Source organism: Cololabis saira, chromosome 4 (genome assembly GCF_033807715.1).
Source record: "Cololabis saira isolate AMF1-May2022 chromosome 4, fColSai1.1, whole genome shotgun sequence".
NCBI classification, from domain to species: Eukaryota; Metazoa; Chordata; class Actinopteri; order Beloniformes; family Belonidae; genus Cololabis; species Cololabis saira.
Genome location: NC_084590.1, coordinates 12,853,208 through 12,922,993, shown reverse-complemented (window position 1 = coordinate 12,922,993; position 69,786 = coordinate 12,853,208). Strand labels below are relative to the sequence as shown.

Below are 69,786 nucleotides of genomic sequence, written 5' to 3'. Positions count from 1 at the left end.
TTTCAAAGCTGTGTGTGATTTGTGTCTGTGCTGAGGACTGAGTCATCCCAGGGTGTGGCTCTCCACGCAAGAAGGAGAAAAGCTCAGATCCCAGTGGTTTTGTACCAAGTCAGTAGCACATGGTGTCTAAAGCTTTTATTTAAATGTTTGTATATGCAGACACAGATGCTCATACACATTCATGGTTCTAAATGGTGTTTGAGAAAATGAGGGGAAGTTGGAAGACACACAAGGATTTGGCAGGTTACCGTGGAAGGCTGGGCTGGTGGCCTGCCAAGGAGACGGCTGGGAAAAAAAGACAGGCGGAGAAAAGACGGCAGAGACGTGGGTATCAGACACAGTAGCGAACAGACATCCTGTGTGTGTCTGGAAATGTTTGCTGTGGGAGAGACGAGAGGCTTTCCCAGGATAACCTGTTGTCTGTGACGCGTCGTTTAAACTCCAAGAACCTGATTTAAAAACTCATGAAACCAGGGGATTTTCAGCTCTTGCATCAGAGGTGGATTGCACATATTATAGTTTGGAAATAACGCTTGAGAGCAAAGAGCATTGTTTTGGCAAATCATCAATGAAGCCATAGTTTTTAAAGTCGCCCCGAGTGTTTTAAGTGTGTGCGGCTGTAAACCTTCGATGGGTTGACCCCATTGTAGAAAACACTTCCAGATGGTGTGTTCGTATGTGTGTGTACATATATATATATATATATATATATATATATATATATATATATATATATATATATATATATATATTTTCTGTTTCCTGTGACGGCTGGCATGTTTGGACCCAAGGAACCAGCCGTCCATCATGAACTGTCCCAGCTGCATTCAGCAGAGTAGATTTCCTCCAACACTGAGCAAGCCATTACAAGAAAAACTACTCTGAGATTTAGGGACTTTTGGCCTCTGAAACATGTTTTCTTTCAGACTAGTCGGGGGGAGGAGGGGGGTATACAGTAGTAGGCCCCTTGGTGTACTGAAATTTCTCTGTACAGTATTTATTAATATTAATGTTCAAACTAAAATAATAGTGTTAATGGAGAACTGGAGGACTTCCATTATAATTTCTTTTAAAAAAAAATAACAGTATTTTCGTTATTTTACAAATTAGGCTATTTATCATTACATATCTCTGAATATATGCACAGTCTACATGAACAATCACTCAAACACTGGGCTGAGTTTTATTCTGACACATACACATTATTCTACACCTCCACACTAACTTCAAAATGTGTACTTTGTAAATCTTTGTCCGTTTACATTTAGTTACAAGTTTCAGCAACTATTGTATGCTTACACCTGCCTTTTAAAAACCATGATGTGTATGTTTTGCATTTTGCGAAACTGTCACAAAGGAATAATTAGCATTTTTAAGATCCTCAAAAACATTAATCAGTGTATTGTCATGCAAAAGGTCGTAGGTCAAGCCCAACCTGACCCAACCTTTTAGTTTGCTTTGAAGTTCAGCCAGCTGGCCATAAAACATGGTTATGACAATCTTGAAAAAGGGATTTTGGTAAGGTCATAAACACAAACAAATAAGAAAAACGGATAGTAATGCTTGGTACCAAAACCATGATAAGTTGTTTTTGGCCATCACGGCGCTGGCCAATACAAAACTGCACACAGTAAAAGAGTTCTGGGCCTTTATTTTGACACTACCTGTACTGGGTTTTGAGCTGAAGAGTTGGAGACTGGGCTGAACATGTTGGCAACTTTAATGAGAAGTTGTATTTATCTGTTCTGTGGCCTGATCTTTGGAGCATATAATTTGTAAAAATGCATTTAAAATGTCCTTTTCACAGCAGTCAGTCAGGCTCAGATTCACACCTACAGTAACTAACATGCTTGTCTCTGGACTGTGAGAAGAAACTAGAACATCTGGTAAAAACCCAGTCAGGGACAGTAAAAACATGGAAGCACCACGCAGAAAGTCCACAGCGAGTTTCACGGTGGTCACCACTGCACCACTGTGCTACTGAATGGAAACACAAACAAGGGATATTAAATTGCATTTCTGCAAACAAAGCACCTCAGTTGTTATCCAATTGTGATGTATTGTAAAGTTCCTTGGGGTAAAAAGTTGCAGTTGCAGTAACAGTGGGTTTGGTTGCTTGATGCTTCAGAACGGGTCCCATATGTTTGAAATACTAATGAAGGCTGCAATTCTTCCTCGGGCAAAACAATTATTAGGAATTTTATTTTAGTTTTGTTTTTTAAAGGAGAAGCAGAGTCAAAACAAGTAGCTACGCTGGAGAGTTTTTTACTTTGTTGCCACAACTGTAGCATTTCATTACTCATGTCTGAGTTACAGTTGAGTTACTAGAAACAAGACAAAAGCATGAATAGGCTAGAAATCTACTTTATTCACATGCTGAAAGACACACACACACACACACACACACACACACACACACACGAGGGCTATAACTTCTCACACAGTTATTTCACGTATGAGACCCCGAGATACACACAATATTTTCCAGTATATGTGACTTATGAAGACCAGATAACTACAGTGTCAGTATTTGCAACATGGTTTGTGAGAAATATCTGCATAATAAGCACAGTGTGTATTCATCACACTCACCAGTCAAGTAACATCTGAAATAAATCAGGTATTCATGTTATTCCAAGACAGTGAAACTGACTATTCAGGGACTTAAAAGAAACATAGTTAAATAATATGGTACGTCTATTATTTAATTCTTATTGTACAGCATGAATTTTGAAAATGGCATTCATGTGGAAGGAGAGGGGAAAAAACAGAACACTGACTTTATTGATGTGTTTGTTTTGTTAATTGCTGGCAACAGATGTAAACTCAAGCATGAGGTTTCTTGAACATTGTGATTGTTAAAAAATGTATTCAAATTAAATAAAATATATTAAAAAAATATTAATGTATCAACAGAAAATATAAATTTGACAGAGCTGAGCATCTTATAAAAGCAGAAAATAAAATTTCATTTCAATGACAAAATTGCACGTGAGTCAAGTTGAGGATTTTATAGTTCTATTTATTCATTGTCCTTTTTAATGGTACGATTCTGTTATGAATGTGGTATTTAATTCCAGCCCAGTCTCTATCTTTTAGAGCGACTGGTTCTGCCTGGAGGCATCACAGTCCCGTTTACCTGGTACTTTGCAGATTGTTATGAAATGTAACATGTGCCGTTCGACAGCCTTCACTTCATCATCTGTCCACTTGCTACTCACCTTCCCAGCTGTTATAGATGCAAACAAAGAATAGAATATCTACTGAAGAATAATAATGATGAAAACATCTTAATATAAGATATTCTACACAGAAATGTGAATATAAAATGCTCTTATTACTTTGCTTTTCATTGGAGCACTTCAAAGAAGATGTACCTGTAACTGCTGTGTCCTGCTGTGAATCTGAGAAGATGGAGTATGTATCATGATAAATATACACATATCTTTAAAAACAATACTATTTATTAACACATAATTCAACTATTTTGTTCATTAGATTCGCCATATTTGGTTGTATTTCACATTTTACCAATTGTTGGTTCAGTGCTATCAATGGTTTCAGTCGACGTGTGTGACTTAATCAAAACTACAGACTGGTGTTCAAAAGAGGAACACTGACCATAATAATGGTTTTGTCTACTTTAATCGTAAGAATGCATCATCCTTTAGGGTTAGGGTTAGAGTTATAACAGATTATACACAAAATCAGGTTTATAAGTATTAAACAGACATCTTGTTTTTTTTTTTTTGCATATTTAGGGTTTATGGACCAATAGAAACAATTCTACATTTTTATAATTTCATCAGAATTAGCAGGACACTGTTCTTGTCTTGTTAATATAAAAAGGTCCTTCTAGTGTGATGTTTTAACATGTACCAATGCGCGCACACACACACACACACACACAGCCCTGCTTCTATGTTTCAGGCCACTGAGCTCAGAAAAACTGCCATCTGAGCTGTGCAGATTTGCAGGGTATTGCAACATCATAGAACTGGTTAAGACCAGAATTATCCAGGTGGTCTTTCATCCCCCCAACACCACAAATTCCAGATTCCTGTTTGTTGAATGCATCATTTATATGCGTGTGCATGCATATGCTGGTAGCCACTATGGCAGGAACAAAGATTTGTGAAGCGTTGCCCATATAAATGACAGTTCTGAATGCCGGCCTCCAAACTCAGAGGACTGGACTGACAGTGAAATCCAGGATTTATTGAACCCTTTTGTGACGGGTGCAGTACAACCGGATTTAGCTACTGTGACGCTCACTCAAGCCCGTAAAACTTGTTGCGATAAACGGATGTGTAAAGAACTGGGTTGAAAAAGGAGCTGTATTAATGTATTTTCATTGTAATTTTACCCAAGGCTTTGAGATTTCATTTAATTGTGTCAGCTTGTGAAAAAAAAAAGGCCAAATATGCCTAATTTTAGAAACAGAAATCACATTCCTAACAAATAATAAAGTCTGTACTTGTCTCTGGAGCAAAGAGAAAACCATTAGTTGCAGTTCAGAGGGTACTCACTAGTAATCAGCTCTAATCTTTATACTGTAGATAGGGCCGGAGTAATGAACCCTGCAGAAGATAAGACTTCTGTATCTAGACTTCATAACAGACCGTTAACTGTTTAATGGCACAGTGTTGTTATCAAATGTCCTTTCGATGGCTTCAGAAAGCAGGTTTGCTGCAGGACAGTGGGAGATCTTGAACCAAATTAAATTACCATTCCATCCTGCTGTATGTGTCTTCCTGTATCTGCTTGAAGTTTGTTTGATGGGTCAGAACCCTGTTGTACAGCAAGACAATGACCCAAGAATGACTTGGAGAGCAGAGAGCGATGACATGCTGGTGTTGGCTACCTCATTTACCCAACCTGATCTCCACCAAAGGTGTTTGGGATGTGCTTGATCGATGCATTAAACTAAGGACTATTTGACTACTGCATGCACATGTTCTCTCACTGAACGCAGATGGTAATTATACTGTAATGATACTGTTTTAGCTGTTTTTATCTTTGTTTTGTTGTTGTTGTTCAAGTGTGTATTTTTTACAGGGCCGGTTCTAGAAAATGATGAGTAGGGCTCCATCTCAGATCAGAGGGGGTGCACATGCCTGGCACGTTATTCAACGCCAAATTATGCATTTTGCCATAATTTCAAGCGGAATGATACTAGCAAAACAAGAATATTTAAAGTGTATTTCAAATGCTTTATTGCAGCAATATTGCTGCAGAACAAAGAAAATGCTACATTTAGTCTGGGCTACCTCACCCATCAGACAATCTAGCAACAGAAAATAAAACATAGAAAAATAAATAACAAAAATAAATATAACCATAAATATAAACTTGCTTGCATCGTTGTGCTTGAACAACTTCCGAATATCCATCGTTACTTTGTGTTAACGGAGCAGCAGAGAGCAGTGTCTTGCTGGTGCAGGAAACTGCTGGACTCAGATGAGTGACGGACACTGGCTGATTTACTGTTCCGCGTTGCACCAACGCAGATCTTACGGCGTAAGATACGCGGGGACGCGAACGTACGGTGCGCATCGCTGCGTACCCTACGCCGTAGGCTACGCCCTCGATTTAACGCGGAACCATAAATCAGGCTTAACGCGCACGCATTTGTCAGTTTTCTTTTCGTCTTTTCAACTGAGCATGCAAACACATAAACTGAGGGTGCAATGCATGCTTATGCACCCTCGTAGAACCGGGCCTGGTTTTTTATGTGGACCTACTGTGCTGCTCTGTTGGCCAGGACCCCCTTGCAAAAGAGATTCTGTATCTCAATGGGATTATTCCTGGTTAAATAAAAGTTAAAAGAAATTCAAACTATGCCGTTAACAAATCCACAACTTGGAAGGTCTACAGACTGACCGGTGAGAAACGCCCTCAAAAGTTTGTCGAGGTTACCAAGTTGGGATCAAAAATCCACTGATTGTTAACAGTCGACGCTGTTGACTCATATTGTCTCAGTTAAGACTTTTGCAGTTTCAAGAAGTACAAATTTACTTTACACGAGACAGCGCTGCAATAAATGTAATGTTTCTGGGCGTTTGGATGGGGGGTTACTGCCCCACATTGCTGTTGCTAACGCCTGCAGTCTAGTCTGGGACACTACGCAGACGTGTTGAAGAGCAAAATAAATATGTGCACAAACACTGTATAATTGATCACAGCACAGATGATTAAAAAGAGAAAGATGCGGCATACCCCCAGAGAAGACATGCAATGAAATACAATTTCATGAGGCCAATTAGTGAGAGTGAATATTTTTGTTCTGACATCGCTTTCAGGCATTTTACTGACACTCTGTTTGGCTCTAAATATAGAAGTTGAAAGACAAAAGTGTTTAATTGGACTGCATTTGCCCGTTGACCCGGTGGAGATTGAAATGTAAGTTTCCATGAAAGTAAAGAAGCAGGCATATCCAAACACGTTTTATCTCCTCATCTCGTTACCGCTGTCTCAAACAAAAATGTCAAAAATGAAACGCTTTGCAGCCTGAAATGAGTGTCAGTCTCTTAATGTTTCTCCACACTGACATATCTGACATCTGGTGGAGCTTGATCACAAATTAGGCTCCTCTATTATCTGAAGCAACTTTACATTTAGATTTGGGCTCTGATTGCTGCAAAATCTCATTTTTGCAAAGTTTTTCATCCCGGCATTGCATAAAAGGTTTTAAGTGATATTAATCTCCGGCTCATTCGAGCATGCTGTTTGCGTCATGTTGGTGTGGGACATGTGAGTGAAGGCATCCAAAGGTAATGACTTGCTTTTTCTGCAGCGGTTTCACTCTGAGAAGTAATTACTTCAAAGCCGAGGGAAGCTTTGAACTCTTTATAATTTACTAAGGCAACCACAAGCAGGGTGTCTTTATTAAATGTTCTGTTCTTGCTTGAGCAAATATCAAACAAATGTAATTTGACCTTCTTGGATAAATCCTCTTGGGAATCAAGCCATTGAAGCAGCTTATTCACTTAGCTTCAAGAACGAACCCGCGCCGCTCCGAACTCAGAGACGGATTCCCAGAACAACTTCCAGAATTTCTTGTTCAGGACTGAAGTGTTAGTATTTGCTGATTTAAAGTTTTGACACATTGATGTTCTGAATGCCCCTCTGGCTTGTTGTAGCTGCTGTGACAACAGACACTCAGGCACTGTGTCAGCGAACTGCAGCGCAGCACAGAGGTTTTGTTTTTCAGACAAACAAAGGATCAGTTTGGCTTGTCGCAGGCCACAAAGATTTGCTTGTCCTCTCAGAGCTATTGTAGTTGCTGGAGTTTGCATGGCTGCAAGTCCGTTTTACACCATTCATTTTCTTTTTCTTAGTCTGACCTTCCTCATTTTCAGTTGCCCTGGCATAGGAGTAAAGTTCATGGGATGCCACGTGTGACACTGTGTGACAACCAGCCTACAAAAAGGAATTAAAGTAAACCTTCCCCTTTAAAAATAAAAAAACAAAACAAAGAAAAAGTAAGATCAGAGGAAGGCAAACACACACACACACACACACACACACACACTCACACAGCTCAGTCAGGACTGTGAGTCAGCTGTGCAGCTAAGTCACCATGAAGCCGATGTGATTCTTACTCACCCAGACTGTTTAAAGTATAATTTTTCTACACTTCCCTCACAAACAGAGACGATACCGGAGGATCCTGGAAAAATGGAAGATGAGAGTCCAAAATCAAGCGGACCGCATGGATAAATTATGCTTTGTCACTGTAACATATTCAGTCATAAATTAGACTTTTATCACCTTTCCAGCTGCACTTTTATTGCTCGGTTGCATGATACGAGGCGGTTTTTGTGTCGTAAAAAAGATCTAATGAGATGCATGAAGTTGTAAAGTTGTAGCATTTGTCAAACGTTATCTGGATGTTTTCCCAGATAGTGTCGCCGCTCTGAAGGGGAAACTCTAAACCCAGTCTCTGAAATGTATGGGTCACTGATGACACAGCGCTGGGTCATACGTGGTCGCTCTCATTAGAACCAGATGTTCGACACAGAGCTGAGTCAGCTCTTCTCCCTCCAGTATCCAGGGTGAAGACGAGCAGAGGCGGCTCCTCTTCAGTGCAGCACCACCAGCTTCCAGCCACGGAAACAAACTAGAGGAACTTGCTGGGGCGTATCAAACTCCTGAACAGTGTAACCTTTTATTTTCTACCCTTTTAAGGCCTGTCATATGGCACTTATGTACCACCTGCAAGCGAAAGGGGATAAAAGATTGCTCCATGATTAAGAGATTACAGCAAACACCATTAAAGAATTCAGAGGTGTCAAGTAACCAAGTACAAATACTTCGTTACCTTACTTAAGTAGAAATTTTGGTTATCTATACTTCACTGGAGTAATTCATTTTCAGACGACTTTTTACTTTTACTCCTTACATTTTCGCGCAATTATCTGTACTTTTTACTCCTTACATTTTAAAAACAGCCTCATTACTCTATTTCATTTCCGGCCTTTAAAAAAAAACTATCCAGTTAAATTTCTCCATCCGGATAGAGTGAATTTGGTTGCGGTTGTTTCAGATGTTCTTGTCCAGTTTTGTTCTTACATCCGTTCCCTCAGATTCCTGCAGCTAAACTTGGATGTACATTCCAATAAAGGTTAGGATAAATGATAACATGCCTCTGAAGTTTGACTTTTCATCATATCTTCTGCTCTCTGAAACACATGTTAATGTTTAATAGTACACATATATGGTTCTTTAATATATTTGCATTATACTAAGATGCATTCATTTTCAATGGCTTTTGTCCTTAATCGCTTTTCCCCCCTTACATTACTTTTACTTTTATACTTTAAGTAGTTTTGAAACCAGTACTTTTATACTTTTACTTGAGTAAAAAACTTGAGTTGATACTTCAACTTCTACAGGAGTATTTTTAAACTCTAGTATCTATACTTCTACCTGAGTAATGAATGTGAATACTTTTGACACCTCTGAAAGAATTGAAAGAGTTGGTTTGGTTTTTGTATTTATGGCAGATGAAGCCAGAGATGGTGGCAGTGACCAGATGGACGTATGCATCTGTGTTGCAGAGAAAACGGTGAAGGAGTGAAATGACCTTGATGCAGAACCCGTTACTCCTGTGAAGCAGCGGGCACATCATAGATGAGCTGCGAACCACAAGTATACAGTATAGATGGATTTGTGAGAGACGTTTTTGCAAAACAGAAGCAAAACTGCGGGAGGTCGCCGTCTCCGCTGAACCGTGTTGTTGTTTTGATTAGCACAACTCCCAGAGTTCTCTCTGTATCTCTGTAACTCTCCGTATCTCATCCTGCGAGACTTCTCCTCAAATGAAAAGGAAGCTCTCGATTTCGAAGAAGATGGATAAAAACATCTTTAGTTTTGCACAAACAACTGCGACTACCAAGATTCTGAATACAGAAAAAGACGCCAGTGGAGGACCATTCAGATGATAATTCAAAGGCAAAGCCCTTACTGTATGTGATGCAGTAATGTATGATGATTAAGTAGTGTTATAGCACAACTAATCGCAGCTGGAGACTTGATTTTGATGACTCGATTGACCAGCGCTGCCAGAGACGTTTCCACTCCACCTTTGGGATAAACTTGACCATCGACCTGTCCTGAAAAACCACCTTGTGAAAGCATCAAAAGTTTTACGCAACATTTGGCTTTTTTTTTATTTAGAAGCTTTTCCATTACAGGTTTTTCTTCGCCATATTTGGGATTTCTGCAAAGGTAATGCGAATGCGACTAGTGATGGCACGGTAGTTATGAATAAGGGTCTAGATGGGGTACAAGCCAGATTTAAAGCACCTTAAGCCCATTTATGTGTACAGCTAAACACATAAACGGCCTCAGGGCGGTTTGCAGGTCCCCAAGCTTTCAAAGACCCTGCAATTCATTCCAGTTGTGCTCTGTAAATACCGTCTTAGAGAAGCTCCCTGCCGTTTTTCAGCGCCCCTCCACTATGAGCAACTTCATGGCAGACGGCCTCCGCGCTAAACTTCCAACTAAATCTCTAAAGTGCACCTTAATAACTTCAAGACTCTGCTATCTGTAGCCAAGAATATGCTCAAATACCTGCAAAGTGAAACAGTAGACCTCGGTAATGCTGCTGAGTACGGAGAAACTGAGTATGACGCTTAAACAGATGTGCACAGATGGCAAGAATATGAGCCTGCCAGGTCCATTTGTGTAGCAAATCAGGGCCTTGTGCTTCTATAAGACAAAAACCTGTGGAGGATGGAGTGACCTCGCTGACACAGAGGAGCTGAGAGGACACCTGTTTGTGCTTCACGTTCATAAATGTCAAAAACATTTTGAATCTCTTAATAGCCATATTTTTAGGCCCCGTTTACACGGAGCAAAAACCGAGGCGTTTTCATGCGTTTTGGCCGTTCGTTTACACGAAAACGGAGCTCAAAGTCACCAAAAACTATAATTTCTGAAAACTCTGGTCAAAGTGGAGATTTTCAAAAAATCCGTTTTCACGTTTGCGTCTAAACAGAGGAAAACAGAGATTTTAGGCTTCAGAACGTCACATTATGCAACAGAAACGTCACCAGTGTCATGTGTGCAACCTGTGTTTACAATTAGTTTGGCCACCATCAATATTTTCTTGTATTTTACTTGTCTTAAAAGTAACTCCACTTCTCTGTCACTCCAAACGAAAGACTCTCATTACGTCTTGGAAGTAAAGCCTGAATTATGGTCCCGCGTTAAATCGACGCAGAGCATACGGCGTAGGGTACGCTGCGATGCGCGCCGTACGGTGCGCGTCGCCGCGTACCCTACGCCGTAGGCTCTGCGTTGGTGTAACGCGGAACCATAAATCAGCCTTAACTGGAAGTTACACGTGTCATTTGTTGATGTTTTTTCCAGGATTCTGATTGGCTGGCATGATGTTAGCAGCGTATTTATGCGGATTCGAGTAAACGAAGAGATTTTGAAAACGATCTTGTGTAAACGATGGATTTTTTCAAAACGTAGAGGGGGAAATATCCGTTTTTGTAAATACTATGTGTAAACGGGGCCTTAGAGACTCTCGGGCAGTGGTGGACAGTAACGGAGTAAATTTACTTGAGTACTGTACTTAAGTACATATCCAGAGGATTTGTACTTTACTTGAGTATTAGATTTCTTTGGTACTTATTACTCTTACTTGAATACATTTCCAAGATAAATATTTTTACTTTTACTCGAGTAAATTTCTAGGAAGGCTGAAAAGTACTCGTTACTTTCAGGTCTGCTCTTTTTTCTTCTTCCCTAAAATCCTGTTGGACACAAGCTGTTTTTGTCAAAGGAGGAGACCTAACACAGTGCACGCTCTCCACTGGGATGTACGTAAAGCGGAAATAATAGGTTTTATATAACATTATGGTTCTAAAAGCAGCACATCAGTGCAGCTGGTTTCAAAGAGTTAATTCTCAGAAACAAGAGTTAAAAGATCCTTAAATTAATTTAGAAAAAATATAGTAATTTACTGATGTGGAAAATAAGAAATTTACTCTTACTCTTATACTCTTACTTTTACTTAAAGTAAATTTAAAAGCATTTACTTTTGGATACTTAAGTACCTTTAAAAGCAAGTACTTTTCTACTCTTACTCGAGTAATATTTTGACTGAGCTACTTTTACTTGAAACGGAGTAAATTTTGACCAGTAGTATTTGTACTCTTACTCAAGTACTGGGGTCGAGTACTCTGTCCACCTCTGCTCTCGGGCTTGTGGATGGCGTTGGGCCAGTGGCTTGATTCTTTTATCCCCATCAAAGTATCTTTGATGTATTCAAAGTGGAGTTTAGGGCTCATTTTACGTTGCTGAATGCTGTGACCCTCTGTGAAAACACACACTGGGAAGGAAATTAGCACCTCCATGGGACCACTGTGATACTCAGCTGGGGAGCGAAGGCAGCATGAAGAAGATCTCCAGCACGTCTTAGTCTACAACCTCACGAGCAAATGTGTGTGAGACTGTGACTTTCAGTCAAAATTGTTTCACAAGACTAGAAAAGCGTTATATAAATACAGCCTCTTTACCATCTGGATCAGATTGTTGCCGTCCCGAGCTCTGGAAGATCCCCGCGATGTTGATCTAAAACCGGAGGAAGAGGATTTAGTGGCCCAAAAACTATCCAGCACAACGTGTTTTTTCAACTTGCTAGATACAATCATGTTCTCAGTCTTGTCGCAGATCTCTCTGACAGTCCCAGTCAGTAGCTTTTGCAGCTGGTCCGAGCTTAGCTCAGTCTGCTTCACACTTGACTGACGTCCACAATTGGACAGGACGGGCTTTACCGCCTTGCTGTCTCAGGAATATTCCGCTCCAGGAATAGTGGGCAGAGGAGGGAAATGTTCAGTGCATTGCTTTGCACTCTACTCGCACATATCATACTTTCATTTAAAAAAACCCCCCCACAAAAACGACAGATGTGAGTAATTGGGGTACAATATGTTGAGCCCCCCCTTAACACGAATGAAGAAGAACAGCCGGCAGCTGTGGAAACAGGGCCAGCAACAAACAAACACACAGACGCCGAACTACACAGTTGAGGAAGAAATAGGATGGTTGTGCAATCTTACAGCCACGCGCACACACACACAATTAAATTACATCATTACAGCCTCATTCATCAGCACCACTAAAACAACACCAATAAAATGTGGCTGAATAAAAGACGTTACAACTGCACCGCTGGCCCTCGTGTGTGGTTGCATCCAGGCTTGTAAGGGGGGGGGGGGATAAAAAATCCCCACTTTTAATAGCCTGCATCTTGGACACATTGAGAATAATCACCTCAGCTCAGGGGCAGCAGGAGTCTTGCATCACCCTTTTCATAGTGGTGGTCCGTGGAGGGAGTTTCCCAGAGGAAACTGGATATATCCTGAAAGCCGTTGCCCTGCCTATCGTTCTCCTCCATCTGGTTTCCATCAGGAGCTGCCGCTCTGTAAAGGTTTTCCCTGGAGGACGCCACCTTTTTCTCTTTACCGCTGACATTTGACTTGACCTCTTTCTTGGCCCCGAGGCAAATTATTGCTATGTCGAAGAGAACTGAATGATATAAAAAGAATATGAAATTAAGTGGCTAACACAAAAATATGATTAAAAATGTAAGCACTGTGCTTGATGTTCTGGCTTTTTGTGTGCACATACCAGTGTCGGAGTAAGGGACTGGTCACGATCCAAGGTTTTTTATTCTGGGTATATACCCAACTAAGCCAAAACTACAAAATAAAGAATCTAGACTTGTAGATATGTGTATATTACAAGCGAAACGTATCATTTCCCTTAATTGGAAGAATGTTGATGGACCAAGAATCGGAAGATGGATTAAAGAGATGGCTTTAAACATGACAATGGAAAAGATAACCTACATTATCAGACGGAAGCAACATGTTTTTGACGACATCTGGAGACCTTTTATATGTTTTTTAAGACATGATACTAATGTTGGTAACTTACTTCAGCAGGAGGAGGCTTAGAGGGAGTAGAATATTCATGTGGGGTGATATAATGGCCTGAAAATGTCCTTGAAATACATCAATGTCATAACTGATCTCAATATTTGTATGCATGCATTTGTATGTATGTCTGTATTCACACGGGCATGCGTATACTGTATACTGTATCACATCCAGGGTACTTATTTAATGGATATCTATGTTTAAGTGTTTCTTAAATCAATACTATATCTATTAATGTTTTTCCCCCTTTTGCTCTATTATTATTATTATTTATTTTTTTTATTTATTTATTTTATCTTATTTATTTATTTATTTATTTTTCCTTTCTAGGGGACAAGGGGATGGGAGGGAGAACGGGGAGAAAAAGTTTGCTTTGTTGTCTGTAACAGTGACTGATGTTTGTCTTGTTAGAAACTGCAAACGAAAATCTAATAAATACATTTAAAAAAAAAAAGGGACTGGTCACCTTGGCTCGCGTGTTGGCCGTGAGATCATCGCTGACCTGGCGGGACAAGCAAAAAGCAAGGTTTATGGTCCGCTCATTAAGGCTGGAGTTCAAATCCTTGCTTCTGAAACAGTTGGTTAAAGTCGTCTGACTGAGGTGGAAACAGAGAGAAGTTCCCACCAGTAAATGGACAGAAATAAAAGTGGTTTCATTTTTTTAAATTTAAATCTGTGAGATGAACACTAAAGGTTGTTCAGTTTCTACTCATCACTAAGAAGTCCCAGCATGTCAGTGAATGCGGGAAACAAGTCTTTTTCAATTGTTCTGTATTGTAAAATTGCATTCAAGCAAGGAAGAGAACATGAGTCACCATGACTAGGTCAATATCTCAGGCCACCTTTTCTCACATTTACCGCCACCTCTTAGGGAATTTGTATTTGCAGGAAAAGGGAGGGTTTTACACAATTTTAGACCGCAGTTACCTGTCAGACTGCATGAACCCCAATGATGAACTCGGGATAATGACCAAATGAGGTGACTGCTTCACTGCACTGTAATTACATCCACATGATTGGGCCTGTGGATTAGGCTTCCTGAATCTGTCCACACAGTCTCCTGAATGTTAGCAACTAAAGCCATATTCTTAAAAGCTGCAATATAGCTCAAATAGGTCTGTACTCTATGCTTATGTAATTGAGATTAGTGATGAAGTTTGATGAATTTTCAGATATAAGATTGTTATTCATGGTTGTTGTTGTTTCCTCCAAGAATTCTTACCTTATGAGACAGACTGGATGGCATTAAGCCTTACTTTGCTTTACTTTGTCATATTGTCGTGTAGCACAATATGTACACAGCAGTAGTATCAGTTAACCTGTCCTAACCTTCCTTTAGGACTCTGTTCACGTCAGCGTTTTCAGTGTGGGATAGTGTTGATAGGCGCGCCCTCTAGTGGATGAAATGACTATTGCACAAACTTGGACACAACGGACATGCAGCTCAACATACAGTATTACATTAGGCTGAATAATCAATTTTTTTAAATTACATATTTAATTTTAAATGTATTTAATGTATCCATCCATCCATTATCTATACCCGCTTTATCCTTTGCAGGGTCACAGGGGTCTGCTGGAGCCTATCCCAGCTATTTCCAGGCGAGAGGCAGGGGTTACACCCTGGACAGGTCGCCAGTCCATTGCAGGGCCACATACAGGTAGGGTTGCCACCTTTCAGAAATAGAAATAAGGGACGCCCTGATTTCAGCAGCGCAGGAGCCAAAAAAAAGCCCCAAAACTTCTAAATGAATAAAAATGTGTTTATTTTATATGAAAAAACAAAATGCTTTGATTTAAAGTTTAAAGTGCTTTAATAGCATTGAACTTGCATGACTGTACAGACAGACAACCATACTAGCAACTGAAATAGCCTCCTATGCTACGTATGTCCACATCAGCCCAGATGTATAATATAGATACAGGTGAAGAATATGGTGTAAAAGTTAATTTATTCAATAATTCAACTAGAATATGGTGTAAAAGTTAATTTATTCAATAATTCTACTAGAATATGGTGTAAAAGTTAATTTATTTCAATAAATATGGTGTAAAAGTTAACTTATTTCAATAATTCAACTAGAATATGGTGTAAAAGTTAATTTATTTCAATAATTCAACTAGAATATGGTGTAAAAGTTAATTTATTTCAATAATTCAACTAGAATATGGTGTAAAAGTTAATTTATTTCAATAATTCAACTAGAATATGGTGTAAAGGTTAACTTATTTCAATAATTCAACTAGAATATGGTGTAAAAGTTAATGAAAATACAGTACAAATCGTGTCCCGTATTAGTTCAATAAGGGACGCAACAGTTTTTTCTCAAATAAAGGACAATTCCGTATTTTACGGGACGGGTGGCAACCCTACATACAGACAAACAATCAGACACACTCACAATCACACCTACGGGAATTTAGAATCATCAATTAACCTACCATGCATGTTTTTTAGGAGGAAACCCACGCAAGCACGGGGAGATGTGCAAACTCCACACAGAAAGACCCTGCTGGGCCTGGGAGTCGAACCGGGGACCTTCTTGCTGTGAGGCAACAGTGCTAACCACTAAGACACCGTGCTGCCCTATTTAATCTATATCAAATATAATTAATTTTATATTATCAAAGTCATTTGCATGACATCTCTTGGGAAAATTGCAAATTTTGGCAGCAGATTGTGATTAAACCTATATATTTTGTTTTTCTGCAGGTCATTAACCGCAGCAGGAGCGTGCATGCAAGCCTTCAGCCTTTGAGTGACAGCAGATCTTGGGTCCACACGCAGTACAAAACACAAACAAATGCCTATGAATAACTGAGAAGCTTTCGCTGAAGAAATACACAAAAATTCCCAGTGAACAAGTTATTTATTGAGCGATTTCCCAATGATTTGTGACAAAACAATAAATTACATAAATATTACAGAGATTAAACAGTGTACATATAAAACATGTCAAAGGATCTGAGTCAAATAGATATTTTTTATTGGCAATCACGACATGTTTAATAGTCAACCTCAATTTAGCGACTAAAGCGTGAAACACATTCCTCTGTTGCATTTATAATTTATTGTTCTTGTATTTTAAATAAAAAATACCTATTTTCCCAGATAAGAATGTTTATAATAGTGTTGCTCACCAATCTAATGGAAAATAATCAAGTATGTATTGACGAGAAGTCAAATGTTGAACTCCCAGAGCAGACGAGACGAGAAAAGTGACCTGTTGCAGACACGATAACGATATCTGTGGTGAAATGTATAGTTCATATATACATGTAAAAAAAAATAGAAATATTAAAACATCTAATATATTTGTGAGGAAGTTATTGGGTTTCAGCGTTCTGTGTCCAGCACTGCCAACGTTACACTTTATTCCCACGAATAAAGGCATCTCTCCATTTCCCTGCTCAGATACTGCACTGCATCTTGTCCGATTACAACGTGTCTGTATGTGTTCACTCGCCATATAGCCAGCTATATTCATCTAAAGTTTCTAAGTCGTGTGGGATGACTGAAGTCCACCTCGTCAGCAGTTGAAAATGGAGTTGATTCTCATAATGCGAAGGACCTTCCTTGATGTATAGCTGTACTCGTACTGCACGTGATCGTGAAAGAAATACAGAAATCCTGAAAGAGAACAGAGGAGAACTGTCAGGGAACACTGCACAAATGGTCTACCGCACAGGAACGACGTGTTATATTACTGATATCTTGTGACAAAGCAGCAAATTGCAACAAACTGAAAAGTACTTGAGGTTATTTCGCATGAGGCAACATTGTATGGTAAAAGAAACTCATTAAATCTAATTGCCATACGATTCTACTCTGAATAAAACAAAGATATGTATTATTACATTCAGGCTAGGAATGGGCGATAGTTTACCGTTCACGATAAACCGTCAAAAAAATTCCCCACGGTAAGAATTTGTCATCTCGCGGTAAAAATGATACATTCCCGTTGATGACGTTTTTGTGTAAAGATGATTTATGGTTCTGTGTTAAATCCACGCACAACGTATGGGAAGGAAGGAAGGAAGGAAGGAAGGAAGGAAGGAAGGAAGGAAGGAAGGAAGGAAGGAAGGAAGGAAGGAAGGAAGGAAGGAAGGAAGGAAGGAAGGAAGGAAGGAAGGAAGGAAGGAAGGAAGGAAGGAAGGAAAGGAGAAAGGAAGGGAGAAATGAGGAAGGGAAGAAGGAAGGAGAGAGCAGGAGGAAAGAAGGAAGGAAAAAAAGAAGGAAGGAAAAAAGAAGGAAGGAAGGAAGGAAGGAAGGAAGGAAGGAAGGAAGGAAGGAAGGAAGGAAGGAAGGAAGGAAGGAAGGAAGGAAGGAAGGAAGGAAGGAAGGAAGGAAGGAAGGAAGGAAGGAAGGAAGGAAGGAAGGAAGGAAAGAAAGAAAGAAAGAAAGAAAGAAAGAAAGAAAGAAAGAAAGAAAGAAAGAAAGAAAGAAAGAAAGAAAGAAAGAAAGAAAGAAAGAAAGAAAGAAAGAAAGAAAGAAAGAAAGAAAGAAAGAAAGAAAGAAAGAAAGAAATGAGCCAGAAAGAAAGAAAGAAAGAAAGGAAGATAAATTCCCGTTGATGACGTTTTTGTGTAACAAACATGGCGGATCTGAGAGCGAGATGGATTTATAGTTAAAAAGGTGGAGTTGAATTGGTATTTTTTTTATCGTTATCGGGATAAATGCCAGAAATTATCGTGATACATTTTTTAGTCCATACCACCCATCCCTAATTCAGGCCAATAGATTCTCCAAAATGTTTCACATTTGAACTTTAACTCTACACAAGAGATATTTTCACAGTACCATGGCGATAGGCAGCAGCATCAACCTCGTCGTCCATTCCTGGAAAGTCTTCCTCAATAGACCGCGGGTAGCCAGTATCCATGGTGCCCGCTGCTTCATCGTAGCTGTAGGAGACCAAGAACAGAAGAAGTGACGTGCAATAGCATATTAAAAGAATGACTTCTGATCTGCTAGAACCAATGAGTGGCATGAAACATACCTCCAATAATGTTCCTCGCTGAAGAGCAGAGTTTTCCCAGTGTCACTGATGTGCACAGCTGCATCAACTTTCCTTACGGTCTTGGGGAGCCCCAGTTTGTGTATGTATTTTGGGTAGCCATCCACGAGGTCATAGCCATTCAAAGCCCACATCTTAATCCCTGTTGAAACACCAAAGAGAGCGTTAGTTTACACGTACTTTACCAAATAGTTAAGAGACAACCAGAAATGATATCTGACCCACCACTGAATATGATGACTAAATCCTTCTCTGGGTTCTCATAAGCTGCATCCACTTTTTTAGGGATGGAGGGCCACGTGGACTTGATCAGTGTCTGCTCGGGCTCGACCGATTGGGGACGGAGACGCCAGTAAAATCTGCAACGAGGTGAATAACGGTATTAGGAGGAATACAGGTTGATCGCATGGTGGAAAAAAGCCGTTATGGGAAGCTCAATTCAAATTGGTTGCGGTAGCTCGTGATCAGATATAACTTTAGACTAGTTTATAATAATAAAGATCTAAAGTACAATCTTCATAAGTGGCTCCACATTCAGAGGTGTCAAGTAACGAAGTACAAATACTTCGTTACCTTACTTAAGTAGACATTTTGGTTATCTATACTTCACTGGAGTAATTATTTTTCAGACGACTTTTTACTTTTACTCCTTACATTTTCACGCAATTATCTTTACTTTTTACTCCTTACATTTTAAAAACAGCCTCGTTACTCTATTTCATTTCTGCCTTTAAAAAAAAACTATCCAGTTAAATTGCTCCATCCGGATAGAGTGAATTTGGTTGTGGTTGTTTCAGATGTTCTTGTCCAGTTTTGTTCTTACATCCGTTCCCTCAGATTCCTGCAACTAAACTTGGATGTACATTCCAATAAAGGTTAGGATAAATGATAACATGCCTCTGAAGTTTGACTTTTTGCACCATTACAATACTTATAGGCAACTAGTCATCATATCTCCTGCTCTCTGAAACACACGTTAATGCTCAATAGTACACATATATGGTTCTTTAATATATTTGCATTATATTAAGATGCATTCATTTTCAATGGCTTTTGTCCTTCATGGCTTTTTTCCCCCTTACATTACTTTTACTTTTATACTTTAAGTAGTTTTGAAACCAGTACTTTCATACTTTTACTTGAGTAAAAAACTTGAGTTGATACTTCAACTTCTACAGGAGTATTTTTAAACTCTAGTATCTATACTTCTACCTGAGTAATGAATGTGAATACTTTTGACACCTCTGTCCACGTTACTATTACATCACAATAGGAGCAGGCTCTCAGGGTACCTGTCTTTGAAGATCATAGTTTCTCCTCTGAGCTCTGTGACGGCATCCACACTCAACATGGGGTCACATTTGTCAGGTGCGTCAGGCCTTGGCTTCACTTTCTTGTGGTCAGGGTTGGGACCTGTGATTGACATCTGGCATTAATGCACAACGCTATCTCCATGAAGAATTAAAAAAACAATCAATTCTCTAACGATTGCATTCATTTTAATGATCAAATCTAAATACAGGTAACGTAATCTCCCCACCATACAGAGCCTGAATGCCTTCAATGTCGTCTTCAGACAGTGGGAAGTCTGTCGTGTACATATAGATGGGGTACATCAGGGCGCCTGCGTCCCCTGAATGGGACATCCCGAGGGCGTGGCCCAACTCATGGGCTGCCACTATAAACAGGTTGTAAGCTGCAGAGACAAGAGGTTTGATCATAGTGTTGTAGGTTAGCAGTGATCGGGAGATGATTTATCCACTTTATACGTTAACCCTTGTGCTGTCTTTGGGTCAAGGGAGGGTGAAGGGAGAAAAGAAGGAATGAAGGAAGGGAGAAAAGATGGAAGGGAGGAAAGAAGGGAGAAAAGAAGAAATGAAGGAAGGGAGAAAAGATGGAAGGAAGGAAGGAAGGAAGTAAGGAAGAAAGGAGAAAAGAAGGAAGGAAGTAGGAAAGGGAGTAAGGAAGGGAGAAAAGATGGAAGGGAAGAAAGAAGGGAGAAAATAAGAAATTAAGGAAGGGAGAAAAGATGGAAGGAAGGAAGGAAGGAAGGAAGGAAGGAAGGAAGGAAGGAAGGAAGGAAGGAAGGAAGGAAGGAAGGAAGGAGGGAAGGAAGGAAGGAAGGAAGGAAGGAAGGAAGGAAGGAAGGAAGGAAGGAAGGAAGGAAGGACAGAAGGAAGTAGGAAAAGGAGTAAGGAAGGGAGAAAAGATGGAAGGGAAGAAAGAAGGGAGAAAAGAAGAAATGAAGGAAGGGAGAAAAGATGGAAGGAAGGAAGGAAGGAAGGAAGGAAGGAAGGAAGGAAGGAAGGAAGGAAGGAAGGAAGGAAGGAAGGAAGGAAGGAAGGAAGGAAGGAAGGAAGGAAGGAAGGAAGGAAGGAAGGAAGGAAGGAGAAAAGACAGAAGGAAGTAGGAAAGGGAGTAAGGAAGGGAGAAAAGATGGAAGGGAAGAAAGAAGGGAGAAAAGAAGGAATGAAGGGAGAAAAGATGGAAGGAAGGAAGGAAGGAAGGAAGGAAGGAAGGAAGGAAGGAAGGAAGGAAGGAAGGAAGGAAGGAAGGAAGGAAGGAAGGAAGGAAGGAAGGAAGGAAGGAAGGAAATAAGGAAGGAAGGAGAAAAGACAGAAGGAAGTAGGAAAGGGAGTAAGGAAGGGAGAAAAGATGGAAGGGAAGAAAGAAGGGAGAAAAGAAGGAATGAAGGGAGAAAAGATGGAAGGAAGGAAGGAAAGGGAGTAAGGAAGGGAGAAAGGATGGAAGGGAAGAAAGAAGGGAGAAATGAAGGAAGGGAGAAAAGATGGAAGGAAGGAAGGAAAGAAGGAAGGAAGGAAGGAAGTAGGAAAGGGAGTAACGAAGGGAGAAAAGATGGAAGGGAGGAAAGATGGAAGGAAGGGAGAAAGGAAGGAAAGGAGGGAGAAAAGGAAAGAAGGGAGGGAGGAAGGAATGGAGAAAAGGAAAGAAAGAAGGGAGGGAAGAAGGAAGGAATGGAGAAAATAAGGAAAGAAGGAAGGAAAAGCAAAGAAGGTAATAAAGGAACGAATGACGACAGGGAGGTAGGAAGAAAAAGGAGTAAAGGAGGGTAAAAAAGGAGGAAAAGAGGAAAGGAAGAAGGAAGGAGAGAGCATGGCAGGAGGAAAGAAGGATAGAAGAATTGGGTCATTTTGACCCAAAGACAGCAAGGGTTAAACATTTGAAAAAACGCTGACCTGATGAATCTTTGGTCCAGTGTTCGTCTTCATCAAAGTGTGTGTCTCCTCCCAGGCCTTGGCCGGGGGGGTAGGCGTGAGCCAGCAGCCCATCCGGCCCGTCAAATGGATTATGGTCTCCGTGCTCTTCACAATAAAGGGCAGATAAATAATTAATACCGGATGAAACCACGACCAGGGGCGAAAATCCCGGGGGGGACAGGGGGGACAAGTCCCCCCCATTAGTAAAGCTGTCCCCCCCTAGAATAATTTGAGACAGAATTAATAATTTTGGAACAATACAGTAGTATTTAGTAGTGATGCACCAAAATGAAAATTTGTGGCCGAAACCGAAATCGAAAATAATAATAAACAGTAAAATCTCATTACACTTAAAACAAGAGTCATCACCAGAAAAATAACTTGTTATTTGACAATTTTCACCTGTTTCAAGTAAATTTTCACTTGAAATAAGTAGAAAAATCTGCCAGTGGAACAAGATTTATCTTCTCATTACAAGCAAAACAATCTTGTTCCACTGGCAGATTTTTCTACTTATTTTAAGTAAAAATCTACTTGAAACAGGTGAAAATTGTTGTTTTTGTCCAGTGATGAGTCTTGTTTTAAGTGTAATGAGATTTTTTTTAACTAAAAATGAGACATTTTAACTAGAAATAAGACAAATATTCTTGTTAAGATTTTGGGTTTTTGCAGTGTATTATGTCAGATGTGCTGTATTATTGCCACCTTCCACCTAATACCATTGTTTTGTATTGCTCTAAGAAAGGTCTTCTGCCTGTTTGCGAGATAGAGATGAAAATGTCAAAATGCTGTATTAAAGGAAGGCTAAAACTTTTATTCCTTGTCCCCCCATGGATTTATTCTCTAAAATTTTACTGTTTATTGTCCCCCCCAACTATGAAACGGGATTTTCGCCCCTGACCACGACCATATGAGACTTTGTTACTTTTCTTACCTTTCGATCCAAAACTGATCATGATGTCGGCGTTGCCGTGGTGAAGCCTCTGAAAGATCAAAGGGGTGACAGCAGCCCAGATGTTCAGCGCCTTGCGGATGGCTCTGTCCACATCAGGTTTCTTCAGATCTGGTGTATAATTTAATATCCTGGGGCATGAGGGGACATAAGATAATATGTGAAAAAGAAAACACCCATATCACCAGCTCAGGTGTTTAAAAAGTAATTTTTCTTGCCATTTTAATTCATATTCATACGTATCATTCAAAGCAAACCTGAAAGTTACTACGTTGTTTTCCCATTTGAGGTCTCGAGGGAAGTGGTTGTACTCCCCAATATCTGGGACCCCACATCTGGCTTGGTTCATTATCTCCAAAGTATTTTCATCCAGATTCCCTGTGACCTGGAACCAAATATGTCAAATAAGTTCAAATGTTTTGCTCGTGACCTGCAGGAAACGTACGACTTAGCGGTCCGTTTCATGACTGCCCATCCTGAAAGAGTGAAAATAAGTGCAGTGTTCTGTTTTAATGTCAATTACTGATAGTTTTTCAACAAGGAGAACATCTAGTACTAATTTGATGTTTTAGCTCATCACCTTGATGTTGAAAAAACTTTGCATTTCCTTAATCTGGGTCTCAAAGGCACCTGATGACGTCTGTCTTCCTTGTAAACCAGGGGGGAGACGGTAGAAGCGTCGAAGGTATTTCTGTTTGAAAGAGAACGAAGATTATCTCAACGTAAGATCTTCCATCAGTCATGATACAAAAGTCAAATTAAGGCTGAGTTGAACCACGGATCTCACCTCTGCCAAGAGCCGGTCGTCTACATCCCGAGACGAGGGAGGATGAGCCCAGGAGGGAGCGACCAGCAGCAGCAGCAGAAACAAAGTTGTCATTGTTGTTGACCCTGAGCTCTCCAAAGTACTCAATGGGGTCTAACTGCCGTGAGGGGTATTTATACTGATTTGGTCCATTTCCTTTTTTTTTTGTAGTGATTCATGTAAAAGCACCTCGCCACTTCCTTGTTTGTCTGTCCGGGGAATGTGCTGTATATGCTTGTGTGGTTAGGAAATTGCTTCAAACAGAACAGAAATACTGTGATAAAAAATCTCCCAAATTTCTCCCAAACTAAAGATTTCTGAAGATATATAATGATATAACAGGTTTAGTGATGGAAAACTAAGCTCTTGTCTTATCATCCTTCTAAACTTGATAGAATTATAATTGTTTATACGGTATATTGTTTGTTTTTACAGAAATTAGTCTCACCTTTAATTTAATGAGACGCTAACAACACTAGTTGTTTATCTCAAAATAGGGGATTCTGCACTCATGCTGCGCTGGTCTCATGATAATCTTGTGCCTGATCCGTCTTATTTTTAACATGTTTTATGACGCATGGCATCAAACACACACCAGATTAAAGCCAGACAGTGTAAAAACCACACCAAGCATCTGCTTTTTCCTCTTGAGTTCAGGTTTCGTCACTGTTTTCAATGTTCTGTGATGCTGACTAAAAAACTTTGTGATATGAAAACTCATATCCTGTCTAGTAGTTGTTTGGGAATAATTAAACGCAGCCTCTGAATGCATGTGTCTTATACCGACAGTGTTATATGATTCAGAGTTACCAAGTTTACTCACAGGTTTTTAATGTTTAGGATCTGCAGGACACTCAGTCTCAATGGAGATGCAATGTAATCTGAGATGTTTGTGATTTTATTTCCCAGCAGAGAACAGGGATGGAAATCCCAAATTACGGTGAATGTTCTTTCCTAAAAGTAGGAGAGCTAGACGACACTTTCTAAAAATAATAAAAGTTTCCTTCAATGAGACTGAATGTAGGGCAGCAGTGCCTTGGTGGTTCCTGGCTTCAGACCCAGCTGAGCCTCTTCAGTGTGTAGTTTCCTTGTTTTTTACAGGTGTTCTGGCTTCCTCTCATGGTCCAAAACCAAAAAGAGAATCAAAGTTATTATTCTGAACACTTTGATGAACTAAAAAAAAAAGAAATATTAGCCGGTTAAAGAACAATAACTTGTGATTCTGATATAAGCTTGTTGAAATCTAACAAACCGGAGCTTTTGTTTTTTTTTAAATGCAACGACGTAATCATTTAGTGAATTCATCGTTACCGTCCACTCCATAATCAGTCCATAATTTACAAAACTAGGTCATTTACACAGCTCATATGTTACGTGAGGTACTCATGCGACATATCTTTGGAAAGCTAAGATTCTTGTGATTCCACCAATATAAACCATTTCAGGATATAATGATAGCAGCTGGTACATATCAACACCACAAACAAACAAACAAACAAACATTTGCGCAGATGACGCAACTTACCGATGAAGCCTCAAAGAACTCGTCTGATCAAATGCAATCCATGAAATCACTGCAGCGAATCAAACGTGCATCCGTGATTTGACTTTTTATATGTATTTATATATATTTCAGCAATGTTGATAGTGAATCTGGATATATGATAGGATACCTGTAAGTGTCAGCTTTCATTAGAGGCCAGAATTATGACTTTATGTTGAAAGGTTCAAGAGTTATGCCCATGGTTATCCAAGTGTCTTTTTGGCATCTCCAAATGGCCATTTTTGGAAAGGTTTAGACATAATCTTACAGAAACATGTGTAAAAACACCTTGAAGGCCCAGCCACCCATGCACACCTATTGTTCTTAGACTTCACCTCTGCTTTTAACACAATCCAGCCCCACATTTTAGCCTCCAAATTGTTATCAAATATTCATCTGTGCCCCAGTATTGTTGGCTGGATTTTTAGATGTTTTAACAAACAGACAACAGTGTGTCAGAGTGAATGGTGCTCTGTCCGACGTCCTCCTCTCCTCCACCGGTTCTCCACAAGGCTGTGTCCTCTCACCTATTTTATACATCCTGTACACTAATGATTGCAGAAGCTCCCACCTGAACAGACATGTCCTTAAATTTGCTGATGACACAGTCATAGTGAGTCTGCTGCAGGGGGAGGGCATAGTTCCTGGACCAGTGGTGGACGATTTTAGCCACTGGTGTGACTAGGGCTGGGCGATATGGACCAAAAGTCATATCTCAATATTTTCTAGCTGAATGGCGATACTCGATATATCTCGATATTTTTTCTGTGCCTTAATTGGGGTTTCCCCCAAAGCATTATAGCATAGCATCTCTGTTAGCTTCATTTTTTTCTGAGGCAAACCCTTAAAAAAACAGTCAGTTTTAATACAAAGCCTCGTGCCAAATGTCACACAGGTACCTTTATTAACAGAGGTCTGCACAATATCAAAATGTATAAAACAAATGAAATAAAAATAAACTGCCTGCATATATAGAATAAAAATGCTTCTTGAATAAAATAAAACAAATATCCCTTTCCTGTATAACAATTAAATTAAAATACACTGTGCAATGAATACAATGTAGACAGTAACAGGCAGACTTTTCCACTGAGGTTGACAGTTGTGCAAATAACAAAACATTTGTGCAAATCTCAAATAAAACATTCAAGTCAATTTGTCACAAAATAAGCTATATCAAAATCATTAAATCGATATAAACGATATTGTCTCGTACCATATCGTGTTTGAAAATATATCGATATATATTAAAATCTCGATATATCGCCCAGCCCTAGGTGTGACGATTCTTTTTTAAAATTAAATGTGACAAAGACCAAGGACATGTGCATTGATTTTAGGAGGAACCCAAACCCACAACCCTTATCTGTAATTAAGGGGGAGAGTGTGGAGCGAGTCACAAATTTTAAGTACTTGGGTGTGGTCATCGACAACAAGTTGTCTTTTAATGAGAACACAGATGCTGTGTATAAAAAATCACAACAGCGCTTGCACTTTCTCCGGATGCTTAACCGGTTCGGAGTATGCAAGAAATTAATGATCATGTTCTATCACTCTGTGATTGAAGCTGAAACTGAAAAATGATTTTATAACTCACGCCATCACCCAACTTAATTTAAAACTCAATAAATGAACACCTGTGAACTCCACTCCCCACACTCCACCCTACATCCTCAGTCCCCCCCCACCCCCAGGGTATTTGTGTGTACTTTGTATGCTGTGTCCTAGCTGTGTCAATGTGCTCTGTGTTTTTGTGCCTTTTATGTTTTATGTTTCTTGGTTTTATCCCCCCCTGTAAAGTGAATTTCCCCTCCGGGGGATAATAAAATTAAATTGATTGAATTGATTGATTAAAATACAAATTTTTTGTGATATTGTTATCAAATTTGAAATTGCACTAGATAAGGCTTCAGGCTGTAGTGCCATTGTGTTTTCCAGCTAATAAGTCACAGATTCACTCATCTGCAGACATCTGATTACAAAACCAATTTCGAGCTGAAATAAAAACCTTCTATTTCAGTGTGTTGAAACTTAGATTACGCAATGCTAGCAGTTACAGTGATTCTGACAGTTGGGGGGAAAACTTCAGAGTGACCATCCATGTACTTCAAACGGTTCAAGAATAGCTTTCAATTTACTTTGGGTAGCCTATGCCTTGGATAGGCGGTTTAGGCAACTTTTACAGGAGTGGCAACAGTTAAGCAATATGAAAGTGCGTTTAGGACTAATCAATGTTCGGCAAAACAGTCTTAAATTCAAACTTGGTAATTCAGCCACATAAAACAATGAGAGTTGATTCAGAGAGGAGTATGTAATAAAAAAACTAAAACAATATGGACCCCTCTATGTCATAAAATTGAGACAAGTGTTTTACTTTGTATTCAAATATTAATTACAAATCCATTTAAAGGGATGTCTTGATTATTTTTAGAAATTGTCATCTGGTCTGTGCCGTCTTACATCCCTGCTACTGTCAAAGATCACCTAAAATAACTTTGGACACCCATCACGTCTCATCACAACAGCATATCACCTCGTGGCCATATAGCAACAAAAATGGACAACATCTATAGGATGAAGCAGGTCACAGAGCTACACTATGGGAGAAAAAGTGCAACGGTTCCTTTGTGTGGTTTTGAGGCGGTTAAACTTGCAGGGCTACGACTGGAGTTTGACCAGAGCATCAGTTACGTGACCCACAGGCTTCTGAAGACCCGTTATGAGGTCTGATTTTCCTCGTACCGCCCGCTTCCATGTTACCCAGGAAGCTGACAAAAACATGTCCACGGCAAGTCAATCAAAGTGAGCTTCAGCTACCAACTCCTTCAGCTGATCCCTGCTGAAATAGCTTCCACCATGTTAACAGCAGAAAACCACATTTTAGGTGCAGTATTTTTAACACTTGCGTTTAGTCGATGCTCGCTGTGTATAAACTGCTGATTACTTCACTCAGCTTTGTAGCATGATGGTGACTGATGAGCAGAGGTGTCAAGTAACGAAGTACAAATACTTCGTTACCTTACTTAAGTAGAAATTTTGGTTATCTATATGTGGCAGGGTGGAGAGGTTGATGGGACACGCGCACCTGTGTCCCATCAACCTCTCCACCTTGCCACACTATACTTCACTGGAGTAATTATTTTTCAGACGACTTTTTACTTTTACTCCTTACATTTTCACGCAATTATCTGTACTTTTTACTCCTTACATTTTTAAAACAGCCTCGTTACTCTATTTCATTTCGGCCTTTAAAAAAAAAACTATCCAGTTAAATTGCTCCATCCGGATAGAGTGAATTTGGTTGTGGTTGTTTCAGATGTTCTTGTCCAGTTTTGTTCTTACATCCGTTTCCTCAGATTCCTGCAAATAAACTTGGATGTACATTCCAATAAAGGTTAGGATAAATGATAAAATGCCTCTGAAGTTTGACTTTTTGCACCATTACAATACTTATAGGCAACTAGTCATCATATCTGCTGCTCTCTGAAACACATGTTAATGCTCAATAGTACACATATATGGTTCTTTAATATATTTGCATTATACTAAGATGCATTCATTTTCAATGGCTTTTTCCCCCTTACATTACTTTTACTTTTATACTTGAAGTAGTTTTGAAACCAGTACTTTTATACTTTTACTTGAGTAAAAAACTTGAGTTGATACTTCAACTTCTACAGGAGTGTTTTTAAACTCTAGTATTTATTTTATTTATTTATCCTTTATTTATACAGATAAAACACTTGAGTCCGAAGACTCATTTTCAAGTGTGACTTGTTCACATCCACAAAGTTGCATAAAACATAAAAATGAGACATGACAAGATATGACAGGACATAACACTTGAAACTGATGCAGAGTGGAAATGACAATACACTATAACCGTTAAATAGCTGGAAAATAGAGATATCAGGTTAGTACACTAGCCCCAGACAAAAATAAAACTTGTAGAACACAGACTAGCTTATGTGCTTTAAATGCTTAGCTGCGGCAGAGGTCATCTAGTGCAAGTACAAGATAAAGATGCACTCTCCATGTCTCTAAGCAAAAGCTTAAAACTAGCAAGGGGAATCAGGTTCGTCAACTTCAGACTCTGTTGCAAGGAGTTCCAAGCGGACGGGGCTGCAAAAGAGAATGCCCTTTTGCCTTTCTCTGTGCGGACCAAGGGGATCTATACTTCTACCTGAGTAATGAATGTGAATACTTTTGACACCTCTGCTGATGAGGAAGTGATAATGGCTGACCATTGGCTGAGCTGGCTGTTAATCAGTGATATTAGAAATAAACTTACAGTTTCATACAAATTACCTTGACATGGTACAAAACATGTAACCCCCCTCAGAGATGTCATGGATGTGAAATCAAACAATAGAGTCCAAAACGTTTTTTTGTTTTTTTAACTAGGCTGGTAATATATTGATTTCTGCCCTAAAGTTGGACATTTTAACACAGGGGTTAGTGGAGCTTGGCTTGCTTTTATCAGCCAGCCTCTAGCAGTCAGTCGAGGATCTGCAACAAATCTTAGAACCCCAACCCAGAAATTAGATGGCTGGCGCTTGAGTTTTACACAAACCAGGAACTGAAGAAAGATGCAGTTCCTCAACAGCTCACTAAGGGCTGCCTCCAAAACCCAGGCGATATCCTTTGATCGCCTTGTTAAAATGTGCAACTTTGTGTGAGAAACAAACACATTTACAGCCTGGTTCCAGTCTGATTTTGGCATCATTAGGGAAGGTAATGTATCTCATCAGGTAAAACCATATAAAGTCTATTGAGTGATGGGTGGCTATGTTAACAGCTAGCTGTCATTTAACATGGTCCGTAATGAATATGGATAAAACCATTTTAATTAATCATAAGTTAGTGTGAGCTGAGGAAAGAAAGCTTTGTTCCAAGCAGCCTCCAGGTTTCCACCTTTTTCCCCAGTTTTGGATTAACCAGGGGTCGGGCAATGTCTTCCTTTTCAAGCTGGCTCCACTAAAGAGAAAATCAGCCTTTAAGCTGCGTCATCAGAAAACCTATGAGAATATCACATAGGCATTTGCGACCACTGGCTGCAAGGAAAGCACCAACTCTGTGCCAAGAAACCTGGAGCTACACAGGCCCCAAGACCTTGCTGGGCCACATGCGAGAACTGCTACGTCATGGGCAGGGAGCTTGATTATTCAGCCAAAACAGTGCAACCACCACATTTAAACAACCTCGGCGAGTTTCATTCGTTTAGTTACAACAGCAAAGAGTCGAACCATGCAGTCCAAATTGAAGCAGCAGTGGAGCTGTCAGGATTTGACATTTCCCTGTTTTGTTTTGTGTTTCAGTCTGTCTCTGTTTTCCCATCTGCCCTGATCGTCTGCACCTGTGTCTCGTTATCCTTTGTGTACAGGACTGTCTCCGAAATTAGAATATTGTGATTTTCTGTAATGCAATTAAAAAAACAAAAATGTCATACATTCTGGATTCATTACAAATCAACTGAAATATTGCAAGCCTTTTATTATTTTAATATTGCTGATCATGGCTTACAGCTTAAGAAAACTAATATATCCTATCTCAAAAATTAGAATATTCTGTGAATCTTAATCTTAAACTGTAAATCATAATCAGCAATATTAAAATAATAAAAGACTTGCAATATTTCAGTTGATTTGTAATGAATCCAGAATGTATGACATTTTTGTTTTTTTAATTGCATTACAGAAAATAAAGAACTTTATCACAATATTCTAATTTTCTGAGACAGTCCTGTATATTTAGTCTCGTCTTTCCCCTGCTCCGTACTGTTTGCTCCCTCCATGTTCTCCTCGTCAGTTCTACCCAGTTTTCTTGTTTATGTTCCTGTTTGGTTTTTACGACGGAGTATTAGGGCCAAACTAAGACAAAAAAAAAATTTAAATTACGAGAATAAAGTCGTAAAATTACGAGAATAAAGTCGTAATATTACGAGAATAAAGTCGTAATATTACGAGAATAAAGTCGTAATATTACGAGAATAAAGTCGTAAAATTACGAGAATAAAGTCGTAATATTACGAGAATAAAGTCGTAATATTACGAGAATAAAGTCGTAATTTATGAGAACTCTGAGCAGTCTTCTCCCTGTGTTAAAATGAGGAATATTGAGCATCTTGTGAAGTTATATTTTGGTATCGGTTTCACAAATAAGGAAATACTTAATCTTTTGGCACATCAGCATGGAATTATTATCAGTATAAGGACTTTAAAGCGATTGTGCAAACGACTGTGTCTATTTCGAAGAAGGAACCACACAGACTTGGAAGAAATTACGTCTTTTGTGGAAGAGGAGCTGTCTGGTAGTGGTCGACTGCAAGGCTATCGGTGGTTACATCTGCGTGCCATTCAAAGAGGTTTTGTTGTTTCTCAGGAAACAATGAGGATGATCATAAAGATTTTGGATCCAGAGGGAGTGGAGCTCCGGCGAGCGCGGCGTCTCCGACGTCGGCAGTACAACAGCAGGGGGCCCAACGCACTGTGGCATATGGATTCTTACGATAAACTGAAGCCGTATGGCATTGGAATTAATGGCTGCATTGACGGATTTAGCCGTCACATAATGTGGATGGAAGCATATTACACAAACAGTGACCCAAAAGTAATCGCAGACTACTTTATAAACACAGTGACACACATCGGAGGCTGTCCACAGAGGGTCCGAGCGGACCCAGGTACGGAAAATGGGCATGTCAGAGAAATGCAGCTGTTCTTGCGGAGGAATCACCAGGACCATTATGCGGGAGAAGGAAGCTTTATTTACGGATGCAGCACGGCCAATCAGCGGATAGAGTCATGGTGGGGGATCTTGCGTAAACAGAGTGTGCAATTTTGGATGGACATTTTTCAGGCCCTCAGAGATGATGGATATTTCACAGGTGACTTATTGGACAAAAACTTGATGCGGTTCTGCTTCCTCAACCTTATCCAGGTAATTGCTAAATAAACTACATGATTATTTACGTTATTCTGTTTATGAATGAAAATAACAAACATTAATACAATCAGAGAATCCGCATGCTGCTGAAAATCTAAATTGTTTTGTATTGTCATGGCAACGTGTACACACGGGTCTTATCAGCGACACCTACTGGTTGTACAAGCCTACTGGTTGTACAACACTATTTAGGTGTGCACAAAAAGTTTCCTGTAGCAGTGTCTTCAAACATATTGTTGATGTAAAAGTAAAAAAACCCAGTGTGACATAAGGATGGCTTCTCCAGTGCGTACCAGTCTAGATTGTTAAAATATACTATCCTTTTTAATTTGAGTTTTAATTGAATTTTATTGTCATGCAGGATGAACTGGATGAGGCTGTAAGAACATGGAATACCCACCAAATCAGACCAAGGCGTGCACATGGGATGCGTGGAGGACGCCCTGTTCTCATGTTCAGCATGCCACAGCTGTATGCAGGAGAGGACAAACTCCAGCCTGTTCTGGAGGAGGAAATAGCTATTTGCAAGGAGGAATGCACCCCAAAAGGGCAGTACCCCTGTGATGAAACAATTTTTGAGCTTTGCATTCTCCTTATGGATGAAAATGGCTGGGATGCTCCTTTGGATGCATATGCTGCAGCAGAACTGTATTCACTACTAAGAAATTAGATACTTGAAAATCTTTAATTTGCTGTAATGTATTATCAAACCTTGCCTTGGTGGATCTGCCTAAGAGATGGGAGAAGTATGCACAAACTCTACTTTTGTAAAATTGGTATAACCCCACTGTGAAAATTCTTGTTCTTTGAAAATGTCACTTACATAAAAGTCTGTATCATCCGAAAAAGTACTTTAAGTATAAAATGAAAAAGTGTTCATAGTGCATAGTGCAGTCATAGTACACCCCTGTGAGTTGATACAATATTTCCCTCTGGTTTGATGTAGATTTGAAGAAAACCGTAGCATGTAATGGAAATTCTCATTTAAAGTACACCTAAGATTTGTATTTGAGGAACTATTGTCTGAGTGAAAGTACTGTATATAAAGCCCACTGCTACAAAATAAACATTTCAAATCTTTCTCAGATGGCTTTAATCTTTAAGAAATCAATGAACAATTAAAGTAAGTAACAAGTAAACAATCTCAAAAATATTACAAACTTAGAAAAAATGGCCATTGAATATAAAACTTCCTTACACAAGGTATTTGCAAATGACCCAAAGAAAACTCACTGTCTTTGAAAACTTTTGTCTCTACTTCAACCATTAGCATTGTAACAACATCATCATAACTGAAAGCTTAAGTGTGTAACTTTTACAGATAAATGGATGTGAGTTACATTCAAGCCCTTGCCAAATGAGTTCACGTAATGCCTATTACCACTAGGTAAATCTCTCTGTATTTCACAGTATACAGTTTTTCCCAGCAGTGGCGGGAATATCTACCCAGAGGACAGGTTTAAAAACTCTATATACTGTGAAATACAGAGAGATTTACCTAGTAGTGATAAGCATTACATGAACTCATTTGTCAAGAGCTTGAATGTAACAGACATCCATTTATCTGCAAAATGTATGCACTAAAGCTTTAACATTCACTCAGTTTCTCTATAATCAAGATAGTGAACAGTGAGTGCCATAGAACAGGCTCTTCTATTAGCGTATGTGTGGCTTAATGTGTGTGTCTATATGAAGAACATGGCAATGCATGTGTTTGTGAGAATAACTTCCACTGTATTTAAAAGTGAAAGCAGTCAGACTCCAAACCTTGATATCATAACTCCTGACTACACAATATCCATTACCCAGACATTGCTCTCTAGAATGGAATTGAACTCACTTCGGAAGTCAGGGAAATGATCATAGCTGTCCAACAGTTCTAAAACCATCCCACATGTATGTGCAATTGGCCTTCTTGTGAAACTGGTCTGAATGGTAAACTCAACCTTAATAACCATAGATACCAACAAATCTGATCCGGTGCAGAACCTCAAAAATCTCCCAAGCTTTTCCTCAGTAAGTTCCCTGACGTATCTTTTAAGGTGCTGTGCCACCTCTGCCTGCTTGGATGTCATCCCTGTAGGAAAGTTTAATATTCCTGCTACTTTCTTTGGGGTGGGTTTGAGGTCACTGTACATTTTGGTCAGTTCCCCAGAGTTGAGATGAATCTGTGGCTGTGTGATCTCCCTCCAGCAGTCAATGACGAACATTGGTTTCTGCACAAGTTCCTTGTGAGATATTTCCTTCAAGATTTCTGGAAGATTAGCAGCAGTGACCCTCTTCCTACATTCATATCTGTCAAGCACTTCAAGGAGGTCATCGTCATCAACAGAGCTAAAATCATCCAATGCAGTCTTTAGGACATCTTGTTCTTGTGAACTCACAAACTGAAGAAAGCTTGTCTTCAGGTCACTGTGCACTGCCCCATAAAGCATTTCCTCAAGAAAAGGAGGGGCAAGTTTGATTGGCAAGTACTTGCAATCTTGAAATCCTTTCAGAAGAATTCTCCCAATTGCTTTCCATGTAGCAGCACAGAAATCATGCCTGAGAAAGGGCACTTTCAAAGTTGTTCCAAGAGTACAACGTTCATAAAACTCTGCCCAGAAGCTACTGTAGACATCTCTGATTACACCAGATCCGCTACCCTTCTCTACTGAGTTGTCAGGAAGTAGACGTCTGACTTTCAGTGTTTTGTTCAAGATCTCTGGGTCAGAAAATGCATCTATCATTTCGATGAAACTGTTTGAGTGATGCAAGACCAAAATTGTTTCAGGCAAAATATTAAGAGGATTTTCAGGTAACTCATCAGGTTCATAGATCAGTGTGTCACTGAGGTCACTGAAGTCATCGTTCACTGTTTGCTGTGCACCAAAAATGATCTCAGGATCAGAGTCGTCCTGTAAAATAGCATAGTTCTTGTCCACAGAAAAAGCCATGGGATCACTGATGACAAGTGCTACTGTTTCTTGACTTGAGCTTGCAGGGGTTTCTCTGGTTACTGAAGAATCTGTGAGGACTTCTTCAGAAACAATGAACACCTCTGGAAGGAAGTCATGGGGCTCATCTTTGGAATCCTGCTGATAATTTTGGTCCACTGATTGTTCATTATCTGGCTCTGACACACAATCAGCATTGCTAAGGTTATGATAATCAGACTCTTCACTTAGCACTGATTTTGGTTGAGTTGATACGTAGAAGCGCAGAAGTGGCAGTTTAACAGTGTCGTAAATCATGTCAATGGAGACATCCTTGGGAAAAGGATTTTGCTTGAAATCCCAAACATCAAATTCAAAATCAGATTCGTGACCTTTGCTGGATTCTCCATCTGGAAAGAATAGTGACTTTCCTTGTTTTAGTATCTCATGATATCCTGACTGAATGTTAACTGAGATCTTTCTTGTTCCCCCACCTTGCTTTGCTCTGATCTGTTTTGTTATTTTGCCATCAGTGTGTACCCATCCTATTTCAATATTTCTTGTGGACGTTTTTGCCTTAGCTTTTTTGGTTTTGTTGGAGGTTTCTGGCTCCTCCTCCCTTGTTTGGTTTTCCTTTCTAAGTTGTAGCTTCTCCCTTAGCTTTTCAAAAAGTCCCTGCTTTCGCTTCATTGAGTATGTTTGATGCTTGCAAAAGTTGAACAAAGCAATCCTGTCTCCGTATGATGGAAGATATTTTGCCAGTTGAACATCTTCCATTTGCAGGATGACCTCTCTGTCAATCTGTAAATAGGGAAGACACGTGTCTGTTAACTTAAGATGTAAGAGGACAATAAAGAGGAGGAGAAGGAGAGGATGAGGAGAGGAGAAGAGTAGGAGAGAAGCAGGAGGAGGAACAAAAGCCAAAAACAGTGCGTATTAAAAATGTCTCCTACACATTCTGTTAAATCCAAATCATTTCTGGGTAGGAAAATATTTTTTCTGATTTCATTGCTCAAGGAAACCAGGAAACTAACTAGCCTAATTAACTAGTTAATCTTGTACTCATAGCAGTACCTTTTGCTCTTCAATGCAATTGATTGTTTCCTCTGAGACACCTCGACCTCTCAGGAAAGTCACAATTTCCAAAAGTTTCTCTGCCATCATGGATCTGTGGAGTAGAATAAACAATGGGACAGCTTAATTTCAGTGAGGTCAGGATTCACAGACGAGAAGAAATGGAAGGATAAGTATGAAAGAACTATGATAAATAAATATGCAGATATGTCATGTATAAGAATTATGAAGACTCCCTGTACATTAATTGCACAGGTTTAATTTTAATATGGAAAATCAGAGTATTTGAACATTATCATATTATTGCTAGCACCCAAGGAGACTTGGAAACAGTGTCAAACCTAGGTAAAGATCACAGCACTGTCCACTTATTAAAAGGTGAAACTAGGTACCAGTGGATAATTGTGCTTGTGTTTCTAGTAGGGCTGCTCAATTATGGCAAACATGATGATCATAATTATTTTGGTCAATATTGAAATCATGATTATTTAACACGATTAATCATTGATTTTTGGAAACATCATGCATTTACTGAACTTTAAAAAAAAGTATTTTTAACAGTGAGTTTCATTGAAATACAAAAAGGCAAAAGCAAAGCTGGTGAGAGAAATGAAACATTTTTTGATTATTTCATGGTAAATTAAGACATATGTCTTCCCCTTGTCCTTAACTGGTCTTAAATCACCATAATATGCAGTATATAAACAAAATGGCAATTTCAGTAGGTTTATATCTCGCCTTCTGCACAATACATACCTACTGAATACAGAACCATTTTGAATGATTTCGAAAATATTGGTAATAAAATGTACAGTATAACCAAATCATGGTTATACTGCAGTATATTTAATTTGAATTAATTTAAACGTAAAACGTAAAACATGTAATAACGCAATGTAATAACGTAACGTTACTGTAATGTAACGTGCAGGAATGGCAAGTCACTTATAGGCCTACAGTGGGTCATGGACCGGAACATTTGACAATAACAACAAATGTAGACCATAACCCCAGTTAATGTCTCACATCATACATGTATCTGTTGTAACGTTAGGCTAAACGCCACATGACAGTCTCTCATCATGTAGCATCAAATAAAGTAATGTTAACCAACTTGTCAGCCTTTTGGCTCAGCCAGCAAAATTGTATTCATAAAATGTTTAACAACGAAATTATCAGTATATTAGCTTACCTGTTGATTGTAGGTACTGAGACGAAGAGGCTGCAGCAGTAGTAGATCTTCTGGGCTGCTGGGCTCAGGCTGAGGCTGCTGTTAGGTTGAGCTGCTCACATCGTGTTCAGGCTGCTGTTGCTTGTGACTTTATTCTCGTAATATTACGACTTTATTCTCGTAATATTACGACTTTATTCTCGTAATATTACCACTTTATTCTCGTAATTTTACGACTTTATTCTCGTAATTTTACGACTTTATTCTCGTAATATTACGACTTTATTCTCGTAATATTACGACTTTATTCTCGTAATTTTACGACTTTATTCTCATAATATTACGACTTTATTCCCACAACATTAGGCTATGACTTTATTCTCGTAATTTTACGACTTTATTCTCGTAATTTTACGACTTTATTCTCATAATTTCTATTTTTTTTTTTGTCTTAGTTTGGCCCTAATACTCCGTCGTAGGTTTTTGATCATGCTCAGCAGCGTTTTTGGTTTTGTTTTTACAAATAAAAGTTTTTTGGAACTCCTGCCTCCTGCTCTCCTGCGTTTGGGTCATTATCAAACCATTCCTGACAGGAGCGTAGAGGAAATAAATCGTCTCTTTGTTTTCTGGTTGTCAGCTCAGATACAAGTTTGAAGGGGTTAACCAGGATGTTGATGGGAAAAATTGCATGAAGTTGATTCCAGACTCAGAACAAGATTTTTAGGGCCAGAATCAGCATCTGCATGTCCTGAAATTCTTTGTCCATTGTTTTTGTTCTAAGGGATTTCTCGTTCATGTTATGGATTTCCTGCATTCGCTTTGACATAATCAATGGTGTAGGGTCCTGGCTTTCTGGCGCTCTCCGGCCAGTGGAAACGCAATCTAGTTCTTTGTAGAACCTGTAGAATCAGAGCACCGATTTTGAGTCGGTAGAAAAGCCCTATTGATAAGACACGATGTGTGTTTCTCCATTAGTGTCTATGAGAAAGAACAAAGGTATATAATTCAAAGGAGTTCTGTTTATCTGCAGCCAAAATATTTGTCAGAACATTTAATGTAATTATCAGCATTTTTTTTTAAATAAACAGAAAAAATATGTTGTAACTTAAGTGTTTTCCTCTGCAAGAGTTTTAGTAAAGTTGCTGGTACCCCAGTAAAAACACAGATCTACACTCGCTAGAGTACATTAACACATACTTGGGGCGGTAAAGAGTTCCGGTTCATTATTGACCCTCTGATACTATTGTTTAGACATCTCAGGAGCAAGTGACCAGCCAATGTGACCACACACTGCAACATCCGACAGAAATAAGTGTTTGTGGAGAAACATCAGTGTTTCGGTTATGGCTCGCAGAGTGCTCCTGACTCATGTGCTCCTGACCCTGGAAGTCAAACTTCCAAGGAAGTTGGGATTTTTTTTGTTATTTTAAACACACACACACACACGCACACGCACACACACACGCACACGCACACGCACACGCACACACACACACACACACACACACACACACACACACACACACACACACACACACACTCACACACACACACACACACACACTCACTGACCTCTGCTGTGGGCCACTTAGGTTATTTCCAAAGAAAACTGAGCTACGAAGAAATCTGCTGACCTCAGTTATTTACTTCGAACTCTTTGTAGACGAATAAGGAATTTTTGTGCTTATGTATGGTTCTCCGTGATCTGACGAGGCTTGCAACATTTTCCGGCAACAGTTTAATTACTAACGGATGTTTGTATCCCAGACAGCTGCTGATCAAAGCTGCTTGATTATCAAATGCATGATGGAGTTTGCCACTTTCAGGTGAATATGTGAAGTTTTGGCTGATGTTGGAATCAAAGGACCATTTCCAGAGTTTATGGTCCCGATATTAACATCATTTGGTTTACTCTGTAGATCTGCTGTTGAAAAAAATGTACTGTTGTCCTGGATGTTGGTTATGATAATTATTGTATGTGGCATACAGCAATACATGCTGGTGAGGACTGCTATGAATGAGTAATCCCAATGCAACAACATTTCTAATGAGCAGAATAATAATATTAAGCAAATATGAACACATTCTGTGTGTCATTTGTAATCCAAATTATATCTTTAAAACTAAAGCCCCCATTATTAACTAGAAAATTTCAGGAAATTTTGATATGGGCATGCCCTACTGACCATTCGTCCCCTCTCGCTGCTTTGGTTTGGTTTGTCTTTGAATGGTTTGTTGACCACAGCATCCAACACCTGCACCTGACTTGTCTTTCCCCCCGGAATGATCACTAAGTTGCCGTACATCGCCTTCACTTGTTTTTTGACCAGATCAGACAAGTGTCCACAAAATGCATCCAAAATCAGCATGTTCCTCTTTATTCTGAGCCCCTCACGCCGTCTGCCCCACACAACCTTGATCCAGTCCAATACAAGCTGGGTGTCCATCCAGCCCTTTTCCTGGGGACGTACAATAATGCCAGCTGGCATCACCTCCTTAGGGACTGTCTTACGTTTTAAAACCACATTCGGAGGGAGTTTGGTTCCGTCTGCGAGTCAGGCTAACATGACGGTAACGCGGCTCTTCTCATTTCCAGTGGTTTTTATAATAACAGATTTCTCACCTTTCTTTTGTACAGTGACAGGTGTTGGCATGTCAAAAATGCTGTTCAGCATTGACTGCGTTTACATGCAGTCAATTACCCTTTTAAAACCTGAATATTGGCAATAACCCGAATTTGCACGGCCATGTAAACACCAATAACCCCTTTGAATAACCCGAGTTTGCTCATATTCGGGTTTTTAAAAAACGGAATATCCCGATCAAACGGAACATGAATTTGTTTTCTGCGCATGCTCTGTTCGCAAGGAATCCTGGGATTTTGAGTCCAGGAAGTTCTTATAAACACGGAGAAACACAAGACCAGGAGGAGACTAATCACTTCATAAATGTAATGAAGGATATGAACATTTTGGCATTTGTAGACGGTAGAAAGTACGGGGATGGCGAGATTTACAAGAAGGTGAGCGAAAAGTGGCGCGAAGCAGCATTTGTTTTGAATTTGGATACAGGAAGAGGAAGCGGAAATGACGCTTATTGCATCATCACGTTCTCCGCGCGTCGCTGGTTTGATCGGGATATCCCGAATGATTAATTACCATGTATACAGGGATAACTCTGTTTGCTCACGCATGTAAACGGAATATTCTGAATTTTTCAGTAACCGGAATATTAGCAATAACCTGAATTTTGACTGCATGTAAACGTAGTCACTGTCAATCTGATCCAGCGGGTAAGAGCGCTTTTTCCTTAAGTTGATCACATAGCGCTGAAAAGACAACAGGTTCTCTCCAAAATCAGAGTGCAGGCGCTGGGCTAGACTTGTTCTGCGTTGCAGCGTTACTCCGTGACGCTACATCATTCTCTTCCATCTGCCGAGGCTTGCTTTGAAGTCAGCGGTGGGTATGTTTAGCTCTTTGGCTATTTCCACGGCCTTGAATTGAATGACAGCTTTGCTGATGGGCATCCCGTCCTTTCGTTTCTCGTCCGCGTACGCGCACACTGTCCTGTCGATCTCTTGGAAACGGCCGCTCTGAGGACCACGGAAAGCTTTTCTCTGACTGTGAGCATTTTTTAGGCGATCTTTTTGAGCTCTCCATCTCCATACATTACACTCTGTGACACCATATTTCAGAGCCGCTTTGCAATTGTTTGAAGACTCCCATTCACCATTATCGTGAAGTTTGCATCATAACTTTATATTAACGATTTAACTATGAACTGTAATAAATTTCTTCCTATTTTATTTGCAGATGATACTAATCTCGTTGCCTCACACAGGGATTTAAATACCCTTGTCAATCATGGAAACAATGAATTATTGGATGTCTTCAAATGGTTTCAACTGAACAAGCTTACTCTTAATAATAAAAAATGCAACTTCATTATTTTTAGTAACAAAAACAAAACATTTCCCAAAGAAAAACCTAGAATTATAATCAATGGCTCTGAAATTTTCCAGGTTACTCATACCAAATTCTTGGATGTCATTATCGATGATTGTTTAAATTGGAAACAACATATTGATACTGTATACATGAAATCTATGAAGATGCTTGGTATTTTGAGAAAAGTTTGTCCTTTTGTGCTTCCTTCCTCTCATTTAACTCTCTATTATAGTTTAATCTTCCCTCATCTTATTTACTGCAACATTGTGTGGGCTTCGACACATTCAACATATATTAATAAATTATTGATAATTCAAAAAAGGTTCCTCAGAATATCACACGCAAACAGATATGAGCCATCTGCTCCCCTTTTCATTAATTATTCATTATTATCAGTCAATAAAATTAACATTTTTAAAACATGTTTATTTGTGTTCAAATTTAAAAATTATATACAAGAGCTTCCTTCTTCTTTTCATAATTTCTTTTGTGTTAATTCCGATATTCATTTTTATGCCACAAGGCACAAAGATGATTTTAATTTACCGTTTTGTAGAACATGGAAACATCAATCTTTCATCACTTACAGAGGCCCCCACTTGTGGAATTCACTCAATAAATCTCTTAAATCATCAACATCCTTGCCAATATTCAAAAAACATTTAAAGAACTTTCTTATTGTTTCATCTTTGTAATGTTCATTATTTGATCTGAGTTACATTTTCTTGTGTTTTTTTGTTTTTTTTTACTCTCCCTTGTGTAGCTTTGTTTTGTTTTTTATTCATATATGGAAAGGATTCTATATAAGCCACCAGGCTTCTTCCTTTCCTTGCATGTTATTTAATTGTTTTTCATTTTTTGTTCATATTTGTCTTATATTGCTAAATAAATAAACTAAACTAAACTAAACTAATAACTTCTCCTCAGCTGCCGGTTAACCTGGCAGATCTTCCACCCACTTTTCTCCAGATTGTCGCTACGTTTCTCCATTTTCTGTTATCTCTTATCTTATTTTCTTTTCTTTTCTTTCTTACCGCTATTTTTTACTTTTCTTCTTCGTGACAGGGGTTCGCTTTGGCCTGGGCAGTTAAGTTCAGCATTTGCTTTAAATATATCTGGCGCCATCTAGCGTTGTGAAAGGGTATAATGTCTAGACCCCGAATGAAAGACGACCCCCACTTTTTCAGTCTTATTTCAATGCAAAAAAACGCCGTCCTATATTCGGGCCAATACGGTAATGGCCAAGAAGTAGTTTAGGTTTGTTAATAAACCGTTAAAGGTTGTTAATAAACCTTTGGGGATGGGGCCATTTGGCATTCATTTTGACCTAAGATTTACGTAAATCACAGCTTCATGAAATTTGAATACATGTTGTAGTCCACAGCGATGCGAGTTTTGAAACATTTGAGTCATGTCCCTACGATAATACAAAAACGATGATACAAAATATGTTGTAACTTAAAGGGGACATATTATGGCATTTAATGTATATTTTAAACAGGCCTTGAATGTCTTAAAAACAATCTAAAGCTTGTTTTTTCTACATAAATCAGAAATCCAGCCTGTGGGCCATGTCTCTAGTTTTACCGCTTGTAACCCCTTTTTCTGCGCCTCATTCTAAGGGAAGGGGGGGTATGATAATGAGGCTCTGTGCTGATTGGCTCCCTGAATGACGTGTAGCAGGGGAGGAGAATAAACCTCGCTCCGCCAGAGCAGCCCGAGCCTGTAACTAAATCACAACACTGAATTTTCACAAATGGCAACTTTATTGTTAAAAAAATAAAATATGAGTTGTATATAAATAACATTTATGCACTATTTCAGCCGGATCTGCCCGGCGGATGCTGAACGCTGGCCCCGGGCGCCCGGCGTGGCTCCGGGGCGCATCGCCCGTTACCGGTGATCAAACCGACAGATTTCGCTGAAAATCTCGGAGGGTGAAGCTGGTCCAGCCTGGGACGTACCCCAGAAATCCCTGCTCCCAAAGCAGCCGGGAACCTGGACAATTTAGTCGGACGGACCCCGCTTTGGAAACCAGGAAGTAGGCTGGAGCAGCGCGCATCACCGCGGCTTTAACCGGGGAATCTGACCGGTTCCGACCGGCCGGGACCGCAGGAACCGGCCTGGACTGGTAGCAGGGACTCCCGGGGACCGACCAGCGGAATTTCAGCCGGATCTACCCGGCGGATGCTGCGCGCTGGCGCCGCAACCCCACGTCGGGCGCACAGATCGGCTCCGGAGCGCATCCGCGGCGCATCGCCCGTTACCGGGGATCAAACCGACAGATTTGGCTGAAAATCTCGGAGGGTGAAGCTGGTCCGACCTGGGACAGACCCCCAAGGACCGAGCTCCCAAACCACCCGGGAACCTGGATGATTTAACCCGGATCCGCTCCGCCGCGGCGCCGCGTCCGACTGGCTGAAGGAAGCGCTGCTCCAGCCTGCGGAGAGAGCTGGTTGTGGGCGTGGTTTCAGCAGCGGAGGCTGAACCTATGGAAATCTGCTCCTGTCGTTACGTAACGACGGGAGCAGATTCTAATCGGCTCAAAAAAAACCACGTGACACTGGGGGACTCTATCCGGCGGGGGTCAGAGAGCTTGCAGAAATTCATGGTATTTTATCTTCCCTCTGCTGGCAGGGTGAGGGGAGACCACTTTATATATGTTAAAACAAGAAAAAACTTGTTTTTCATAATAGGTCCCCTTTAAGTGTTTTCCTCTGCAAGAGTTTTAGTAAAGTTGCTGGTACCCCAGTAAAAACACAGATCTACACTCGCTAGAGTACATTAACACATACTTGGGGCGGTAAAGAGTTCTGGTTCATTATTGACCCTCTGATACTATTGTTTAGACATCTCAGGAGCAAGTGACCAGCCAATGTGACCACACACTGCAACATCCAACAGAAATAAGTGTTTCTGGAGAAACATCAGTGCTTCGGTTATGGCTCGCAGAGTGCTCCTGACTCATGTGCTCCTGACCCTGGAAGTCAAACTTCCAAGGAAGTCATAGTCATAGTGACGGAGGATTGAGCCCAAGGGTAAGGCGCTGATGAGAAATCAGCTGGAGCCGCGAGTGGCTGAGAAGTGACAGAGCTCCTGGTAGATATGGTCGTTCCTTATCGCCCGTCTAGATCCCTTTTTAATTCTCTCCTCAGCCACCAGGTTTATGAACATCTGCACCTCAGAGTTGGATCACGAAACAGACGTTTGCGCTGCTATTGCCTGTCGGATAAAATGAGCGCTGACTCCCCGCTTCCTGATTCAGGAATTGGTTGGGGGGGCCCTTCCCCCCTGACCAATTGGTGGCGTGTATTGTGATGACGTCAGATACAGGGCCGACTCAGCACGCTTATGGCGCTTTTCCACTAGTACCTACTCTGCGTTTCAATCTCTCTTTACATTTTTCTATCAGGTGATATCACAAATAATGACTTTAGCATCAGTTATACTGACGACACCCAACTGTATTCATCTATGAACAAATTGGACACAAATTAGTTACTGAATTAGTAAATTTCAAGTTATTTTTGACTTAAAAACATTCAGTTTGATATGTAATAGTTTAAGCACGCTTTAATGGCTTTACCTTTGTGTACTATGAAAAACTTTGCAGTATAATGACCAGGAGTTATCGTTCAAGACAAATATCAAACATCCAAATATTCAGAGCAGCTTTCTTTCATCTGTGTGAACTATTTTAAAAACATTAAAAAAAAAATCTTCCTTCCAACACGCCTGAGCATCAAAAAGTTGACCTGAAATAGGCTGTGAGAGAAAAGATCAGTATTTCAGCATCCAACCTTGATCAGTTTCATGACTTACTAAATAAAGGAAAAAGAAATCCAGTTTCACAAGCAAACTAATCTGAATATTGAACCTGCATCCCAGTTTAGAGTGAATATGTATGTCGGTGAAACCTCTGGTGTTGTGCAGTTTTTATAAACAGAATTTCAATTCTACCTTGATGCTCTAAAAACCAGAAAATGATTATCAACAAATTTCTTGCCTATTTGGAAATAAAAATATGATTTGAATTAACCTTTACAAGGAAAGGATCTCGTAAAATATGTGTAAGTGTTGTAAATTTAACTGAACCAGTGTTAGAATGTTTTTGTTTATGTGAAAATAAAAAAGATACAAGTAATAGCAGTTTGTAACAAGTTCAATTGATTTTAAATTAAAACATTTATTAAATATCACATTTACCTTCCTTGAGGTCCTGCATGTGTTGTAGGGAGCTCACCAATGCACAGCCATGACAGCATAGGTTTGTTGTAGATTTCAATGACAGCCTACTTAATAATATTATTATTGTTATTATGGTTATTGTTTTTATAAACAATACTAATAAGAATTGTAGCTGTCTGTACTTATAGTTATATATATTGATGTGTGGGCTTTCTTTCCCGCTGTAGAAAGATAAATGCAACTGCGTTTATTTTTTCAAATTATTTTTCTGTCGTCGCTGTTTAATCACGTGGTCCGATGAGAGCCGCGGCGGGTCACGTGATTTATATTTGTATACATATATATTTATTTTTTCTACACAATTGCTCTGTGGTCTTTTGAACTAAAAAAGTATATATACAAGCTGCAATTTTTTTTCTATCATTTTAATTTTTTTCAGTTTTAAAAACAAATCCTTTAAGAACGCAATCCGAATGTGACGTCATGCTGTAGCTGCGTGCGTCATGAAAAGATCAAAGGCAGTGACGTGCACAAACTTCAAAGCTGTTCGCTGTGAGATTCTCTGGAAGCAGTTTGCATTTGTTTTTTGGCACGAAAAATCCGTTTTTTTCCGTTTTTTTGTGTTTACTATTTTTTCTCTTGTACATTACTCCTTTTTCTACATTTTATATTGCTCTTTTTTATTATTTAGCTATGTATTGGTTATTTCTATTTACATTTTTTGTATAAACCGTTGAGTGTGTGTGTGTTTGGCTGCTGCACGATTGAATTTCTCCTCTGGGAGATCATTAAAGTCTTCTATTCTAAAACCTTTAAATCTTAGAAAATGGACGTCAGAAAGAACAGAATTATACCGGACTCACTGTATAATATTAAGCTGGATGAAATTCTCCATGGTTCGTGTTCCAGGTACCTCATCAATAAGTTCCTTGGTCAAGGAACTTTTGGAGAAGTGGCCAGGTATACAAACCTGAAAACAGGAGAACATGTGGCTGTCAAAGTGGTGAGGAAAGAGGACACTGAGTTAGGCCGAACAGAAGCCAAGACGCTGGAAAAGCTCAGACAACTTGATCCTGACAAGAGCAGTTTGCTGAAGTTAACTGAACATTTCACATATAAGAACCATTTTTGTCTGGTCTTAGAAATGTTGGACGTGAGTTTGTTGGATTTCATGAAAAACAGGAATTTTGCTCCTCTTCACATTTGGGAAATTAGACCGATTGCTCAACAGATGCTTGTTGCTCTCAAAGCTCTGAAAAGCATAAATCTGGTTCATGCTGATATTAAACCAGACAACATCATGCTTGTGAACCATAATTCACAGCCCTTCAAGGTGAAGCTGATAGACTTTGGTATTGCGACTGAGGCACCAAACTTGTGGAAGAAAGGCATCATTCAAAACCTTTCCTACAGGGCCCCAGAAGTCCTACTACACCATCCCATCTTGGATGAAGGCATCGATATGTGGACCCTTGGCTGCGTCCTGGCCTTTTTGTACCTCGGAAAACACTTTTATCCCACGGAAAGTGAAAACGAGGTCATGAGGGTGATGGTGCAAAGGAACGGTCAACCTGACGATGATTTTCTGGACAAGGCAGCCAACACCCGTCGCTACTTTAATCTGGTCAAGACGGATTCTGGTCGTACGTGGTGCCTGAATTCAACTCAACAATACTCCCAGATAACAAGACAGCAGGTTAAACACGATAGGGGGGTTTCTTCAAATGTTGTTTCTCTGTATCAACTGATGGCAATGCAGCCACAAAGAAGTATCCCGGATTGTCGTGAAGACACAAAAGCATTCATCAGTCTCCTGCAGCAGATGTTTGCAATGAATCCAGGAAATCGGGTCACCCCAAGTGAAGCTCTCAACCACAATTTCATCACTTTGAAACACCTTCCTCGTGCTGAAAATGGAGCTTATGTGATCTTAGCAAAGACTAAAATGACAGCATGTTGCTTTAATGAAAGAAACTGGACTTCTGTTAAGCGTGAAAAGGAAAAGGCCGGAACCTCTGGAAGCGATGGCGGCAGCTGTCACAAACAAGCAGCAGCAGCAGCAGCCAGCTCGGACAAGAAAACCACCAATGAGGTGACCGGCAGAGTCGCAACTGATAGAAATGGATTGAATGAAGCCAGCTCCCGCAAACGAAAAGCGACACATGTGGAAGGAACTTGCAAGAAAGTAAAGCAAGATAACTCTAAAACATTACATGCTGAATATGGAACAAATTATGTGAGCTCCATCAAAGATGCAACATCTGTGCAGAAAACAAAAATCCGGAAAGACCCCTCTCAATGGTTTGTTGTCAACAATGGATTAAATGAAGGCAGCTCCAATAAAAGAAAAGCACCTGATATGGAAGAAACTTCAAAGAAAGTCAAGTATGATGACTCTAAAACAATACCTCCTAAAAATGGATCAAATGATGTGAGTTCCATCAAAGAAGATGCAGCATCTGTACGGCGACCTGTAATAAAAGTCCGGAAAGACCCCTCTCAATGGTTTGTTATCAACAACGATGGATCAAATGAAGGCAGCTGCAATACAAGAAAAGCAACTGATATGGAAGAAACTTCAAAGAAAGTCAAGTATGATGACTCTAAAACAATACTTCCTAAAAATGGATCAAATGATGGGAGCTCCATCAAAGATGCAACATCTGTACGGCAACCTGTAATAAAAGTCCGGAAAGACCCCTCTCAATGGTTTGTTATCAACAACGATGGATCAAATGAAGGCAGCTGCAATAAAAGAAAAGCAACGAATGTAGAAGAAACTTGCAAGAGGGTCAAGCATGATGACTGTAAAACAGAACCTTCTGAATATGGATCAAATGATGTGAGTTCCGTCAAAGAAGATGCAGCATCTGTACGGAGAACTGTAATAAAGATGAACAGAGACCCCTTTCAATGGTTTGCCAACAACAAAAGTTGAAATGAACGCAGCTCCAATAAACAAAAAGCAACTTGTGACCCAAGATGTGTAAAAGACCACTGCCACTGACAAATCATATGAATGCATTTCCTGTGTATAAAATATCTCCAGCAATAAGAGCTGTAAGCAAAGACCAGCAGGACGAAGAAGCAATGCAGCTGACTGAGAAATTAAGTGATGAAGTGAAACCCCTATAAAAAAGACACGTTTTAAGTGAGCTGCAAGTTCTTCTCTCGGACGTTCAAGCCCCATCCAGCCAGTGTTGTTTTTCGACGATGACGATGCTGAAATTATTTCGTTGATGCACCTTTTTTTCATGACGATAACGAGACGGTGACGAGCTTAACGTGGCTCTTTGATGACTAAAACATGACGATACGTGTTTGAGTTTTCGTTGACGTGACTAGACGAAAATGTTAGTGGGTCAGACGTTCAAAATGCATGACATTTCTGCCTGCCTTTGACATGTCATGTCAAAAATTTAAAAATATCAGCAATAGTGCTGCAACCTATCCTGGTTTGATCACCTGGCATCACCTGCAGAACCTGAGCAACACGGCTGCATCACAGTCTCACACACACAGACCGGTAGGATGATGGACCTCGATGGCAGCGGCAAAGGGCTCGTGGTTGGAAACGACAAGATGATATATGGACATATTTTCAATATAATCAAGCAGAAAGAAAACAGAAGGCATCGTAGAGGGAGACGGCGATAAATGTGGCCACAAACTAGGTGGAAAGAATCCCACCCATCTCAAGCGGCACCTGAAGACTCACCACGCTGATATGTTTTCAAAGGTAAGTTACACCAAGTCCTCTTAACATATCGTATACATACAATGTTGCTCGACAATCGGCTTGTGATCAATTTCATATGATCAATTGCTGACTTCCGTTTAAATTAGCTCGGTTGTGCTGCTAACCCAGGCTAAAGTTTAGTTGTGCTGACATCAATTCAGTAGCTTGTGTGTGTGTTACTGGTAGCCTGTGTATAGTACATGACGGGGTTTTGGTCGGGCTGCAAGTGTGATAAGTCATATTGTGTCAGGAATGGTTTGATGAGGACCCAAAACGCAGGAGAGCAGGGGCCTGTACTACGAAGCGGGATTTGGGTTTAGCGAGGTAACTTCAGGTTTAACCCTGGGTTTTCAGGACTACGACGGTGGTTCACTTCTTACCGGGGTACATCGCCATGGTAACTTATGCTGAACAGCTAACCTGCTCCGGAGCAGGTTATGTTCGAGATACAGATCGCCGGGTATAAAAGCACCGCCCACTGACCAATCAGCTCTCTTGGAAAATGGCATGCCCTTTCGAAGAGAATCCAGTGGAGCTCGGTGCGCGGATCGTGAGAGGATCCCTCCGATCTTCTTCTTGTCATTTTATTTTCTGTTTGCTGCAAGTAATGTCAATGCTATTTCATTGTGCTTTTGTATACTGGCGTGAAGCCGGCTGGAAAAGTCTCTTTAGGCAGTCTTTTCTTTTAAAAGTCACCATAGTTTCTGTCTATCAGCGTGGCAACCAAGCACAACAGTGAACGATGACTTCTACTGTGGTGCAGTTAACGTGTTCAAGTTATTGCTACAAAATAAACAGGACTTATGCATTTACAGTCAGAGCGATGCAGTGCGGTTTTTAATTATATTTTACTCTGGGGTGTCGTGAGATTTTATTCACTTTTGAAAGGTGTCATGACTGAAAAAAGGTTGAGAAAGGCTGTTTTAGACAGATTATTAATAGGAAAGCAGTTAGAATGCACTTTTTCTTTCCTTGTTGTTAAGCGGAGGTCAACCAGAAGTGGCTCTTTGTTGAAATGGTTACCATGGTTACCTCGGGTACAGCGCCACCTAGCGTCACGGAGTCAGCCATGCTCTGGTTACAGTGGCTTATTCAATCTGATTCAGTCTGATCTCAGAACAGCATGTGTAATCAGACAAGTTGATCCAATCTTCTGCATGTCATTATCTGATCAGATCTCCAACCACCTTGAATCGCTGCATGTGCACGTACTGAGTGTGGTCCTCTCTGTGTGTTTATGTTCCGTCAGCACGTTGCGATATGTTAAACTGGTCGAGTTATATGTGCAGCTTTATCATACGTAGAGTCTGCTAGCTTTAGGCTAAAACAGAATATACCTTATTATTGTAAATATTGATGAAAATACTTTTTTTTAAATCTTTTCTTTCTATCTTGTTTTTTTTGCAGGCCGGAGCTTCAGGAGCTGCGTGCTGGCCTGCGGTCCCCCCTCTGGTCATCCCGCTGCTGCTTCCACATGCCTGCAGAGCCGCCCCCCCCCCCCCTCTGGTCATCCCGATCCTAGACAACTTTTGTTGTATTAGACGCTATACAAATAAAATTGAATTGAATTGAATTCTGTTGCTTATGTATTCCCCATCTTGCTGCAAAACCAAGTGTCACTCTTGGGACAGAAAGAAATGTAGTTAAATAACTTTAGATGGTAGTTTTGGTAGTTTTTTTTCTCCTTGCAGGTGATATATTTACTTCTGAGCCTCAGCCTTTATGTGGAGACCATTTTTAGAGGTGATGGCAAGAAGGTTGCCTGCTGTCCAGGAACAAGGTCTCTCTTTTCAGCATTACAGCCTAGGGATGGGAATTATTATTTGATTATAGATAATTGATCGTTAAGATCTTTTTTCATCATGTGGAATTTGATCATTTTAACAAGGATCACTTGAAGCGATGTGCTTACTTGCACTGCCCCACAGCTACCAGCAGAGGGCGCACTTTATCATAGTAAAAGTAATTATCCTAGACTAGGACCACAAGCTGCTGTAGAAATTGAAAGTAATATGAAGAGATCAAAGTGATGTTTGGTGTGGGATCAGTCCACTGGCTCCTCCACCTCAGACCAGGACTGCAGACTCTCCTTTGTGTGCAGGAAATCATCTCAGGGATCACAGCCATCAGACTAACACATCTGCAGCTGTTCATGAAAACAGGTGGGCCTCAGGAAGCCAATAATATCCAGGCTTTGTCAGGTTATAAACAGTGGAGTTGAGTAATGAGTCCCATTGAGGAGTCGAATAAGGTGTTATTTGACTGCATTTGGAAAAAGAAGCCATATCTCAACAAAGCAGTTGTTGGAGTAAATAGAGATTCAGGTTCCACTATAAGTGAATCTCTGGACTGAAACTGAGTGTCTAAGTTACCAAGAATAAGACTTGAGAGATGAGCCAGATTTCAGTTTTAATTAAGCAGTTGCATGCAAAAGGGTCAAAACATTCATCAGGCATCTCGTTACAGAAATTACATAGAAACAGAGGAAGCATCATGATTTTAAGTGCACTTCGAGAAAAAAGTGGAAATGTCGAGAAAAAAGTTGAAAAGTCGACATTAATGTTGAAGTACAATTTCGGGAAAAAAGTACAATTTCGAGAAAAAAGTCGAAATGTCGAGCTTAATGTTTAAATACAATTTCAAGAATAAATTCAAAATGTCGTGAATAAAGTCGAAATTCTGCCATTTTTTCTCAACATTCCAACATTATTCTCGACATTTCGACTTTTTTCTCGACATTTCAATTTTTTTCTCGAAATTGTACTTTAACATTATTCTCGACATTTCGACTTTTTTTTCAACATTTTTTTTTGCATTTTTTCTCGAAGTGCATAATGAAAAAAAATCTTCCTTCTCTAAAATATTATTTTTGTTTTTCTCCTGCCTGGCCCTAATACCCTTCCGTAGGGTTGGCCGATTATGGAAGCATATGAGGGACTATATTCAAATTAAAATGCATTTGCGGAAATGCTTTTTCATTTTAACCTTTGTCTGGTGTTAGCTTTCTGTTACCATCTCCAATGTTAACGGGTCTGTTTTGACCCGTGTTTTAAATCATCTCTAAAATACACTAAAAGCAATTATCCATCATCCAATTTGTTTATCATCTCTTGGTTACATTGTTAGGCTTTCTTATCCAGGAAAATATTGCTTTTAATATTTTTGGTGTGGGCCTCTGGGCCTTTTTTTGTCAGTATAGCCCTTGATTTCAATTTTAAAAACTGGTAAAATGAACCTCAAGAGAATCATATGAATAAATAAAAGGTTGTTGTGTTACCTGGCTATTACTGAGGCATATTAGAACACATGTCTTAAATAAATTTGTTTCATCAATTTTTTCATTTTAATATTATTAACTATAGTAACATCTATGGTGTTATGGGTCAATTTCGACCCGTTTACATTTACCTCAAGGAAATGGAAAAAAAAGTATTTTTTCAGCAATAGAACTTAAAAAAATTGTCACAAGTGATATTGTGACCCTGCAGGCCAGTAGTCAAATCAAGGACCACACGTTTTCCTTGGTTCTTCTCAGGGATGCCACTCGCAGCTTTGCCTGTGTAAATCTGTAGGTTCCAAGCATAGCTGTTTTTGGCATCGCAGGCTGCCAAGATTTTGATGCCGTACTTCCCTGGCTTACTGGGTATGTATTGCCGGTAGGGGCATTTTCCTGGGAAAAGGAGAAGACGTTCATCCACTGTCACCTCTGGCCCTGGATTGAACATCAATGGAAGGAGCTGCACCCAGTTCTCCCAGACATCCCTGATGGGGGCAAGCTCGTCAGATCTTGTTCTGGTATCCCTTTTGTCAAATCTGAGGAATCGTGATATCATTCGAAAGGTCTGAAGTGACATTGTTCCCCGGAAAATATTTCTGCCTCTCGATGCATCCCAGAGATCAGTGGACTCATTGCAGGATCTGTACACTTCAGCAAGAAGAACACCAATATAAGCATCCAGGCATTCATCATCCATGTCTTTCCACGTGTCGCCATGGACTTTTTTCCCTTCAAGGTTTGTCATAGCAATTTCTTTTTATTGACAATGGCATAAATAGCTCAAAACATGTTTTGATATCTCTGACTCTTGTCAAAGCAAACCCTGTGATTCCAGGGGCCTTTTTGATGACATTTTCAGCAGCTGCCCTGCCATGTACATCATGAGGTACTGAGCTCCAAAGTATCTTTACATTTTTGGACTTGAATTTTTCAGCAGGAGAAGCTTCAGCACCAGTGACCTCCTCGTCAGACTCACCAGATGTGTCAGTATCTTCTGGATGATACTCCACATCGTATTCCTCCTCAGAAGCCTGCTCCTCTGCATCACTATTCTGCTCATTGTCGTCTCTCTCATTTTCAACAAAAATATAGTCCAGAAATTGGCTTACTGTAAATCTTCTTCTCATCTTTGCATGCTGCAAACTGGAGAGGGGCACTCTGCAAGTGAAATGAGTGAATTGACCCTAAACGTCTGGACATGCCCGACTTTATTTGTTTTTGCTTCTGTGCAGGTAAACTGGAAAACAAAAATCCAAAATGAGAATCCACTGAAGCTCACATGACTGGAAGAGGAGCTGGCTGTCTGATAGTGCACTTATGATTTCAGTTTTGGCTCTAATTATTGCTTTATAAGCTAATTTTATAACCGGGTCGAAACCGACCCTAGCACCAAAAATGTAACAATTTCAACCAGAGCATTTTATAATTTAGTGAAAAACATTTTTTGGATATTATTTTGTTGAAATAGAGGTTCCTGACAAAGTCAAAAAGCCTTGATGCAATAAATGCATTTTTGTGGTAGTTTTATGAATTTAAAACCTAAGAACGGGTCGGTGGCGACCCTAACACCAGACAAAGGTTAAGAATGTGCCCGCATTATTTGAGTCAAAACTAAAATTGATAATATATAATCCGAATTGCATTTTAATTTTCGTATTCAACACTGCTTATTCTTGTACTTAATTCAAATTAAAAAGAAAAAGACGTTTGAGATTTAATTTTCAAATCATGCCTCAGCAAATAGTTCACAATATTCAATTTTAAATCTAAAATTTGAAAATTAAAATGCATTTGCAGAAATGCTTTTTCATTTTAAGAATGTAGCTGCATTATTTGAGTCAAAAATAAAATTGATAATATATAATCCGAATAGGTCCGTGTATCTTTTGGTCATTGGATTTTTCCGTCATGAGTGGGAATCAAAAAACAAAAAACGATTGGTTTATTTGATTTTCCTTTTAAAACAAAAAACAAATATTGAATTACACTGCATTTTTTCTTTTTCTGTGTTAATATGACTTAACAAAGATTCAAAATACGCTTTTATTTTCGTTTTCTATTTCATATAAGAAAAATGAAATTACTAGTCAACAGGAAGGAAAAAACGGTCCGTGTATCTTTTGGTCATTGGATTTTTCCGTCATGAGTGGGAATCAAAAACAAAAAACGATTGGTTTATTTGATTTCCCTTTTAAAACAAAAAACAAATATTGAATTACACTGCATTTTTTCTTTTTCTGTGTTAATATGATTTAACAAAGATTCAAAATACGCTTTTATTTTCGTTTTCTATTTCATATAAGAAAAATGAAATTACTAGTCAACAGGAAGGAAAAAACGAACCAAAAACAACCGTTTATTCATATTCGTGCACCGGAAGCTGGCATTTACAACCGAGTGAACTTAGTTCTGGATATTTGACAGGCATTCCTGTGACAATTCTCTCCAGGGGAAGTTTGATTTTAATATTTAATTGGTCGGGTTTACGTGACTCGGAAATGGCTCTGTACGCGGCAGTTCGGGTAACCATGGTTACCATGGCGGCGCTGAAACAACAGATTATTTATATTATATATATATATTATATATTATATATATATATATATATATATATATATATATTATAATTAGGATTATTTTTTAAAGATTGATTAAGGACTTGTTCCACAGCGGTTTGACGCTCAATGACATTTCCTGCACGTTGCAGCAGATGAGTCTCCTGCAATGCTCAGAAATGAGCGTCAGAAGATTCTGTGCTCGGCATGATCTGAGGAGAAAAAGACGCAGAGCTGGAGAGCGCTTTGATTCATCATGGCCGAATGACCGGCTATCTGTGTCACTGGGGGTGCATGCTGGAGAAGGTCGGGTTGGAAGAATTAATTTAGTCCCACGCGTGAAGTATCCACGTGATTACCATTATATGTATAAATTGCACTGCAGCACAAACTTTACCTGACGCCGGAATTCATGGCTGATGGAGCTCTCTCAGGGTTCTTCCAACCCGACCTTCTCCAGCATGCACCCCCAGTGAACACAGATAGCCGGTATTGCGGCTTTCCTTAAAGAGCCGCTTGAGAGTTTATTGTTAGGTCCTGTATATTTGCATGACGCGCTGCTGACAGAGAAGCACGCTGAGTCCGAGAGAAGTTTTATGGCGTTTAATGACAAAACTCAGCCACAACGGCCTTCCGACATGCTTAATGGGTTTTAAACGTGTACACTGCAAACGTGATCGGGGTGATCAGTGATCAAAGCGGTCAACAAAAATTAGGCTACGGCTCCCTAAAAGCCTGTCCTAACTGCATGCGAGCGTCCGACCGTCGCGTCACACTGCGTGGCATCGGACCCGCTCTGTCCTGAAACACTGAACGCGTCATCGGCCCCACGTTCTACCACGTTCTTTTGATTGACAGCTGAGACTCGCCTTTTAAAAGGCTGATTTATGGTACCGCGTTACACCAACGCAGACCTTACGGCGTAGGTTACGCGGCCCAGTCACCGAACGGTGCGCGTCGCCGCGTATCCTACGCCGTCGATTTTACGCGGAACCATAAATCAGCCTTTATTCACTCCTGAATTATGCGCTCCTGAAAGAAACTCCTAAAATTACTCCTGAAAGAGTAAAGGGACAAGTAAAAAAATGGTGATTACTTGTAATCTTCCTACGTTTGTACTTTCTAAACAGAAAACAAGCTTATTATTCGGTGGAATAAGTGGGGAAAAAACCGAACGGTGACGCAATGAAACAGCGAACAGCGTGAGTGACCGGCGTGTGGTGTTAAAGCAGCAAACATGTCAGCATGTCAGATCATTACTGGGATGTGGGGAAAAAGCAGAGGACACGAGAAATCCGGCAGGATCCGGCACAAATTAAGCCCTAAGATAAGATTCTTATTATATCTTATTATCTTATCAGAACCTTCCAGCCTGGCGATCTCCCTCCAGCAGCTGACACTTTATTGAGGTTCTTGTATTGGAATGACTGTTTCCTACAGCGCTTTCAACTTTTTTTTCAACTTTCAACCGGCTTTCAAAGCGACCGACGGGAAGAAAATAGAAGCAGGGCGTGCGACAAAAGTCCAGCTCAAAACGACGCTGCGTCGCTCGCAACCAGTGTAGACAGTGCAATAAAAATAAAGCAATGGAACTGTTTTTGACGCTGACTCTCGCTCGCGTCGCATGCAGTGTGTATATTTACAATATACTGTGGACATCTGAATAAAAACCTCATAAATAGATTGAATCAAAGCGCTCTCCAGCTCTGCGTCTTTTTCTCCTCAGATCATGCCGAGCACAGAATCTTCTGACGCTCATTTCTGAGCATTGCAGGAGACTCATCTGCTGCAACGTGCAGGAAATGTCATTGTGCGTCAAACCGCTGTGGAACAAGTCCTTAATCAATCTTTAAAAAATAATCATTAATCTGTTGTTTCAGCGCCGCCATGGTAACCATGGTTACCCGAACTGCCGCGTACAGAGCCATTTCCGAGTCACGTAAACCCGACCAATTAAATATTAAAATCAAACTTCCCCTGGAGAGAATTGTCACAGGAATGCCTGTCAAATATCCAGAACTAAGTTCACTCGGTTGTAAATGCCAGCTTCCGGTGCACGAATATGAATAAACGGTTGTTTTTGGTTCGTTTTTTCCTTCCTGTTGACTAGTAATTTCATTTTTCTTATATGAAATAGAAAACGAAAATAAAAGCGTATTTTGAATCTTTGTTAAGTCATATTAACACAGAAAAAGAAAAAATGCAGTGTAATTCAATATTTGTTTTTTGTTTTAAAAGGAAAATCAAATAAACCAATCGTTTTTTGTTTTTTGATTCCCACTCATGACGGAAAAATCCAATGACCAAAAGATACACGGACCAAAAACGAACCAAAAACAACCGTTTATTCATATTCGTGCACCGGAAGCTGGCATTTACAACCGAGTGAACTTAGTTCTGGATATTTGACAGGCATTCCTGTGACAATTCTCTCCAGGGGAAGTTTGATTTTAATATTTAATTGGTCGGGTTTACGTGACTCGGAAATGGCTCTGTACGCGGCAGTTCGGGTAACCATGGTTACCATGGCGGCGCTGAAACAACAGATTAAGGATTATTTTTTAAAGATTGATTAAGGACTTGTTCCACAGCGGTTTGACGCACAATGGCATTTCCTGCACGTTGCAGCAGATGTGTCTCCTGCAATGCTCAGAAATGAGCGTCAGAAGATTCTGTGCTCGGCATGATCTGAGGAGAAAAAGACGCAGAGCTGGAGAGCGCTTTGATTCAATCTATTTATGAGGTTTTTATTCAGATGTCCACAGTATATTGTAAATATACACACTGCATGCGACGGGAGCGAGAGTCAGCGTCAAAAACAGTTCCATTGCTTTATTTTTATTGCACTACACTGGTTGCGAGCGACGCAGCGTCGTTTTGAGCTGGACTTTTGTCGCACGCCCTGCTTCTATTTTCTTCCCGTCGGTCGCTTTGAAAGCCGGTTGAAAGTTGAAAAAAAAGTTGAAAGCGCTGTAGGAAACAGTCATTTCAATACAAGAACCTCAATAAAGTGGCAGCTGCTGGAGAGAGATCGCCAGGCTGGAAGGTTCTGATAAGATAATAAGATATAATAAGAATCTTATCTTAGGGCTTAATTTGTGCCGGATCCTGTCGGATTTCTCGTGTCCTCTGCTTTTCCCCCACATCCCAGTAATGATCTGACATGCTGACATGTTTGCTGCTTTAACACCACACGCCGGTCACTCACGCTGTTCGCTGTTTCATTGCGTTGTAGTGGGTTACATAATTCACTTAGGAACCCTCTGCGGGTTAATGTGGTTCCGCCCGGATAGGGCGCAGTGACGGACGTTACGCTTCCCGTTCTGTGTTATTGTGGTTTGAATGGCTGATGTTAATAAACGGCTCGCGCCGGCTTTCAACATTCACACTCCGCCTCCGACTCCCGTTCTTCGGCACCACACTGGTGACCCCGACGTCAGTCTCGCTGAAGACTCAGAGACTGAACCGAACATGGCAAACAACGCTACTTTTCTGAAGTTGCCGGAGTTTTGGGAGACATCAGCGGCGGCATGGTTCGCCCAGACCGAGGCGCAGTTCGCGCTCCGCAACGTCACAGACGACGATGCGCGCTATTACCACGTTGTCTCGGCGCTGGGGAGTTCCACAGCGACCAGGTCGGTGAGTTTCATCACCACCCCTCCAGCCCGGAATAAATATGAGGCTTTTAAAGCTTACCTCCTCAAGACTTTTGAGCTGTCGCGGGCAGAACGGGCCAGACGGCTGTTTGCAATCCAGGGACTTGGGGACAGCAAACCTTCCGAGCTGATGGAGGTGATGTTGAACCTGCTGGGTGCAGAGGAGCCCAACTTTCTTTTTGTTGAGCTGTTCCTCCGCCACATGCCTCCTCGCGTTCAGACAGCTCTGGCCAACACTGTTATTACGGAGCCCCGCGCCCTGGCCGAGGAGGCTGATCGTTTTTTCCTGGCTGCTCAACGTTGCACCCCGGAGGTGCTGGCCCTGACACGCAGCTCTGCACCTGCGGGTGGCGACACGCCGACCAAGAAGGGACTCACTGCTGCTGACGGCGGCGCCGGCTCTGGTATGTGCTATTACCATGCACGCTTTGGCGCTAAGGCGAGCAAGTGCCGTCCCCCCTGTACCTACGCGGCGGGAAACGCCAGAGCCTGCGCTCAGTAGCAGCCGCGAGCGCAGGCACGACGAACCGGCTGTTGTTTGTCCGAGACGCCATCTCTGGACTCAAGTTCCTCTGCGACACCGGCGCACAGAGGAGTGTGCTGCCGGCTACGGCGGACGACACCGCCGGTGGTTCCCAGGGGCCGCCACTGACGTCTGCAGACAACACCCCTATCCGCTCCTACGGCACGAGGACCGTGGACTTGTGTTTTGGGGGTCAGCGATTCACGTGGGACTTTGTCACTGCTGACATCTCTTTCCCCCTCGTCGGCGCTGATTTTTTGTGCGCGCACGGTTTGCTGGTGGACGTCAAGAACGGCCGCCTTGTTGACGCGCTGACCTTCTCCACGATCGCGTGTGTTTCTGGGGAGGCGACCTGCAGTGGGCTCTCCGGCTCGCTCTCGGAGGGGGACAACTACCAGATCCTCCTCGGTGAGTTTCCCAGCCTGACTGAACCCACCTTCTCTGCGGCCACGACCAAACATGGTGTGGAGCACCACATCGTGACCGAGGGCCCCCCGGTCCATGCTAGGGCCCGGCGGCTCAACCCCGAGAGGCTCGAGGTCGCCAGGTCTGAGTTCGCCAACATGGAGCGCCTTGGCATCGTTCGGCGTTCGGACAGCCCGTGGGCGTCGCCGCTCCACATCGCCCCCAAGCCAGGGGGTGGGTGGCGGCCGTGCGGCGATTACCGCCGTTTGAATGACGCCACTACTCCCGATCGCTACCCAGTCCCGCACATCCAGGACTTCTCCGTGCACCTGGCGGGTAAGCTGATTTTTTCTAAGGTGGACCTGGTGCGTGGTTACCACCAGGTCCCTGTGCGTCCCGCTGACGTCCCTAAGACGGCCGTAGTCACGCCGTTTGGCTTATTCGAGTTTCTGCGCATGCCGTTTGGACTTAAGAATGCGGCTCAGTCCTTCCAACGGCTGATGGACTCGGCGCTCAGGGACATGCCTTACGTTTTCGTCTACCTGGACGACATTCTCGTCGCCAGCTCCTCGGAGGGGGAGCACCTGGCGCACCTCCGGGGCCTCTTCACACGGCTCAGCGAGCACGGCCTCATCGTGAACCCGGCTAAGTGCCAGTTCGGGTTGCCCTCAATCCACTTCCTTGGGCACCTCATCAACAAGGACGGGGCCGCCCCCCTTCCGTCGAAGGTGGAGGCCGTTGCTGCTTTTCCCCGCCCGGATACCGCTGGGGCGCTCCGAGAATTTCTCGGGATGGTGACATTCTATCACCGGTTCATCCGCCGGGCAGCCCACACCATGCGCCTGCTGTACGAGGCTCTCAAAGGCAAGTCTGCCAACCAGGCCGTCGACTGGACGGCCGAGAGGGAGGCCGCGTTCGAGGCCACCAAGGCTGCCCTGAGCCAGGCGGCTCTGCTGGCTCACCCGGCACCTGGGGCTCCGGTGGCAGTCACGACCGACGCGTCGGATTACGCCGTCGGCGCAGTGCATGAGCAGTGGGTCGGCGGCGCCTGGCAGCCGCTCGCCTTTTTCAGCCGCCAGTTGACCCCCAGAGAGCGCAAATACAGTGCGTTCGACAGGGAACTCCTGGCCCTCTTCCTGGCAATCCGCCACTTCCGTTTCCTCCTGGAGGGTCGGGATTTTACGGCTTTCGTGGACCACAAACCCCTCACGTTCTCCATGTCTAGAGTGGCTGAACCGTGGTCTGCCCGCCAGCAGCGCCAGTTGGCGTTTATATCGGAGTACACCACCGACGTCCGACACGTCGCCGGTAAGGACAACGTGGTCGCGGACTGCCTCTCCAGGGCGGTTGTAGGGGCGGTCCAGTTGGGTGTCGACTACGCCGGCATGGGCGCGGACCAGGCCTCTGACCGCGGGATCCAGGCCCTCAGGGCCTCCGACACCGGGTTGCGCCTGGAGGAGGTCGCGGTCGGTGACTCGGGTGTCAGACTGTGGTGTGACCTCTCTACTGGCCAGCCTCGACCGCTGGTTCCTGCTGACTGGAGGCGGGGCGTGTTTGAGGCGGTGCACAATCTCTCCCACCCTGGCAGAAAGCCGACCGTTAGGTTGGTTTCTCAGAAGTTCGTGTGGCAGGGGCTGAAGAAGGACGTGAGGGCGTGGGTCGACGCGTGTGTGGCCTGCCAGCGGGCTAAGGTGCACCGTCACACCAGGGCCCCCTTTGAAACCTTCACTGTTCCGGAGCGGAGGTTCGACCACGTTCACGTCGACCTGGTTGGTCCGCTGCCCCCTTCGCAGGGCTTCACCTATCTCCTCACGGTGGTCGACAGAACGACGCGCTGGCCCGAGGCCATTCCCCTCGCCTCGACAATCTCTTCCGACGTGGCCCGGGCATTCATCGGGACGTGGGTTGCGCGTTTCGGGACCCCTTCCGACCTCTCCTCGGACCGCGGCCCGCAGTTTACTGCGGAGCTATGGAACGCGGTCGCGGACGGTTTGGGGGTCAAACTACACCGCACCACGGCCTACCACCCCCAGGCGAACGGCCTGGTGGAGAGGTTCCACCGTTCGATGAAGGCAGCCCTCCGCGCAAGCTTAACGGATGGCAACTGGGTGGATAAACTCCCATGGGTCCTCCTGGGCCTGAGGTGCGCCCCCAAGGAGGACCTGCAGTCCTCTTCTGCTGAGTTGGTCTACGGGCAGACCCTGCGGGTTCCGGGGGATTTCATCCCGAGCGCCACTGCCCCCTGGTCGCCAGCCACGCAGCGCGCTGCCCTGCTGGAGGCCGCTGGGGCGTTCACGCCCATCCCTACATCACAGCACGGCTCCCCCACCTTCAAGGTGCCCACCAGTCTGCGCTCGACGGATTTCGTGTTCGTTCGCCATGATGCCCACCGCGGCCCCCTGCGCCCTCCCTACGACGGGCCGTTTAGGGTCCTGCAGCACGGGGTTAAGAGCTTGGTTGTGGACATGAGCGGTAGGCCTGAGACTGTCTCTGTGGATAGGGTTAAGCCGGCCCATGTGGACATTTCCCGGCCATTGGAGTTGGCACAAGCCCCTCGTAGGGGCCGGCCCCCCGGGCCCTCGTCCCTGCCCCCGGTTGAGAGGCCCGCGCCGCTGTTGGCGCGTCGGCCCCCCGGCTCTGCGGTTGGTGCGGCCGCACCTTCGACCCCGCCCCCCTCGACCCCGGTTTTTCGCACCCGTAGGGGTCGGGCTGTCGTTCCCCCGCGGCGGGGGGATTTTGACTATGGGTGAATTCTGGGGGGGCTGGTGTAGTGGGTTACATAATTCACTTAGGAACCCTCTGCGGGTTAATGTGGTTCCGCCCGGATAGGGCGCAGTGACGGACGTTACGCTTCCCGTTCTGTGTTATTGTGGTTTGAATGGCTGATGTTAATAAACGGCTCGCGCCGGCTTTCAACATTCACACTCCGCCTCCGACTCCCGTTCTTCGGCACCACAGCGTCACCGTTCGGTTTTTTCCCCACTTATTCCACCGAATAATAAGCTTGTTTTCTGTTTAGAAAGTACAAACGTAGGAAGATTACAAGTAATCACCATTTTTTACTTGTCCCTTTACTCTTTCAGGAGTAATTTTAGGAGTTTCTTTCAGGAGCGCATAATTCAGGAGTGAATAAAGGCTGATTTATGGTTCCGCGTAAAATCGACGGCGTAGCCTACGGCGTAGGGTACGCGGCGACGCGCTCCGTTCGGTGACTGGGCCGCGTAACCTACGCCGTAAGGTCTGCGTTGGTGTAACGCGGAACCATAAATCAGCCTTTTAAAAGGCGAGTCTCAGCTGTCAATCAAAAGAACGTGGTAGAACGTGGGGCCGATGACGCGTTCAGTGTTTCAGGACAGAGCGGGTCCGATGCCACGCAGTGTGACGACAGTCGGACGCTCGCATGCAGTTAGGACAGGCTTTTAGGGAGCCGTAGCCTAATTTTTGTTGACCGCTTTGATCACTGATCACCCCGATCACGTTTGCAGTGTACACGTTTAAAACCCATTAAGCATGTCGGAAGGCCTTTGTGGCTGAGTTTTGTCATTAAACGCCATAAAACTTCTGTCGGACTCAGCGTGCTTCTCTGTCAGCAGCGCGTCATGCAAATATACAGGACCTAACAATAAACTCTCAAGCGGCTCTTTAAGGAAAGCCGCAATACCGGCTATCTGTGTTCACTGGGGGTGCATGCTGGAGAAGGTCGGGTTGGAAGAACCCTGAGAGAGCTCCATCAGCCATGAATTCCGGCGTCAGGTAAAGTTTGTGCTGCAGTGCAAAACATATAATGGTAATCACGTGGATACTTCACGCGTGAGACTAAATTAATTCTTCCAACCCGACCTTCTCCAGCATGCACCCCCAGTGACACAGATAGCCGGTCATTCGGCCATGATGAATCAAAGCGCTCTCCAGCTCTGCGTCTTTTTCTCCTCAGATCATGCCGAGCACAGAATCTTCTGACGCTCATTTCTGAGCATTGCAGGAGACACATCTGCTGCAACGTGCAGGAAATGTCATTGTGCGTCAAACCGCTGTGGAACAAGTCCTTAATCAATCTTTAAAAAATAATCCTAATTATATAATATATATAACCATATATATATATATATATATATATATATATATATATATAATATATAATATATATATATAATATAAATAATCTGTTGTTTCAGCGCCGCCATGGTAACCATGGTTACCCGAACTGCCGGGTACAGAGCCATTTCCGAGTCACGTAAACCCGACCAATTAAATATTAAAATCAAACTTCCCCTGGAGAGAATTGTCACAGGAATGCCTGTCAAATATCCAGAACTAAGTTCACTCGGTTGTAAATGCCAGCTTCCGGTGCACGAATATGAATAAACGGTTGTTTTTGGTTCGTTTTTTCCTTCCTGTTGACTAGTAATTTCATTTTTCTTATATGAAATAGAAAACGAAAATAAAAGCGTATTTTGAATCTTTGTTAAATCATATTAACACAGAAAAAGAAAAAATGCAGTGTAATTCAATATTTGTTTTTTGTTTTAAAAGGAAAATCAAATAAACCAATCGTTTTTTGTTTTTGATTCCCACTCATGACGGAAAAATCCAATGACCAAAAGATACACGGACCCGAATTGCATTTTAATTTTCGTATTCAACACTGCTCATTCTTGTACTTAATTCAAATTAAAAAGAAAAAGACGTTTGAGATTTAATTTTCAAATCATGCCTCAGCAAATAGTTCACAATATTCAATTTTAAATCTAAAATTTGAAAATTAAAATGCATTTGCAGAAATGCTTTTTCATTTTAAGAATGTAGCTGCATTATTTGAGTCAAAACTAAAATTGATAATATATAATCCGAATTGCATTTTAATTTTCGTATTCAACACTGCTCATTCTTGTACTTAATTCAAATTAAAAAGAAAAAGACGTTTGAGATTTAATTTTCAAATCATGCCTCAGCAAATAGTTCACAATATTCAGTTTTAAATCTAAAATTTGAAAATTAAAATGCATTTGCAGAAATGCTTTTTCATTTTAAGAATGTAGCTGCATTATTTGAGTCAAAAATAAAATTGATAATATATAATCCGAATTGCATTTTAATTTTATTCTTTACGCTGCACATTTTATGTCATAATCAAAAAGAAAACAAAGAAGACATTGCTTTTTCTTTTTCATGCTCTGCCCGCAAAAAAGTGTACAATATTCAAAATGAATTCGCAATCCCAGCGGCGCAGGAGAGTGACGTCACGGCTTCTCCTGTTCTCCAGCTGCAGCCCAGAAACCCTGGAAAATGCTCACGTTTTTTAAGGGGACATCGTATTTTGCCGATTTCCCAAAGTCTGTTAGAAAAGGTCTGATTTCCTACAACTCTAACAGAGTTCTAGATGTCAACATGAGACACAGACAGCAGCGTTTCTCTACACGGAGCGCTGGTGCCGGGCTGACTCCTCCTATTCAGACAAGTGTGTTTGTTTACAACCTATGGAGCACGAAATGCAAAGAGGAGCAACGTCGACCGACAAGGTACAGTAATATTACCGGATTTTGCCACAAAAATGACTTTACTAGCATTTTTGCTTGTTTTTAGCATAATGTTTGCATGTTGAGCATGTTATTTTATAAAGAAATGTTGGCTTGATGTGTGCAGATCACATCTAACTTACATCACTGCATTTACAATCGAGAGGGTAATTTATTACTTGCAGGTAGACGTGTTTCTAAGGGTCAAAAAATAAGGTTTGGCTGTGGAAAGACAATTACAAAGGCAACTCTCTGGCGTAACATTTATTTATTTGTTAGCTGGGTTAGATAACTCATGTCATCCAGGAAATCTCGTAATGCAATCTCGTACAATAACATAAAATATCAAATAAATGCTTTATGTGTAGGATAACCTCACAGCCCTGACTCCACCACAGATGAAAACCTTTCTTGGGCAGGTAGTGACCAGGCTGCCAGGCCTGGTGTTTGATGTGACGGCGTTACTTGAGCGTCCAAGTCCAGGTGGTCCAGATGAACCCCAGCTGCACAAACTGCAGGGACATGCCCACAGACCTGGAGAAGCTCTGCATAAGTAATCATATGGCACACATGCAGTATTTTATATTAGAAGATGGGGTTTTGTGGCCGGCCCGGGCTGCCTGGAACAACATCTTCGCCACGATGACCACCAGAAGCCTGGAGTGGAGCTGAGACAGTTGCGGCATGCGGAAGGAAATCAGGTTGTCATCCCAAGCTGTGTAGTTTGGGTCAGGAAACCTATCTGTAATCTTCCAAACAACCAGTACACCGGATTTCTTTTGCACTGGCTGGTGTGAATAACAGTGTTTAGCTGGGTTACACTTTCAATGTAAATAGTTTTTATTTTTATACATTTTATTATGTACAAGTCAGAAATGTTGAGTTCTGTCCTTGTTTACAGAATAAAAAATATATATATCTTTCCGATTCCGAATTATATTCATTGTGAAAAACACCAAATGCAGAGAATCTCCCAGAGATTTTGATTCAAGTGAGAAGTTATGAGAAAATAGGTTATGATAATCAGATCATTTGCAATTACAGCTACATTTATTTAGGGATTGTGACAAGACATGAACAAGAAATTATGTCAGTGAATTATTTTACTCTGTCCTGAAATCCTGGAGCTTTGCTCCCGAGTATTGAGACAGATATAACAACAGGCAATCAAAGTTTTAGCTGTCATCACGAGGACCTGCATCTCCACGTGACACCTTAGTTTTTACCAGTCCATGTGTGGTTGTGGTTGTGATGTGGCAGCAGACCCAGGGGCCTTGGATCTCCAGGCCTCAGACTGTCTCCTGGGAAGGCCCTTTCCACTCTGAAGCCTCTTTGAAAGAGTGGCCTTCTGTAGTTCAGGGATGTACAGTAGCCATAGTCCTTTTTCTCTTTCAGGGTATACACACTTCAGCTCTTCATGTTTTTATTGTAGAACCATCGGTAACTTGGGAAAAAACAACAACATAATTTAAAACAATTTCACAACGAGATATGGTAACAGTGCTAAGAATCTATTGGGGTGTCAGACAACTATGATATAAAAAACCCCAACAACTTACATCTTGTGTCCCATCACGGTTTCGTGCAGGAAGGCCGCGGTTGTAACCAAGTGTTACAAGCAACGTCTGAGCTGTGTATACAGGTGGGCTAAAGCCAAAATGCTTTCCTGCAAACATCAGGATGTGATTTTGGAAGTTCTCGAAGTCTGAAGTTGTCCTGTTAGTTGAGAAAAAAACAACAGCTCTGTTACTGTCACATTACTCACTTTTATATCATATAGTGTTAATAGTACTTTATCATTTCAAATAAAGTCTGTACTATACATATTACAGTATATGTATATGATATGTATATATCATAATACATATGTACTTTTATACATTTTCTAAATACTTGATATACAACCAATAAGTAAAGCATACCATAAACAAAGGTGAGGAATATATTCCTCATCAGAGCCGTCTCCTTTTCCTGAACCTCTGACCAGGATCATCGATGAGCATACATAAACACATAAGAATGGAATTACATACCAGTAAAATAAATAGGAGACAATGCACTCAACTGTGTGCTGAATTCCTAATAAAGTATAGCTCAAAAGGATAAAAGGAACAGCAATTCCAAGTGTAAAAATATATTTATCTTGCTATGTTGGCAGCCAGGAAATGTATAACCTTAAATTGGAAAGAATCTAAACCCCCAGTATTAGCCCATTGGTGGAACGAACTCTCACGCTCCTAACACTTGATGATATTTACTACAAGAGTAAAGGCAAATCCTCAGACTTTTAAAAAATATGGCAATCTCATACAGAATTTGATTTTAAGAAATCCGTAGGTAATTGTAAGGCATAGTGACAATGATAAGACCTGAGTGCAATGGTTTGTATTGTTTTGTTGTCGTGTTTGTTTTAAGTGGGGTTTTCCCACCGTTTATGTCTGTTTTGTTTTGTTAGGTTTTTTTGGTTTTGTTTTCGTTGTGTTTTGAGGGTATATATTTGGATATCATTTTGGTTCTTTAACGGACCAGCCCCAACTTAGGATAAGAAAGTAATGACATTAAGTGTTTCCTACTTTTTTTTTTTTTTTTTTTTTTATAAGTCCCCTTCATCAAGAAGTAGGTAGGAATATTATTTAACTATTTAATTATTATTTCAGAGTCATTTATAGAACAGATAGGGTAGTAATATCTGGTATTCTCAATTAGTGCATTGAGTAGAATTTTTGGTTAGTATATTTGGCATGATTATAGCACTATGAAATATGTTTTGGTATGTATGGACTTTGACTTTTTTTTTTGGAAATTGAGTTGTGGGGGTTTGTGTTCTATGTATTTAAGGTATACCCCTCTTTTTGTGGCTGAAAATATAAAAATGCAATAAAAAAAAAAAAAAAAAAAAAATATATATATATATATATATATATATATATATATATATATATTTATCATCACACATTTTCGTATCCCCCTTCTTCAGTGTGTTTCTGGCAAACAATTCAAGGCATTCGCAGGTACATTTAATTTTGAATCAACCACAAAATGAAGCGTACCTGAAATCTAGGCTCAAAACTAGAGGTGACCGAGCTTTTGCGGTGGCCGGCCCTAAGCTGTGGAATAGTTTGCCACTAAATGTTAGATCTGCCCAGACCCTAGTGGTTTTTAAGTCTTCTTTGAAAACTTATTTATTTTCTTTGGCTTTTAGTGTGTGACAACTTAGTTCCCCACATCTGTGTGAAGTGATTGTGCACTGTATGTGTACTGTTATGTTTTTTATTACTATTTTATTGATCATTTTAGTATGTTAGTGATTTTATTGTTGTTGTCCCTTATGTGTCAACGTCGCCGCCATATTGGATGTGGCAAGACTGCACTGTAAACTAATACAAGTAAATGGATTTATTTTCATAAAGCGCCTTTCTACAAAGAAATGTACGTTTTACGTCTCATTTATTCATTCACACACGCATTAATATACTTGGGAAACAGTTAGGTACCAAATATAATATATTTAATTTTCTCAGATGGCAAAATGGGAACTTTATTGATCCCACATAGGAGTCATTCATGTTGTATCAGCTATAGAGAACAGGGTAGTGCCGAAAAACAATATATATCCCCCCTCACAAAAATAAGAAAAATAGATAAAGATGTTTTAAAATTTTCAAGTAACAAAATAACATATTTGACCATTTTTCAGACAATAAAATAACATTTGAACCATTTTCAGACAACAAAATAACATTTGAACCATTTTTCAGACAATAAAATAACATGTTTTGTTGATATGTTGTATATGTTTATGTATATGTTGTATATATGTCTATGGGCAAAACCACTCGATGTGGTGTCTACGTATTTACGACATATGTCTATTTTTCAGGGAGTTTGAACCCTGTTTTCCAGGTCATTGCGGTGGTTAACGAGGCCGCACGGGGGCGCCGTCGAGTCTCACCTGGTTCTTGATCCGGCCTCGCTCACAGCAGCATGAAGGAAACCAACGCGGAGGAAATCTCCAAAAGGTTTGCTTTGGCGACCAAGTTTGCCAACATTACAGTCACCGAAAGATGCGACGAAGCAAGAAAGGATGGGAGGCAGTCAGAAGAGACGAGGTAAAGACGAGCAAGCAAAGTGTTTAGTCACCACGTTTGGGCCAATGCCGCTAATTAGAGAGCAGGCTCCTCCAACAAACTACAGCCTTCATAGAAGAAAAACTAAACTCGGCTCTTTACTTATCTGCAAAAGGCAATAAAAGCCTCAAATATGACATTGGGCAGTTTAGCTTTTTGTATTGTATTTTTGAATAACCATATAAAAGCTTTTTCGGACTTGACGGAACTGAAAAATATTTTTAAGGGTGATCTACCATCCCAGTGACTCATTCATATGTTATATAGGCTATATGTGTATATGTATGTGTGTGTGTGTGTGTGTGTGTGTGTGTGTGTGTGTGTGTGTATATATATATGTATGTGTGTGTGTGTGTGTGTGTGTGTGTGTGTATATATATATATATATATATATATATATTACTTTTTTTTTACCCCTTCCCTGCATGTGTGTGTTGAGTTTGTGCTGCTGCACAAAGCGAATTTCCCCATTGAGGGAGGAATAAAGGACAATCTCATCTAATCTATAATCTATTTTCAAGGCTTTTGGTTTTTATTATAAAGAAATTTTTTTATATAACATACATACCATACGTCAAATCGCAGCCAAATACCTAGAGGAGCTATCCATCAATTACAACCGCGTTTATTCGCCTAATCAAGAGAGCACATGGCTCTGATCGCGGGACACGCAGACCCTGAACGCAGCACGGCAGCGGTAAAACACGCATCCATCCATCATTTATTCATCATCCATCCATCCATTTATCCAT

At 41.1% G+C, this 69,786-nt stretch overlaps 2 protein-coding genes and 1 long non-coding RNA gene across 3 annotated transcripts; all 3 read right to left on the bottom strand.

The window, feature by feature from the left end:
• Nucleotides 1-16,311: 16,311 nt before the first annotated feature.
• mmp13b (matrix metallopeptidase 13b) lies at nt 16,312-23,543 on the bottom strand. The gene is made up of 11 exons (XM_061720217.1): nt 23,436-23,543; nt 23,229-23,339; nt 22,906-23,033; nt 22,631-22,779; nt 21,676-21,801; nt 20,019-20,174; nt 19,771-19,891; nt 18,704-18,837; nt 18,461-18,620; nt 18,262-18,365; nt 16,312-17,091 (listed from the first exon to the last, which is right to left on the bottom strand). The coding sequence occupies exons 1-11, from the start codon at nt 23,526-23,528 to the stop codon at nt 16,991-16,993; spliced, it is 1,383 nt and encodes a 460-aa protein (XP_061576201.1). The 5' UTR covers nt 23,529-23,543; the 3' UTR covers nt 16,312-16,990.
• Nucleotides 23,544-27,654: 4,111 nt separating this feature from the next.
• LOC133442491 (uncharacterized) lies at nt 27,655-36,050 on the bottom strand. Its single transcript, XM_061720499.1, has 3 exons — nt 35,931-36,050; nt 33,782-35,657; nt 27,655-27,764 (listed from the first exon to the last, which is right to left on the bottom strand). Exons 1-3 carry the CDS (start codon nt 36,018-36,020, stop codon nt 27,655-27,657), a joined length of 2,076 nt encoding a protein of 691 aa, XP_061576483.1. The 5' UTR covers nt 36,021-36,050.
• Nucleotides 36,051-65,594: 29,544 nt separating this feature from the next.
• LOC133442259 (uncharacterized) lies at nt 65,595-67,112 on the bottom strand. The gene is made up of 3 exons (XR_009782531.1): nt 66,830-67,112; nt 66,467-66,623; nt 65,595-66,351 (listed from the first exon to the last, which is right to left on the bottom strand). It is a non-coding gene; the product is annotated as an uncharacterized LOC133442259 (long non-coding RNA).
• Between the last annotated feature and the right edge of the window lie 2,674 nt (nt 67,113-69,786).

Excerpts from the sequence above, each read along its gene's own strand:
- mmp13b (XM_061720217.1), bottom strand. The coding sequence starts at position 23,528 with ATGACAACTTTGTTTCTGCTGCTGCTGCTGGTCGCTCCCTCCTGGGCT. Across the intron at positions 18,838-19,770 it reads ACTATGATCTTCAAAGACAG|ATTTTACTGGCGTCTCCGTC; the intron begins GTACCCTGAGAG and ends ACCTCGTTGCAG. Across the intron at positions 17,092-18,261 it reads TGCTGCTGCCTATCGCCATG|GATTTCTGTATTTCTTTCAC; the intron begins GTACTGTGAAAA and ends GTTCTCTTTCAG.
- LOC133442491 (XM_061720499.1), bottom strand. The coding sequence starts at position 36,020 with ATGATGGCAGAGAAACTTTTGGAAATTGTGACTTTCCTGAGAGGTCGA. Across the intron at positions 35,658-35,930 it reads ATTGCATTGAAGAGCAAAAG|ATTGACAGAGAGGTCATCCT; the intron begins GTACTGCTATGA and ends CCCTATTTACAG. Across the intron at positions 27,765-33,781 it reads TCATTTCCCTGACTTCCGAA|CTTCCTGGGTAACATGGAAG; the intron begins GTGAGTTCAATT and ends TGTTTTTGTCAG.